At 49.2% G+C, this 72,089-nt stretch overlaps 1 protein-coding gene across 1 annotated transcript; it reads right to left on the bottom strand.

Annotated features, from left to right (window-relative positions):
* Window positions 1-15,719: 15,719 nt before the first annotated feature.
* Window positions 15,720-62,727, bottom strand: LOC144499960 (hemopexin-like). Its single transcript, XM_078222691.1, has 10 exons — window positions 62,587-62,727; window positions 60,405-60,472; window positions 59,086-59,163; window positions 45,406-45,548; window positions 42,287-42,434; window positions 28,932-29,144; window positions 26,001-26,111; window positions 24,492-24,622; window positions 20,769-20,919; window positions 15,720-16,172 (listed from the first exon to the last, which is right to left on the bottom strand). The coding sequence occupies exons 1-10, from the start codon at window positions 62,649-62,651 to the stop codon at window positions 15,946-15,948; spliced, it is 1,335 nt and encodes a 444-aa protein (XP_078078817.1). The 5' UTR covers window positions 62,652-62,727; the 3' UTR covers window positions 15,720-15,945.
* Window positions 62,728-72,089: the final 9,362 nt, after the last annotated feature.

The raw sequence follows: 72,089 nt of genomic DNA, 5'->3' as shown, positions 1-72,089 counted from the left end.
GGGAGGGGGGGGAGGGGGGGGGAGGGGGGAGGGGGGGGAGGGGGGGGGGAGGGGGGAGGGGAGGGGGGGAGGTGGGGGAGGGGGGGGGCAGGGGGGAGGGGGGGGCGCAGGGGGGAGGGGGGGGCGCAGGGGGGAGGGGGGGGGCGCAGGGGGGAGGGGGGGCGCAGGGGGGAGGGGGGGGCGCAGGGGGGAGGGGGGGGGCGCAGGGGGGAGGGGTGGGCAGGGGGGAGGGGGGGCGCAGGGGGGAGGGGAGTTGGGGGCAGGGGGGAGGGGGGGGCAGGGGGGGCAGGGGGGAGGGGGGAGGGGTGGGGGGGGAGGGGGGGGTGGGGGGGGAGGGGGGGGTGGGGGGGGAGGGGGGGGTGGGGGGGGAGGGGGGGGTGGGGGGGAGGGGGGGGCGGGGGGGGGAGGGGGGCGGTGGGGGGGTGGGGGGGTGGGGGGGAGGGGGGGCGGGGGGGGAGGGGGGGGCGGGGGGGGGGGGGGGGGGTGGGGAGGGGGGGGCGGGGGGGGAGGGGGGGGCGGGGGGGGGGGGGGGTGGGGGGGAGGGGGGGGCGGGGGGGGAGGGGAGGGGGGGGCGGGGGGGGAGGGGAGGGGGGGGCGGGGGGGGAGGGGGGGGCGGGGGGGAGGGGGGGGCGGGGGGGAGGGGGGGGGGGGGGGGAGGGGGGGGCGGGGGGGGGGCGGGGGGGGAGGGGGGGGGCGGGGGCGGGGGGGGAGGGGGGGCGGGGGGGGAGGGGGGGGCGGGGAGGGGGGGGCGGGGGGGGCAGGGGGGAGGGCGGGGGGGCCGCAGGGGGGAGGGGGGGGGGCCGCAGGGGGGAGGGGGGGGGGCCGCAGGGGGAGGGGGGGGGCCCGGGGGGAGGAGGGGGGGGGCCAGGGGGGAAGGGGGGGGCCAGGGGGGAGGGGGGGGGCCAGGTGGGAGGGGGGGGGCCAGGGGGGAGCAGGGGGGAGGGAGGGGGGGCAGGGGGGAGGGGGGGGGCAGGGGGGAGGGGGGGGGGCAGGGGGGAGGGGGGGGGGCAGGGGGGAGGGGGGGGAGGGGGGAGGGAAGGGGGGGGGCCGGGGGGAGTGGGGCGCGCAGGGGGGAGGGGGGGGCGCAGGGGGGAGGGGGGGGCGCAGGGGGGATGGGGGGGCAGGGGGGAGGGGGGGGCAGGGGGGAGGGGAGTTGGGGGCAGGGGGAGGGGGGGGCAGGGGGGAGGGGTGGGGGGGGAGGGGGGGGGCGGGGGGGGAGGGGGGGGTGGGGGGGAGGGGGGGCGGAGGGGGGGGGCGGGGGGGGAGGGGGGGGAGGGGGGGGCGGGGGGGGGAGGGGGAGGGCAGGGGGGAGGGCAGGGGGGGGGCAGGGGGGAGGGGGGGGGGCCGCAGGGGGGAGGGGGGGGCGCAGGGGGGAGGGGGGCGGCACCAGGGGGAGGGGGGGGCAGGGGGGAGGGGGGGGCCGCAGGGGGGAAGGGGGGGGCGCACGGGGGAGGGGGGGGCGCCAGGGGGGAGGGGGGGGGCAGGGGGTAGGGGGGGGCCAGGTGGGAGGGGGGGGGGCAGGGGGGAGGAGGGGGGGGGCCAGGGGGGAGGGGGGGGCCAGGTGGGAGGGGGGGGGCCAGGGGGGAGGGGGGGCAGGGGGGAGGGGAGGGGGGAGGGGGGGGGCAGGGGGGGGAGGGGGTGGGCCGGGGTGGGAGGGGGGGGGCGCCGGGGTGGGAGGGGGGGGGGGGCGGGGGGGGCCGGGGGGGGAGGGGGATGGGGGAGGGGGGGGGGAGGGGGATGGGGGAGGGGGGGGGAGGGGGAGGGGTGGGGAGGGGGAGGGGGGGGGAGGGGGAGGGGGGGAGGGGGAGGGGGGGGAGGGGGAGGGGAGGGAGGGGCTAGGGGGGGAGGAGGGGGATGGGGGGAGGGGGATGGGGGAGGGGGGGGAGGGGAGGGGAGGGAGGGGGGAGGGAGGGGGGGGAGGGGAGGGGAGGGAGGGGGGAGGGAGGGGAGGGGCTAGGGGGGGAGGAGGGGGATGGGGGGAGGGGGATGGGGGAGGGGGGGGAGGGGGGAGGGAGGGGGGAGGGAGGGAGGGAGGGGAGGGGCTAGGGGGGGAGGAGGGGGATGGGGGGAGGGGGATGGGGGAGGGGAGGGGGGAGGGAGGGGGATGGGGGAGGGGAGGGGGGAGGGAGGGGAGGGGCTAGGGAGGGGAGGGGCTAGGGGGGGAGGAGGGGGATGGGGGGGAGGGGGATGGGGGGAGGGGGATGGGGGGGGGAGGCGGATGGGGGGGGGAGGCGGATGGGGGGGGGAGGGGGATGGGGGGGATGGGGGGGGGGAGGGGGATGGGGGGGGGAGGGGGATGGGGGGGGGAGGGGGATGGGGGGGGAGGGGGGGAGGGAATGACATGTTGAAGGCTCCGGAGAAGATGTCTTGGCTTCTCCGCTCCGGAGAAGTACTGGACGATAAAGGGTACTCTGTCCGCTGTGTCCCGTGTTTGTCTTCTGAGGAGGCCTCCTCGACACCACACAACCCTGCCACAGCAACCTCTGCAAGACATGCCGGATCATTGACACGGATGCCATAATCTCACGTGAGAACATCCACCAGGTACACGGTACATACTCTTGCATCTCGGCTAACGTTGTCTACCTGATACGCTGCAGGAAAGGATGTCCCGAGGCATGGTACATTGGGGAGACCATGCAGACGCTACGACAACGGATGAATGAACACCGCTCGACAATCACCAGGCAAGACTGTTCTCTTCCTGTTGGGGAGCACTTCAGCGGTCACGGGCATTCAGCCTCTGATCTTCAGGTAAGCGTTCTCCAAGGCGGCCTTCACGACACACGACAACGCAGAGTCGCTGAGCAGAGACTGATAGCCAAGTTCCGCACACATGAGGACGGCCTCAACCGGGATCTTGGGTTCATGTCACACTATCTGTAACCCCCACAACTTGCCTGGGTTTGCAAAATCTCACTAACTGTCCTGTCTGGAGACAATACACATCTCTTTAACCTGTGCTTAACGCTCTCTCCACTCACATTGTCTGTACCTTTAAGACTTGATTACCTGTAAAGACTCGCATTCCAACCATTATCTTGTAAATTGAGTTTGTGTCTGTCTCTGCCCTGTTTGTGAACAGAACTCCCACTCACCTGATGCAGGAGCTTGAGACTCCGAAAGCTAGTGCTGCCAAATAAACCTGTTGGACTTTAACCTGGTGTTGTGAGACTTCTTACTGTTGATGACGGAAGACAGTGGGTGGTTGTAGAAGGTTGATTTCAAACTGGCGGCCTGTGACCAGCGGTGTGCCTCAGGGATCAGTGCTGGGTCCACTGTTATTTGTCATTTATAATAATGATTTGGATGAAAATATAGGAGGCATTGTTAGTAAGTTTGCCGATGACATCAAGATTGGTGGCGCAGTGGACAGTGAAGGTTATCTCGGATTGCAACGGGATCTTGATCAATTGGGCCAGTGGACTGACGAATGGCAGGTGGAGTTTCATTTAGATAAATGTGAGGTGATGCATTTTGGTAGATTAAACCACGGCAGGACTTATTCAGTTAATGGTAGGGCGTTGGGGAGAGTTATAGAGCAAAGAGATCGAGGAGTACAGGTTCATAGCTCCTTGAAAGTGGAGTCACAGGTGGACACAGTGGTGAAGAAGGCATTCGGCATGCTTGGTTTCATCGGTCAGAACATTGAATACAGGAGTTGGGACGTCTTGTTGAAGTTGTCAAGACATTGGTAAGGCCACACTTGGAATACTGTGTACAATTCTGGTCACCCTATTATAAAAAGTTTATTATTTATCGAGAAAGAGTGCAGAAAAGATTTACTGGGATGCTACCGGGACTTGATGGTTTGAGTTATCATCAAAATCATAGAAACCCAACAGTACAGAAAGAGGCCATTCGGCCCATCGAGTCTGCACCGACCACAATCCCACCCCGCCCCTACCCCCATATCACTACATATTTTACCCACTAATCCCTCTAACCTACGCATCTCAGGACACTAAGGGGCAATTTTAGCGTAGCCAATCAACCTAACCCACACATCTTTGGACTGTGGGAGGAAACCGGAGCACCCGGAGGAAACCCATGCAGACACGAGAATGTGCAAACTCCACACAGACAGGAGAGGCTGGATAGACTGGGACTTTTTTCTCTGGAGTGTAGGAGGCTGAGGGGTGACCTTATAGAGGTCTATAAAATAATGAGGGGCACAGATCAGCTAGATAGTCAATATCTTTTCCCAAAGGTAGGGGAGTCTAAAACTAGAGGGCATAGGTTTAAGGTGAGAGGCGAGAGATACAAAAGGGCGCAGAGGAGGAATTTTTTCACACAGAGGATGGTGAGTGGAACAAGTTGTCAGAGGTAGTAGTAGAGGCAGGTCCAATTTTGACTTTTAAAAGGCATTTAGATAGTTACATGGGTACGATGGGTATAGAGGGATATGGGCCAAATGCGGGCAATTGGGGCTAGCTTAGGGGTTTAAAAAAAAGGGCAGCATGGACAAGTTGGGCCGAAGTGCCTGTTTCCATGCTGTAAACCTCTATGACTCTCTGACCACCTGCTGCAGACCCAGTCTAGCAGTTATATCCTTTAGGACCCGACCAGCTCGATCAGTAAAGCTGCTGCCGAGCCACTCTTGGTGATGGACGTTGAAATCCCCCCAGAGTACATTTTGTGCCCTTGCCGCCCTCAGCGCTTCCTCCAAGTGTTGTTCAACATGGAGGAATCCTGATTCATCAGCCGAAGGAGGACGTTACGTGGTAACCAGTAAGAGGTTTCCTTGCCCATGTTTAACCTGAAGCCATGCGACTTCACGGGGTCTGGAATCGATGTTAAGGACTCCCAGGGCAGCTCCCTCCCGACTGTATACCACTGTGCTGCCACCTCTGCTGGGTCTGTGCTGCCGGTGGGACAGGACATATCCAGGGATGGTAATGGTGGTGTCTGGGTTGTTATCAGATCCTGTGTGGATCAGCTGGCGGGAGATTCACAGACATCTTCAACCTCTCTTTACAACAATCTGAGGTCCCGATCTGCTTCAAGAAGACGACCATCATCCCGGTACCTAAGAAAAGCCAAGCAGCGTGCCTTAATGACTATCGGCCGGTGGCTCTGACATCCATCATTATGAAGTGCTTTGAAAGGTTAGTCATGGCACGAATCAATTCCAGCTTCCCGGACCAACTGGATTCACTACAGTTTGCCTACCGCTGCAACAGGTCTACAGCAGGCGCCATCTCCCTGGCCCTGCACTCAACCCTAGAACACCCAGATAACAAGGACATCTATGTCAGACTCCTATTTATTGACTACAGCTCAGCCTTCAACACTATTATTCCCACGAAACTCATCTCCAAACTCCATGGCCTGGGCCTCGGCACCTCCCTCTGCGACTGGATCCTGAACTTCCTAACTCACAGACCACAATCAGTAAGGAGAGGCAACAACAAGGATATACTGGCACTGGAGGGGGTGCAGAGGAGATTCACTAGGTTGATTCTGGAGTTGAGAGGGTTGGCTTATGAGGAGAGCCCAAGTAGACTGGGGCTATACCTATATCCTGGCGGGAAGGTTGGCTAAGGCTACTGGAGAGACTTTAAACTAGAAAGGTTGGGGGGAGGGAATCGAAATGAGGGGACTGAGAGCGAGGAGGTTAGCTCGCAAATAGATAAGGAATGTAAACAGGGTAAGAGGGAGGTTAGACGAGTGATGGAGAAGGGAAGTGCTCAGGCTGAAGGTCTGAGATGTGTCTATTTTAATGCCAGGAGTGTAGTGAATAAAGTGGATGAGCTTAGAGCGTGGATTGCTGCTTCGAATTGTGATGTGGTGGCCATTACGGAGACTTGGATGTCTCAGGGACAGGACTGGGTGCTTCAGGTGCCGGGTTTTAGATGTTTCAGGAAGGACAGGGAGGGAGGCAAGAGAAGGGGGGGAGTGGCACTGTTGATCAGGGATAGTGTCACGGCTGTAGAGAAGGTGGACGCCGTGGAGGGATTGACTACGGAGTCTCTGTGGGTGGAGGTTAGGAACAGGAAGGGGTCGGTAACGTTGCTGGGTGTTTTCTATAGGCCGCCCAATAGTAACAGAGATGTTGAGGATCAGATGGGGAAACAGATCCTGGAGAGATGTAGGAATAACAGAGTTGTCGTGATGGGAGATTTTAATTTCCCAAACATAGATTGGAATATCCCTAGGGCTAGGGGTTTGGATGGAGAGGAGTTTGTTAGGTGTGTCCAGGAGAGTTTCCTGACACAGTATGTGGATAAGCCTACTAGAGGAGAGGCTGTACTTGATTTGGTGCTGGCTAATGAACCTGGACAGGTGGAGGATCTCTCGGTGGGTGAGCATCTTGGGGATAGCGATCATAATTCTATCTCCTTCACGATAGCATTGGAAAGAGATAGGATCAGGCAGGCTAGGAAAGTGTTTCTCTGGAGTAAAGGGAAATACAGTGTCATCAGGGAGGAAATTAGACGGGTAAATTGGAAGGAGGCATTCTTGGGGAAAAGTACCGAAGGAAAGTGGAGGATTTTCAAGGAATGTTTGTCTGGAGCTCTGCATGACAACGTTCCGATGAGACAGGGGGGTGTTGGTAGGGTACGGGAACCGTGGTGCACGAAGGTTGTGATGAACCTGGTGAATAAGAAAAGAGAGGCGTACAGAAGGTTCAGAGAGCTAGGAGGTGTTAAGGATTTAGAGGAGTATACGGGATGTAGGAAGGAGCTTAAGAAGGAAATTAGGAGAGCGAGAAGGGGTCATGAGAAGGCCTTGGCGGGTAAGATTAAGGAGAATCCCAAGGCTTTCTACAAATATGTCAAGAGTAAAAGGATGAGATGTGAAGGCATAGGACCCTTAAAAGGTGAAGGGGGAAAAGTTTGTGCGGAACCGTTAGAAATGGCGGAGCTGCTTAATGAATACTTTACCTCGGTATTCACGGTGGAAAGGGATCTGGGTGGTTGTACTGCTGGTTTGCGGTGGACAGAAAGGATCGAGCATGTGGACATAAAGAAAGAGGATGTGTTGGAACTATTGAATGGCATCAAGGTTGGTAAGTCGCCGGGACCGGATGGGATGTACCCCAGGTTACTGTGGGAGGCGAGGGAGGAGATTGCGGAGCCTTTGGCGATGATCTTTGCATCGTCGATGGAGACGGGAGAGGTTCCGGAGGATTGGAGGATTGCAGATGTGGTCCCTATATTCAAGAAAGGGAACAGGGACAGCCCGGGAAATTACCGACCGGTGAGTCTAACCTCAGTGGTTGGTAAGTTGATGGAGAGGATCCTGAGAGACAGGATTTATGATCATCTAGAGAAGTTTAGTATGATCAAAAGTAGTCAGCACGGCTTTGTCAAGGGCAGGTCGTGCCTTACGAGCCTGGTTGAGTTCTTTGAAAATGTGACCAAACACATTGACGAAGGAAGAGCGGTGGATGTGGTCTATATGGACTTCAGCAAGGCGTTCGATAAGGTCCCCCATGCAAGACTTCTTGAGAAATTGAGAGGGCATGGGATCCAAGGGGCTGTTGCCTTGTGGATCCAGAACTGGCTTGCCTGCAGAAGGCAGAGAGTGGCTGTGGAGGGGTCTTTCTCTGCATGGAGGTCAGTGACCAGTGGAGTGCCCCAGGGATCTGTTCTGGGACCCTTGCTGTTTGTCATTTTCATAAATGACCTGGATGAGGAAGTGGAGGGATGGGTTGGTAAGTTTGCTGACGACACCAAGGTAGGTGGTGTTGTGGATAGTTTGGAGGGATGTCAGAAGTTGCAGCGAGACATAGATAGAATGCAAGACTGGGCGGAGAAGTGGCAGATGGACTTCAACCCGGATAAGTGTGTGGTGATCCATTTTGGCAGATCCAATGGGATGAAGCAGCAGTATAATATGAAGGGTACCATTCTTAGCAGTGTAGAGGATCAGAAGGACCTTGGGGTCCGGGTCCATAGAACTCTTAAATCGGCCTCGCAGGTGGAGGATGCGGTCAAGAAGGCGTACTAGCCTTCATTAATCGAGGGATTGAGTTTAGGAGTCGGGAGATAATGCTGCAGCTTTATAGGACCCTGGTTAGACCCCACTTGGAGTACTGCGCGCAGTTCTGGTCACCTCATTACAGGAAAGATGTTGAAGCCATTGAAAGGGTGCAGAGGAGATTTACAAGGATGTTGCCTGGATTGGGGGGCATGCCTTATGAGGATAGGTTGAGGGAGCTTGGTCTCTTCTCCCTGGAGAGACGAAGGATGAGAGGTGACCTGATAGAGGTTTACAAGATGTTGAGAGGTCTGGATAGGGTAGACTCTCAGAGGCTATTTCCAAGGGCTGAAATGGTTGCTACGAGAGGACACAGGTTTAAGGTGCTGGGGGGTAGGTACAGAGGAGATGTCAGGGGTAAGTTTTTCACTCAGAGGGTGGTGGGTGAGTGGAATCGGCTGACGTCGGTGGTGGTGGAGGCAAACTCGTTGGGGTCTTTTAAGAGACTTCTGGATGAGTACATGGGATTTAATGGGATTGAGGGCTATAGATAGGCCTAGAGGTGGGGATGTGATCGGCGCAACTTGTGGGCCGAAGGGCCTGTTTGTGCTGTGGCTTTCTATGTTCTATGTTCTATACTCATTGGAATTCAGAAGAATGAGGGGAGATCTTATAGAAACATATAAGATTATGAAGGGAATAGATAAGATAGAAGCAGGGAAGTTGTTTTCACTGGCGGGTGAAACTAGAACTAGGGGGCATGGCCTCAAAATAAGGGGAAGCAGATTTAGGACTGAGTTGAGGAGGAACTTCTTCACACAAAGGGTTGTGAATCTGTGGAATTCCCTGCCCAGTGAAGCAGTTGAGGCTACCTCACAATGTTTTTAAGGCAAGGATAGATACATTTTTGAACAGTAAAGGAATTAAGGGTTATGGCGGGTAAGTGGAGCTGAGTCCACAAAAAGATCAGCCATGATCTTATTGAATGACGGAGCAGGCTCGAGGGGCCAGATGGCCTACTCCTGCTCCCAGTTCTTATGTTAACACCTCCTCCACGATCATTCTCAACACCGGTGCCCCACAAGGCTGTGTTCTCAGCCTCCTACTAAACTCCTTATACACCTATGACTGTGTGGCCAAATTCCCCTCCAATTCAATTTTCAAGTTTGCTGACGACACCACTGTATTGGGTCGGGTCTCAAACAATGACGAGACAGAGTACAGGAATGAGATAGAGAATCTGGTGAACTGGTGCGGCAACAATAATCTCTCCCGCAATGTCAACAAAATGAAGGAAGTTGTCATCGACTTCAGGAAGCGTAAAGGAGAACATGCCCCTGTCTACATCAATGGGGACAAAGTAGAAAGGGTCGAGAGCTTCAAGTTTTTAGGTGTCCAGATCACTAACAACCTGTCCTGGTACCCCCATGCCGACATTATAGATAAGTAAACGCGCCAATGTCTCCACTTTTTCAGAAGACTAAGAAAATTTGGCATGTCAGCTATGACTCTCACCAACATTTACAGATGCACCATAGAAAGCATTCTTTCCGCTTGTATCCCAGCTTGGTATGACTCCTACTCTGCCCAGCACCGCAAGGAACTACAATGGGTCATGAACGTAGCCCAATCCATCAGGCAAACCAGCCTCCCATCATTGACACTGTCTACACTTCCCGCTGCCTTGGCAAAGCAGCCAGCATAATTAAGGACCCCACACACCCCGGACATTCTCTTCCGTTGGGAAAAAGATACAAAAGTCTGAGGTCACATACCAATTGACTCAAGAACAGCTTCTTCCCTGCTGCTGTCAGACTTTTGAAGGGACTTATCTTGCATTAAGTTGATCTTTCTCTACACCCTAGCTATGACTGTAACACTACATTCTGCACTCTCTCCTTTCCTTCTCTATGAACGGTATGCTTTGTATAGCACGCAAGAAACAATACTTTTCACTGTATGTTAATACATGCGACAATAATAAATCAAATCAAATCAAATCACGATTCTAATGGAATGCTGCTTAGATAAATACAATTCCCACTCATTAACAACAAAATGGAATTCTTAGTCACTCCATAAATACAACCAGGTTTTATCTTAGAATCATAGAGGTTTACAGCATGGAAACAGGCCCTTCGGCCCAACTTGTCCATTCCACCCTTTTTTTTAAAACTCCTAAGCTAATCCTAATTACCCGTATTTGGCCCATATCCCTCTATACCCATTTTACCCAGGTAACTGTCTAAATGTTGACTATCTAGCTGATCTGTGCCCCTCATTATTTTATAGACCTCTATAAGGCCATCCCTCAGCCTCCTACACTCCAGAAAAAAAAGTCCCAGTCTATCCAGACTCTCCTTATAATACAAAAAGAAGCCAGAAGTTCCGAACAGAAGAAATCATCAAAGAAGACAGAAGATTCCGGAAGATCACACAAATTTGATTGAGTTTTTTGAAGAGGGAACCAAGAAGGTAGATGAGGGCAGTGCAGTTGATGTTGTCAACATTGACTTTAGCAAGGCCTTTGACAAGGTACTGCATGGTAGGTTGTTGCATAAGGTTAAATCTCACGGGATCCAGGGTGAGGTATCTAAATGGATACAAAATTGGCTTCTTGACAGAAGCCAGAGGGTGGTTGTAGAGAATTGTTTTTCAAACTGGAGGCCTGTGACCAGCGGTGTGCCTCGGGGATCAGTGCTGGGTCCACTGTTATTTGTCATTTATATTAATGATTTGGATGAGAATATAGGAGGCATGTTTAGTAAGTTTGCAGATGACACCAAGATTGGTGGCAGAGTGGATAGTGAAGAAAGTTATCTCCAATTGCAATGAGATCTTGATCAATTGGGCCAGTGGGCTGACGAATGGCAGATGGAGTTTAATTTAGACAAATGCGAGGTAATGCATTTTGGTAGATTGAACCAGGGCAGGACTCACACAGTTAATGGTAGGGCGTTGGGGAGGGTTACAGAACAAAGAGATCTAGGGGTACATAGAACATAGAACATTACAGCGCAGTACAGGCCCTTCAGCCCTCGATGTTGCGCCGACCAGTGGAACCAATCTAAAGCCCCTCTAATCTACACTATTCCAATATCATCCATGTGTTTATCCAATAACCATTTGAATGCTCTTAATGTTGACGAGTCCACTACTGCTGCAGGCAGGGCATTCCACGCCCTTACTACTCTCTGAGTAAAGAACCTACCTCTAACATCTGTCCTATATCTCTCACCCCTCAATTTAAAGCTATGTCCCCTCGTGCTAGCCATCGCCATCCGAGGAAAAAGGTTCTCACTATCAACAGGTTCATAGCTCCTTGAAAGTGGAGTCACAGGTGGACAGAGTGGTGAAGAAGGCATTCGGCATGCTTGGCTTCATCGGTCAGAACATTGAACACAGGAGTTGGACGTCTTGCTGAAGTTGTACAAGACATTGGTTACGCCACATTTGGAATACTGTGTGCAATTCTGGTCACCCTATTATAGAAAGGATATTTATTAAACTAGAAAGAGTGCAGAAAAGATTTACTGGAATGCTACCGGGACTTGATGGATTGAGTTATAAGGAGAGGCTGGATGGACTGGGACTTTTTTCTCTGGAGCGTAGGAGGCTGAGGGGTGATCTTATAGAGGTCTATAAAATAATGAGGGGCACAGATCAGCTAGATAGTCAATATCTTTTCCCAAAGGTAGGGGAGTCTAAAACTAGAGGGCATAGGTTTAAGGTGAGAGGGGAGAGATACAAAAGTGTTCAGAGGGGCAATCTTTTCACACAGAGGGTGGTGAGTGTCTGGAACAAGCTGCCAGAGGTAGTACTAGAGGTGGGTACAATTTTGTCTTTTAAAAAGCATTTGGATAGTTACATGGGTACGATGGGTATAGAAGGATATGGGCCAAATACAGGCAATTGGGATTAGCTTAGGGGTTTAAAAGAAAATGGGCGGCATGGACAAGTTGGGCCAAAGGGCCTGTTTCCATGCTGGAAACCTCTATGACTAATAAATCTGAGTGAATTTTCCAACGAGGTGACTCAGTGTGTAGATGAGGGTAGTGCAGTTGATGTAGTCGACATGGACTTCAGTAAGGCTTTTCACAAGGTTCCATATGAGATACTTATCAAGAAGCTAAGAGCCCACGGCATCCAGGGCAATTTGGCAAATTGGATCCAAAATTGGCTTAGTGCCGGAGGCAGAGAGTGAAGGTCAAAGATTGTTTTTGTGACTGGAAGCCTGTATGCAGTGGTGTTCCGCAGGGATCAGTGCTGGGTTCCTTGCTTGTAGTGTACATTAATGATCTAGACGTGAGTGTGGGGGTGTGAATGTGGGGGTATGATCAGTAAGTTCATAGATGACACACAAATTGGTAGTGAGGAGGAAAGTCTTAGATTTCAGGATGGTATAGACGGGTTGTTCAGATGGGCAGAACAGCGGCAAATGGAATTTAACCCTGCAAAGTTTAAGGTGATTAATATTGTGAGGACTAACAACACAATGAGTGGTAGGATGCTGGGAAGTCACAGAGGATCAGAGGGACCTGGGGGTGTAGGTCCAAAGATCCCTGATGGCAGCAGGACAGGTAGATAAGGTGGTTAAGAAGGCATATGTGATACTTGCCTTTATTAGCTGAGGTATAGAATATAAGAGCAGGGGGGTTATGATGGAGCTGTGTAAAACACGGTGAGGCCACAGCTGGAGCACTGTGTGTAGTTCTGGTCACCACACTATAGGAAGGATGTGATTGCACTCGAGAGGATGCAGAGGAGCATTCACCGGGATGTTACCTGGGCTGGAGCATTTCAATCCCGACCCAGAGGCTTGTTAGGGTCCGGAAGCCGCTGCCTGAATTGATGGTTGAAGCTGATTCCACAGGAAGTTTCAAAATGATAATTGGACGTATTCTTGACAATGATGGATTTGCAGCAAATTGGAGGAAGAAATGGGATGTGAGAATGAATTGGACAGCTCCGGCAATGAGAGGGAAGGGTGATTGAGGGAAACAGAGTGAGAGGGAGAGAGAGAAAGTGAGTGGGATGAGAAACTGAGGGGGAAGAGGGATGGTCCAATAAATAGGGTGCACATGATGTTGAAACAGCAAAGTCCGTTAATCAACTACTGGGTAACCCAAATATACTTTCCAATCGGAACGTGATCGGAATCCATTGTTTCAGGGAGGAGCTGCTTTTTGCTGAGTTCAGTCAACTTATTGTCACCTATGCCAATCGATGGGCAGCACGGGCGGCACAGCCACCTCACAGCGCCAGGGACCCGGGCACAGTGACACAGCGGTTAGCACTGCTGCCTCACAGCACCAGGGACGCGGGCACGGTGACACAGCGGTTAGCACTGCTGCCTCACAGCACCAGGGACCCGGGCACGGTGGCACAGTGGTTAGCACTGCTGCCTCACAGCACCAGGGACGCGGGCACGGTGACACAGTGGGTTAGCACTGCTGCCTCACAGCGCCAGGGACCCGGGCACGGTGACACAGTGATTAGCACTGCTGCCTCACAGCGCCAGGGACCCGGGCACGGTTACACAGCGGTTAGCATTGCTGCCTCACAGCACCAGTGACCCGGGTTCGATTCCCGGCTTGGGTCACTGTCTGTGTGGAGTTTGCACATTCTCCCCGTGTCTGCGTGAGTTTCCTCCGGGTGCTCCGGTTTCCTCCCACAGTCCAAAGATGTGGGTGTTAGGTTGATTGGCCATGCTAAATGTGGGAAAGTATGAGGTTATGCACTTTGGTAAGAAGAATAGAGGTGTAGACTATTTTCTAAATGGGGAAAGGCTTCGGGAATCTGAAGCACAAAGGGACTTGGGAGTCCTGGTTCAGGACTCTCTTAAGGTTTACATTAAAGGTAAAGTTTATTTATTTATTTATTAAGCCTTACAAGTAAGGCTTACATTAACACTGCAATGAAGTTATCGTGAAATTCCCCTAGTCGCCACAGTCTGGCGCCTGTTCGGGTCGATGCACCCTAACCAGCACGTCTTTCAGACTGTGGGAGGAAACCGGAGCACCCGGAGGAAACCCACGTAGACACAGGGAAAATGTGCAAACTCCACACAGACAGTGACCCGAGCCGGGAATCAAACAGGGTCCTGGCACTGTGAAGCAGTAGTGCTAACCACTGTGCCACTGTGCCGCCCCTGTGCAGATTCAGTTGGCAGTTAGGAAGGCAAATTCATTTCTAGAGGGCAAGAATATAAGAGCAGGGATATACTGCTGAAGCTGTATAAGGCTCTGGTCAGACCCCATTTGGAATATTGTGAGCAGTTTTGGTCCCCATACCTAAGGAAGGAGATGCTGGCCTTGGAAAGGGTCCAGAGGAGGTTCACAAGAATGATTCCAGGAATGAAGGGTTTGTCATATGAGGAACGGTTGAGGACTCTGGGTCTGTACTCAATGGAGTTTAGAAGGATGAGGGGGAATCTTATTGAAACTTACAGAATACTGCGAGGCCTGGATAGAGTGGACGTGGAGAGGATGTTTCCACTAGTGAGAGAGATTAGAACCAGAGGGCACAACCTCAGAGTGAAGGGACGCTCCTTTAAAACAGAGATGAGGAAGAATTTCTTCAGCCAGAGAGTAGTGAATCTGTGGAACTCTTTGCCGCAGAAGGCTGTGGAAGCCAGGTCATTGAGTGTCTTTAGGACAGAGATAGATAGGTTCTTGATCAATAAGGGGATCGAGGGTTATGGGGAGAAGGCAGGAGAATGGGGATGAAAATCATATCAGCCATGATTGAATGTTGGAGCAGACTCGATGGGTCAAATGGCCTCCTTCTGCACTGTAGGATTCTATACCCAGTGGGGAGAAGTGATCAGCCGTGGAGGAACACTGTTCATTCCAGGAAGGGTGCAGTGAATTGTGCATTGCTCACATCAGGAGTATGGTTTATGAATCTGGTACATATCGGGTTAACATGGGACAATACTGCCCACATAGTGATGTAAAAGAGTACATGATCTCCACCAGAGTCAGTCTCACGTTGGACAGAGCTGTGTACATCAGCAAGCATGGAGGTGGCTCTGAGCTTAAATGTTTTACTGTGTACTTGTACATAGTTCCAGGAGTTAAGTATGACTACAAAGATTCTTTGCCGCAGCTTGTGTGACTCTGCCGAAAGCTTGTGTGGCTTTTGCTACCAAATAAACCTGTTGGACTTTAACCTGGTGTTGTTAAACTTCTTACTACAAAGATTTCTGCAGACATACCAAACTGTAACCAATACCTTGTAACAAGTGAATAGCACAGAGTAATTTACTCCAGAACATTTCTTGTCTGTTCAGGTCAGTAACTCACATCACCACCTGTGCCAACACCACTCATAGAATCATAGAAACCCTACAGTGCAGAAGGAGGCCATTCGGCCCATCGAGTCTGCACTGACCACAATCCCACCCAGGCCCTACCCCCACATATTTACCCGCTAATCCCTCTAACCTACGCATCTCAGGACTCTAAGGGGCAATTTTTAACCTGGCCAATCAACCTAACCCGCACATCTTTGGACTGTGGGAGGAAACCGGAGCACCCGGAGGAAACCCACGCAGACACGAGGAGAATGTGCAAACTCTACACAGACAGTGACCCGAGCCGAGAATCGAACCCGGGACCCTGGAGCTGTGAAGCAGCAGTGCTAACCACTGTGCTACCGTGCCACTCAATCTGCAGGTGAGAAAACCTCAAAGGTTTGGTTGAATTTGTTTAGTGATTTGTGTGTGTCCGGTCCATGAGCCAGAGAGGTAGCAGAGTATTGTTGAAAATCCCAGACAGACAATGAGAATCTACAAGAACAGCTGTTTTATTAAAGGGAGTTACAGATCAGCAAGAAGTCTGCAGTATTTTCTATTTTATGCAGTGATGTCAGCAGAAAGGGTTTACATTCAATGAGAACCTGCAGCAGTGATTGCTGAGTTTCAGGGAACGTGTTTTGATCATTGGTGACCAGCGGAACCTTCCCATTTGATGCTGAACTGAAAGTCACCCTCCCATCTGCCGTTAGGCTATCCAATCAGTCTGCACAGGACATGAAATCCCGGCTGATGCTCCGTGGATCTGGAGTATTTGTCCAAGAGGTGAGATCACCAACTGAATCATACTTGTAGTATTTTGTGCCGATGAACAGGTAGACACCGTTCACGTTGCAAATGGCCCCATCTACATGGGGATGTCCAATTCGGAACCCATTATCCAGAGTCCTGGGAGTCTGCTCCAGATTGATGGTCTGCACCTGATTTCCTGCAACATCAAACAGGAAAAGAAGATTACATTTCTCCAGCGCCTTTCGCAACCTCAGAACCTCACAAAGCAATTTACAGCCAATGAAGAACTTTGTGAAATAAAGTTGCTGCGGTAATGTCTGAATTGCAGCAGCTAATTTGCACACAGCAAGATCCCAGAAGCAATAATGACCATCTTGGTGTGGGCAGGACACCAATTGACCAAGTGAAACCAAAAAAAGAAAAATCTCAGCAGGTCTGGCAGCATCTGTAAGGAGAGAAAACAGTTGACGTTTCGAGTCAACCCTTTGTCAGCTTTGTATCTCCTTACAGATGCTGCCAGACCTGCTGAGATTTTCCAGCATTTTCTCTTTTGGTTTCGGATTCCAGCATCCGCAGTAATTTTGCTTTTATTAATTAGCCAAGTGATCTATCTCAGTGTATGATTGGCTGTGTGACATCCTTGGAATGTGATTGGCTGTGTGATTTGTCCTGATGTCTGATTGACTGTGTTATCTGTCCCAGCGTGTGATTGGGTGTGTGGTGTATCTCGGAGTGTGATTGGCTGTTTTGGTCCCAGCTATACACTGGATATAGTGGGGTAGATTTTTGCTCCGCCCCTCCAGCGCTCAGCACAGAGGATATTTGGCAGCAATAACAAGACAGATGAATTGACAGTTCAAATAAAGACATATGATCTGATAGCAATTACAGAGACATGGTTACAGGATGACAAAGACTGGGACCTGAATATTCAAGGGTACCTGACATTTAGGAAGGGCAGGAAGCGAGGGAAAGGTGGAGAGGTAACTCTGTTAATTAAGGATGACATTGGTACAATACAGAGAGATTTCTTTAGTTCTGGAGATTAAGTTGTGACATCTGTTTGGGAAGAGATGAGAAATAGTTAAGGTAAGAAGTCACTTTTGATAGTGACTTTTAGGCTCACTAACAGTAACCACGCTGTAGGATGAGATGTACAGGAAGGAAGAATGGGGCTTTGTGAAAAAGGTACAGCAATAATAATAGGTGATTTCAATCTACATATCGATTGGATGATTCAGATTTGCAAAGGGAGCCTGGATGATGAGTTGATAGTGTTTTCAGGACCGGTTCTTAGAGCAGTATGTCCTAAAGCCAATCAGAGCACAGATTATACTAAAGTTGGTATTGTGCAATGAGGTGGGTTGAATTAATGACCTCATGGTGAAGATGCCCCGAGGTTAGCAGTGATCACAAAATGATTGAATTTCAGTTTGAGGGAAAGAGAAGTAGATCTTAATCAAACTTAAATAAGAGCATGAAAACAGAGCAGATTTCTTAAAATTATCGTCACAAGTACTGACTTCTTTAGTCCCGAGAGTTGTGAATATTACTGCAGAACCTTAGCTAATCTGAGTTGCCTGATGATTGTGTCTTTGCTACTATACCGGCACGGTGACACAGTGGTTAGCACTGCTGCCTCACAGCACCAAGACCTGGGTTCGATTCCCGGCTTGCGTCACTGTGTGGAGTCTGCACGTGTCTGTGGGGGTTTCCCCCGGGTGCTCCGGTTTCCTCCCACAGTCCGAAAGACGTGCTGGTTGAGTGCATTGGCTGTGCTAAATTCTCCCGCAGTGTTACCCGAACAGGCGCCAGATTGTGGCGACCAGGGGATTTTCACAGTAACTTCACTGCTGTGTTAATGTAAGCCTACTTGTGACACTAATAAATACTTAACTTGAGAATGATACAGAATTAGTTCCAAGAGAACAAGTGTCTACTGAAGTTCCAAATCATAATTCTAGGGTCAAGGACAGTCAAATTCCAGAATGTCTTGTGCAACCAAAGGTGAATACACATCTTCCTGATTGACTCTCTTATTGGCTGTGTATAATGATCAATGATGCATAGCCCTGTGTCCAGAATGTTATTGATCCTGTGTATAACATTGTAGTAATTGGTTGTCATGACCACAGAAGTAAAGGGGGAGGGATGTTATATATTTAAGCAGGTTGCAGGTTGCTTTAAGAGCTGGTCACATGATTTGAGTGTGAGGTCATTAAGGTATTGCAGAGGCTGCTGCTTTCACAGAATCACAGAATACTGCAGTACAGAAGAGGCCCTTTGGCCCATCAAGTCTGTACCAATGCATGAAAGGCCCTGGCCTGCCCACCTAATCCCACTTGCCAGCACTTGGCCCATAGTCCTGAATGTTATGACGCGCCAAGTATTCATCCAGGTACTTTTTAAAGGATGTGAGGCATCCCTCCTCCACCACCCTCCCAGGCAGCACATTCCAGACCCTCACCACCCTCTGGGTAAAAAGGATTTTCCTCAAATCCCCCCTAAACCTCCCACCCCTCCCTTTTAACTTGTGTCCCCCCATAACTGACCCTTCAACTAAAGGGGAACAGCTGCTCCCTATCCACCCTGTCCGTGCCCCTCATAATCCTGAGCACCTCAATCAGGTCACCCCTCAGTCTTCTCTGCTCCAGAGAAAACAACCCAAGCCTCTCTTTATAACTTAAATGCTCCATCCCAGGCAGCATCCTGGTGAAGCTCCTCTGAACCCCCTCCAGTGCAATCAAATCCTTCCTATAATGTGGCGACCAGAACTGCACACAGTGCTCCAGCTGTGGCCTCACCAAAGTTCTATACAACTCCAACATGACCTCACCCCAATTGATAAACACGAGTGTCCCATATGCCTTTTTCACCACCCTATTAACCTGCCTTTCTGCCTTCAGAGATCTAGGAACAAACACACCAAGGTACCTTTGTTCTTCCAAACTTCCCAGTGTACTTCCTTGTCAAATTACTCCTTCCAAAGTGTATCACCTCACACTTTTCAGGCAAAATTCCATCTGCCACTTATCCGCCCATTCGACCATCTCGTCTATATCTTCCTGTAACCCAAGACTCTCAACCTCACTGTTAACCACCCAGCCAATCATTGTGTCATCAGCAAACTTACTGATCCTACCCCCCACATAGTCATCAATGTCATTTATATAAATGATGAACAATAGGGGGTGCAGCACGGACCCCTGTGATACGCCACTGGTCACTGGCCTCCAGTCACTAATGCAGCCATTTGTCATCTCCTAAGATAGATCTCCTAAGCCAATTATGAATCCACCTCATCAGATCACCCTGTATCCGATATGCATTTACTTTCTTAATAAGTCTCCCGTGTGGGACTTTGTCAAAGGCTTTGCTGGAATCCATGTAAACTGCATCAATTGCATCTACACACTTGGATACACGCTCAAAAAATTCAATCAAACTTGCTAGGGATGACCTCCCTCTGACAAAACCACGCTGACTATCCCTGATCCAACCTTGCTGCTCCAAATGGAGAGATTCTCTCCTTCAGAATCTTCTCCAGTAGTTCCCCAACCACACATGTGAGAGTCACTGGTCTGTAGTTCCCTGGCTTGCCTCTGTTTGTCCTGAGCACTGGCAGCAGCTCCTTCACTAAACCCTGCAGTTGTTAGTTTGAATCAATGTGTGCAGACAACAGCCTTTTCCTTTTGTTAAGTCTCACAATCCCTAATGTAGTTAGGACATTAGACCCTCTGACAGTGCGGCACTCCCTCAGTACTGACCCTCTGACAGTGCGGCACTCCCTCAGTACTGACCCTCTGACAGTGCGGCACTCCCTCAGTACTGACCCTCTGACAGTGCGGCACTCCCTCAGCACTGACCCTCTGACAGTGCGGCACTCCCTCAGCACTGACCCTCTGACAGTGCGGCACTCCCTCAGTACTGACCCTCTGACAGTGCGGCACTCCCTCAGTACTGACCCTTTGACAATGCGGCACTCCCTCAGCACTGACCCTCTGACAGTGCAGCACTCCCTCAGCACTGACCCTCTGACAGTGCGGCACTCCCTCAGCACTGACCCTCTGACAGTGCGGCACTCCCTCAGCACTGACCCTCTGACAGTGCGGCACTCCCTCAGTACTGACCCTCTGACAGTGCGGCACTCCCTCAGTACTGACCCTTTGACAATGCGGCACTCCCTCAGCACTGACCCTCTGACAGTGCAGCACTCTCTCAGTTGAGCTTCTTGAGTGTTGTTGGAGCTGCTTTCAAATGGAAATTATTCCATCACACTGCTGACATGTACTTTGTAGATGTTGGACAGGCTCTGGAGAGTCAGCAGGTGAGTTACCTGTTTAGTTATCTCCTTAACTTGCTTCCCATCCCATCCACTGACTCTGTCTACACTTCCTGCTGCCTCGGCAAAGCAGCCAGCATAATCAAGGACCCCACACACCCCGGACATTCTCTCTTCCACCTTCTTCCGTCGGGAAAAAGATACAAAAGTCTGAGGTCACGTACCAACCAACTCAAGAACAGCTTCTTCCCTGCTGCTGTCAGACTTTTGAATGGACCGACTTTGCATTAAGTTGATCTTTCTCTACACCCTAGCTATGACTGTAACACTACATTCTGCACTCTCTCCTTTCCTTCTCTATGAACGGTATGTTTTGTCTGTATAGCGCACAAGAAACAATACTTTTCACTGTATGTTAATCCTTGTCACAATAATAAATCAAATCAAATCCTGAAATATTCCTTCTGAATTCCCACTAGGCCCCCACATGAACATTAGCAATTGTCTTACCCAAGATGACGTAAAGCTTGGAAGTTCCTGGGCAAATAAATGTTGCACTGACGTCTGCACTGTGGATTCCCAGCTCTTCTCTGACAGGTTTTGGGTATCCTTCAATCAGCGTGTACTGTGCATCCGCTTTGTATATGAATAGCTGTGGTCCCTGAAAGTTAAACAAGCATTCTAATAGGCTCATATCTTAGGTTAGTTTTAAATCATTTCCATTTGACTTTACAGCACCCCCTCTACTAATATTTCTAGGGAATTAGTGATGGTTCCTTATTATTTCAGTGAGAAACAGAAATAGGGGCGGCACGGTGGCACAGTGGTTAGCACTGCTGCCTCACAGTGCCAGGGACCCGGGTTCGATTCCCGGCTTGGGTCACTGTCTGTGTGGAGTCTGCACGTTCTCCCTGTGTCTGCGTGGGTTTCCTCCGGTTGATTGGCAGTGATAAATTGCCCCTTAGTGTCAGGGGGATTAGCTAGGGTAAATGCATGGGGTTATGGGGATAGGACCTGGGTTGGACTGTGGTCGGTGCAGACTCGATGGACCGAATGGCCTCCTTTTGCACTGTCGGGATTCTATGATTCACAGAGAGGGTTGATGAGGGTAAATCTGTTGATGTGGTGTATATGGATTTCCAAAAGGCATTCGATACAGTGCCACACAATAGACTTGTGAGAAAAGTTATAGTTCAAGGAGTAAAAGAGACAGCAGCAACATGGATACCGATTGGCTGGGTGACAGGAAACAGAGAGTATTGGTGAATGTTTTTTTTCAGACTGGTTTACAATAGAGTTCCACAGGGATCCGAGTTGCGGCCCCTGCTTTTCTTGACACTTATTAATGGCCTCGGTAAACAGAGTAGTATTTCAAATTGTGCGGATGATTTGAAACTCGGAATCAATGTGAACTGCGAGGGGGATAGTGTAGAACGTCACATGGACAAGTTAGTGGAGTGGGCAGACAAGCAGCAGATGACATTTAATGCAAAGAAATGTGAAGTGATTCATAATGATCAGAAGAACAGTGAGAGACAATATCAAATAAATTATTGTAAAGAGGGTGGTGAGCAGAGGGAATTGTCAGAAACTCACCCACACAGAATCATACAGCACAGAAAAGGCCCTTCAGCCCATCGAGTCTGCACTCACTGACAATAACTACCACTGAAGTCGCACTAATCCCTTTTCCAGCACTTGTCCCATATCCTTGAATATTATGATATTTCAAGTGCTCATTTAAATATTTTTTGAAGGTTGTAAGGTTTCCAGCCTCCACTACCTTCCCAGGCAGCGCATTCCAGATTCTCACCCCCCTCTGAGTGGAAAGATGTTTTCTCAAATCCCCTCTGAATCTCCTGCCCCTCACCCCAAAACTCTGCCCCCTCGTGTTTGGCCCTCAACCAAGGGGAACAGCTGCTTGCCACTCACCCTGTCCATTCCCCTCATAATCTTATTCACCCCAACCATGTCCCCCCTCAGTCTTCTCTGCTCTAGAGAAAACAATCCAAGCCTATCCAGTCTCTCCTTATAGCTCAAATGCTCCCTCCCAGGCAGCATCCTGGTGAATCTCCTCTGCACCCCCTCTAGTGCAATCACATCCTTCCTATAGTGAGGTAACAGAACTGCACACAGTACTCCATCTGGGTGGCACAGTGGTTAGCACTGCTGCTTCACAGCGCCAGGGACCCAGGTTCAATTCCGGCCTTGGGTGACTGTGTGGAGTTTGCACATTCTCTCCGTGTCTGTGTGGGTTTCCTCCGGGTGCTCCGGTTTCCTCCCACAGTCCAAAGATGAATGGGTTAGGTGGATTGGCTATGCTAAATTGCTCCTTGGTGTCAGGGGGATTAGCAGGGTAAATACGTTGGTTTATGGGGATAGGGCCTGGATGAGATTGTTATCAGTGCAGGCTTGATGGGCCGAATGGCCTCCTGCACTGTCAGGATTCTATGTTCTGTACAACTCCAACATAACCTCCTTGCTCTTATACACTATGCCACGACTGATACTAGCAAGTGTTTCATACGCCTTCTTAACTATCCTATTCACCCGCTCTGCTGCCTTCAGGGATCTGTAAATAATTACCCCGAGATCCATCTGTCCCTCTGAACTTCCCAGTGTCCTGCCACTCATTAAATACTCCCTTGTCTTGTTGCTTCTTCCAATGTTCATCCCCTCGCACTGATCAGGGTGAAATACCATTTCCCACAGCTCTGCCCATCCAATCAATCCATCGATATCATCCTGTAACCCACAACCTTCTTCTTCACTATTCACCACCCGATCGATCTTGGTGTCATCAAACTTACTTAACATTCCCCCCACATTATCATCTGTACCATTTATGTATATAACAAACAATAAGAGTTCCAGTGCTGAACCTTGCGTTGCGCCACTGGCCACTGGACATTGGGCTCCAATCACTCAAACAGCCTTCTACCAACACCCTTTGTGTCATAAGAACTAGGAGCAGGAGTAGGCCATTCGGCCCCTCGAGCCTGCCCCGCCATTCAATAAGATCATGGCTGATCTTTTTGTGGACTCAGCTCCACTTGAAGGACAAAATTCCATTTGCCTTCTTAATTACCTGCTGCACCTGCAAACCAACTCCTTGAGATTCCTGCACAAGGACACCCAGGTCCCTCTGCACAGCAGCATGCTGCAATTTTTTAAATAATTTAAATAATCGTCCATTTTGCTGTTATTCCGACCAAAATGGATGACCTCACATTTACCAACATTGTACTCCATCTGTCAGACCCTCGCCCACTCACTTAGATTATCGATATCCCTTTGCAGACTTTCAGCGTCCTCTGCACACTTTGCTCTTCCACCCATCTTAGTGTCATCTGCGAATTTTGACACACTACACTTGGTTCCCAACTCCAAATCATCTATGTAAATCGTAAACAATTGCGGTCCCAACACTGATCCCTGAGGCACACCACTAGTCACTGATCGCCAACCAGAAAAACACCCATTTACCCCCACTCTTTGCTTTCTGTTCGTTATCCAATCCTCTATCCATGCTAATACATTACCCGTAACACCGTGTACCTTTATCTTACGTAGCAGTCTTTGGTGCGGCACCTTGTCAAATGACTTCTGGAAATCCAGATACACCACATCCACAGGTTCCCCATTGTCCACTGCACATGTAATGTCCTATTACTGAACCAGTTTCTGATTCATCTCACCAAGTTTCCTTGAATTCCAAGTGCTTTAACTTTCTCAATTAATCTCCCATGTGGGACCTTGTCAAAAGCTTTGCTAAAATCTATATAAGCTACATCGATTGCACTTCCCACATCCACACACTTCATTTTTTTGAAAAATTCTATCAGGTTTGTTAAAGTTCTATCAAGTTTGACAAAGCCATGCTGACTAGCCCCAGTTAACCCAGGCCTTTCCAGGTGCAGATTAAATCTCTCTTTCTGAATTTTCTCCAATAATTTCCCTACCGCAGGCTCTCAGGTCTGCAGATAGACACACACACACACACACACACACAGACACACAGACTGAGGGACAGGCAGAAACACACGGACTGAGGGACAGGCAGAAACACACAGACTGAGGGACAGGCAGAAACACACAGACTGAGGGACAGGCAGAAACACACAGACTGAGGGACAGGCAGAAACACACAGACTGAGGGACAGGCAGAAACACACAGACTGAGCACTGCAGGTGTCAAACACTGGAAATTTGTGAAGCTGCAGTCGGGCACACCTGGATAAAATACATCTTCTTGTCCCAGGTGAAAACACCATCGATTTTCCCGTGTAGAGAGGACCAGCTGGAATTTGTTGACCATGGATGCCAGCCATCTCGACCCGAGTCCAGGCGAAAAAACAAGTTATCTGGAAAACCGCCAAAAAGACAAGTTTAATTCAGAAACAGCCAGGATAGAATGTTGCTGAGAATCTTGGCACATCGTGACTATTACTCCCATTGAGCCCAGCGCTGTGGGAAGATTTCTCCCCCTCACTGAAATATCCCTGTCGGACCCTGGTCTCCTCACCAATGTTACTGAAAGCAGGGGCTCTGCTGGCAGAGTCGGGTCCCCTGTCCTCTTCTGTATCTTTCAAGTGCCCATTCTTCAGGTTTTTTATTCTTTCATGAGATGTGGGTGTCACTGGCTGAGCGAGCATTTGTTACCTATCCCTGATTGCCCTGAGCTGAGTGGTGTGATAAACCACTGTTAGCTTATTGCCTGTGTGTGTGTGACATGACTGGACACATCCCTGCCGGCCCTGCCCGGGACTCCTCCCCCCCTGGTCCAGGTATAAAGGCGACTGCTCCCCACCCCCTGCCTCAGTCTCTGGACCAGTTCATCGGCATGGGTGTGCTCCAAGTCTTTTGCTAATAAAAGCCTATTTGTTCTTGCATTCAAACTAGTCTTTGCTCGATTGATGGTACACCAAGTGGCTTGCTGGACCATTGTCACTGAATATATATATCCCTCAGTGAGTGGGGACGCTGTCCCTCAGTGAGTGGGGACTCTGTCCCTCAGTGAGTGGGGACTCTGTCCCTCAGTGAGCGGGAACACTGTCCCTCAGTGAGTGGGGACTCTGTCCCTCAGTGAGTGCGGACTCTGTCCCTCAGTGAGCGGGAACACTGTCCCTCAGTGAGTGGGGACGCTGTCCCTCAGTGAGTGCGGACTCTGTCCCTCAGTGAGCGGGAACACTGTCCCTCAGTGAGTGGGGACTCTGTCCCTCAGTGAGTGGGGACTCTGTCCCTCAGTGAGTGGGGACTCTGTCCCTCAGTGAGTGCGGACTCTGTCCCTCAGTGAGTGCGGACTCTGTCCCTCAGTGAGTGGGGACGCTGCCCCTCAGTGAGTGGGGACGCTGCCCCTCAGTGAGTGCGGACTCTGTCCCTCAGTGAGTGGGGACTCTGTCCCTCAGTGAGCGGGAACACTGTCCCTCAGTGAGTGGGGACTCTGTCCCTCAGTGAGTGGGGACGCTGTCCCTCAGTGAGTGGGGACGCTGTCCCTCAGTGAGTGCGGACTCTGTCCCTCAGTGAGCGGGAACACTGTCCCTCAGTGAGTGGGGACTCTGTCCCTCAGTGAGCGGGAACACTGTCCCTCAGTGAGCGGGAACACTGTCCCTCAGTGAGTGGGGACTCTGTCCCTCAGTGAGCGGGAACACTGTCCCTCAGTGAGTGGGGACTCTGTCCCTCAGCGAGTGGGGACTCTGTCCCTCAGTGAGCGGGAACACTGTCCCTCAGTGTGTTGCTTACCTCGGAACGCATACATCCTTCCTAACTGATCCTCACTGAATTCGTCAAATGATCGGTTGCTGCATCGGTTGTAGATTGAATCAGCTGATGTTTTGTTCCTTTTTCCATGCCCTGTTCAATAGAAAGATCTGTTAAGATCCCACCCTCTGAGTTAATATCATCGAGTCAGAGGTTTACAGCATGGAAACAGGCCCTTCGGCCCAACTTGTCCATGCTTCCCAGTTTTTACCACCAAGCTAATCCCAATTGCTTGCGTTTGGCCCATATCCCTCTATATCCATCGTACCCATGTAACTATCTAAATACTTCTAAAAGACTACATTGTACCCGCCTCTACTACTACCTCTGGCAGGTTGTTCCAGACACTCACCACCCCCTGTGTGAAAAAATTGCCCCTCTGGGCCCTTTTGTATCTCTCCCCTCTCACCTTAAAGCTATGCCCTCTAGTTTTAGACTCCCCTACCTTTAGGAAAAGATATCGACTATTTAGCTGATCTATGCCCCTCATTATTTTATAAACCTCTATAAGGTCACCACTCAGCCTTCTACGCTCCAGAGAAAAAAGTCCCAGTCTATCCAGCCTCTCCTTATAACTCAAACCATCAAGTCCCGATAGCATCCTCGTAAATCTTTTCTGCACTCTTTCTAGTTTAATAATATCCTTTCTATAATAGGCTGACCAGAACTGTACACAATATTCTAAGTGTGGCCTTACCAATGTCTTGTCCAACTTCAACAAGACGTCCCAACTCTTGTATTCAATGTTCTGACCAATGAAACCAAACATACCGAATGCCTTCTTCACCACTCTGTCCACCTGTGACTCCACTTTCAAGGAGTTATGAACATGTACCTCGAGATCTCATTGTTCTGTATCTCTCCCCAACATCCTACCATTAACTGAGTAAGACCTGCCCTGGTTCAATCGACCAAAATGCATCACCTCGCATTTATCTAAATGAAACTCCATCTGCCATTCGTCAGCCCACTGGCCCAATTGATCAAAATCCCATTGCAATCCGAGATAACCTTCTTCACTGTCCACTATGCCACCAATCTTGGTGTCATAGAACATAGAACATAGAAAAACTACAGCACAAACAGGCCCTTCGGTCCACAAGTTGTGCCGAACACATCCCTACCTTCTAGACCTACCTATAACCCTCCATCCTATTAAGCTCCATGTACTCATCCAGGAGTTTCTTAAAAGACCCTATTGAGTTCGCCTCCACCACCACTGACGGCAGCCGATTCCACTCGCCCACCACCCTCTGTGTGAAAAACTTACCCCTAACATCTCCCCTGTACCTACCCCCCAGCACCCTAAACCTGTGTCCTCTCGTAGCTGACATTTCCACCCCGGGAAAAAGCCTCTGAGAGTCCACCCGATCTATGCCTCTCAACATCTTATATACCTCTATTAGGTCTCCTCTCATTCTATGTCTCTCCAAGGAGAAAAGACCGAGCTCCCTCAGCCTATCCTCATAAGGCATGCCACTCAATCCAGGCAACATCCTTGTAAATCTCCTCTGCACCCTTTCAATCTTTTCCACATCCTTCCTTTAGTGAGGCGACCAGAACTGAGCACAGTACTCCAAGTGGGGTCTGACGAGGGTCTTATATAGCTGCATCATTATCCCCGGACTCCTAAACTCAATCCCTCGATTGATAAAGGCCAGCACACCATACGCTTTTTTAACCACCTCCTCCACCTGCGGGGCCGATTTTAGAGTCCCATGGACCCAGACCCCAAGGTCCTTCTGATCCTCTACAGTACTAAGAGTCTTTCCCTTTATATTGTACTCCTTCATCCCATTGGACCTACCAAAATGGACCACGACGCATTTATCTGTGTTGAAGTCCATCTGCCACTTGTCCGCCCAGTCTTGCATCCTATCTATGTCCCTCTGTAACTTCTGACATCCCTCCAGACTATCCACAACCCCACCAACCTTCGTGTCGTCGGCAAACTTACCAACCCATCCCTCCACTTCCTCATCCAGGTCATTTATGAAAATGACAAACAGCAAGGGTCCCAGAACAGATCCCTGGGGCACACCACTGGTGACCGACCTCCATTTAGAAAAAGACCCATCTATACCCACTCTCTGCCTCCTTTGAGCAAGCCAGTTCTGGATCCACCAGGCAGCAGACCCTTGGATCCCATGCCCTCTCACTTTTTCTAGAAGCCTTGCATGGGGGACCTTATCGAACGCCTTGCTAAAATCCATATAAACCACATCTACCGCCTTCCCTACATCAATGTGAAGAACTCCACCAGGCTCGTAAGGCACGATCTGCCCTTGACAAAGCCATGCTGAGTATTCTTGAGCATACTAAACCTCTCTAAATGCTCATATATCCTGTCCCTCAGGATCTTCTCCATTAGTTTACCAACCACTGAGGTTAGACTCACCGGTCGGTAATTACCTGGGCTATCCCTAGTCCCCTTCTTGCAAACTTACTAACCACCGGTCGGTAATTACCTGGGCTATCCCTATTCCCCTTCTGCAAACTTACTAACCATGCCTCCTATATCCTCATCCAAATCATTAATATAAATGACAAATAACAGTGGACCTAGCACTAATCCCTGAGGGCACACCGCTGGTCACAGGCCTCCAGTTTGAAAAACAACCCTCTATAACCAGCCTCTCTCTGGCTTCTGCCATCAAACCAATTTGTATCCACTTAGCTACCTCACTCTGGATCCCGTGAGACTTAAACTTATGCAACAACCTACCATGTGGTATCTTGTCAAAGGCCTTGCTAAAGTCCGTGTAGACAACATCAACTGCACTGCCCTCATCTACCTTCTTGGTTACCCCTTCAAAAAACTCAAATCAAATTTGTGAGACTTGATTTTCCACTCACTCATATCTGGCCCAATTTTTTTCTGCCTTTTCAACAGCAACAATAACAATCTCTCACCTCGGCCTTCACATCTCATGAAGTAATCCCGTGCATCCTTTGGATAGCCTGGATAAACTTGACCAGTTTTGGGATTGAAGCGAGTGAAATTTGTCCCTTGGAAGCAGTAATGTCTCTCCAGCCATCTTAGGGATGATGTGCAGGAATGAACTCCAGGCCATTTCCTTTCCTTCACCGTCCTGCTGTCGAGATTTAGCGCGTACACAGTTTCTCCTGCACAGGGAGTCACAGAGTTTATCTTTCTTTTACGACTCATACCCAAAAAGCTTACAAATGTTGTGCCTTTGTTTAAAAAGGGCTGCAGGGAAAAGCTTGGGAACTACAGGCCGGTGAGCTTCACATCTGTGGTGGGTAAGTTGTTGGAAGGTATTTTGAGAGGCAGGATCTACCGGCATTTAGAGATGCAAGGGCAGGTGACAGAAGTGTTAGTGAGGGATCACTTTGGGACCAGTGACCATAATTCCATTAGTTTAAAGATAGCTATGGAGAATGATAGGTCTGACCCAAAAGTTAAAATTCTAAATTGGGGCAAGGCCAATTTTGACGGTATCAGGCAGGAACTTTCAAAAGTTAATTGAGGGAGTCCGTGGGAAGGCGAAGGGACGTCTGGTAAGTGGGAGGCTTTCAAAAGTGTGTTAATCAGGGTTCAGGGTAAGCACATTCCTCTTAGAGTGAAGGGCAAGGCTGGTAGAAGTAGGGAACCGTGGATGACTCGGGATATTGAAGTCCTGGTCAAGAAAAAGAAGGAGGCACATGACATGCATAGGCAGCTGGGATCAAGTGAATCCCTTGAAGAGTATAGAGGGTGTAGGAGTAGAGTTAAGAGAGAAATCAGGAGGGCAAAAAGGGGACACGAGATTGTTTTGGCAGATAAGGCAAAGGAGAATCCAAAGAGCTTCTACAAATACATAAAGGGCAAAAGAGTAACAAGGGAGAGAGTAGGGCCACTTAAGGATCAACAAGATCATCTATGTATGGATCCACAAGAGATGGGTGAGATCCTAAATTAATATTTAGAAACATAGAAACATAGAAAAACAACAGCACAAAACAGGCCCTTCGGCCCCACAAGTTGTGCCGAACATATCCCTACCTTTTAGGCCTACCTATAACCCTCCATCCTATTAAGTCATCAGTATTTCTCATCAGTATTTACTGTTGAGAAAAGCATGGATGTTAGGGAACTTGGGGAAATAAATAGTGATGTCTTGAGGAGTGTAAATATTACAGAGAAGGAGGTGCTGGAAGTCTTAAAGCGCATCAAGGTAGATAAATCCCCGGGACCTGATGAAGTGTATCCCAGGACATTGTGGGAGGCTAGGGAGGAAATTGCGGGTCCCCTAGCAGAGATATTTGAATCATCGATAGTCACAGGTGAGGTGCCTGAAGATTGGAGAGTGGCAAATGTAGCGCCTTTGTTTAAAAAGGGCTGCAGGGAAAAGCCTGGGAACTACAGGCCAGTGAGCCTCACATTTGTGGTCGGTAGGTTGTTGGAAGGTATTTTGAGAGACAGGATCTACAGGCATTTAAAGATGCAAGGACTGATTAGGGACAGTCAGCATGGCTTTGTGAGTGGAAAATCATGTCTCACAAATTTGATTGAGTTTTTTGAAGGGGTAACCAAGAAGGTAGATGAGGGCAGTGCAGTTGATGTTGTCCACATGGACTTTAGCAAGGCCTTTGACAAGGTACCACACGGTAGGTTGTTGCATAAGGTTAAATCTCACAGAATCCAGGGTGAGGTATCTGAATGGATACAAAATTGGCTTCTTGACAGAAGCCAGAGGGTGATTGTAGAGGGTTGTTTTTTCAAACTGGAGGCCTGTGACCAGCGGTGTGCCTCAGGGATCAGTGCTGGGCCCACTGTTATTTTTCATTTATATTAATGATTTGGATGAGAATATAGGAGGCATGGTTAGTAAGTTTGCAGATGACACCAAGATTGGTGGCATGGTGGACAGTGAGGAAGGTTATCTCCAATTGCAGCGGGATCTTGATCAGTTGGGCCAGTGGGCTGACGAATGGCAGATGGAGTTTAATTTAGACAAATGTGATGTAATGCACTTTCCTAGATTGAACCAGGGCAGGACTTACTCAGTTAATGGTAGGGCATTGGGGAGAGTTACAGAACAAAGAGATCTAGGGGTACATGTTCATAGCTCCTTGAAAGTGGAGTCACAGGTGGACAGAGTGGTGAAGAAGACATTCAGCATGCTTGGTTTCATTGGTCAGAACATTGAATACAAGAGTTGGGACGTCTTGTTGAAGTTGTACAAGATATTGGTAAGACCACACTTGGAATACTGTGTACAGTTCTGGTCACCCTATTATAGAAAGGATACTATTAAACTAGAAAGAGTGAAGAAGAGATTTACTAGGATGCTACCAGGACTTGATGGTTTGAGTTATAAGGAGAGGCTGGATAGACTGGGACTTTTTTCTCTGGAGCGTAGAAGGCTGAGGGGTGACCTTATAGAGGTCTATAAAATAATGAGGGGCACCGATCAGCTAGATAGTCAATATCTTTTCCCACAGGTAGGGGAGTCTAAAACTAGAGGGCATAGGTTTAAGGTGAGAGGGGAGAGATACAAAAGTTTTCAGAGTGGAATTTTTTCACACAGAGGGTGGTGAGTGTCTGGAACAAGCTGCCAGAGGTAGTCATAGAAGCGGGTACAATGTTGTCTTTTAAAAAGCATTTAAACAGTTACATGGGTAAGATGGGTATAGAGGGATTTGGGCCAAATGTGGGCAAATGGGACCAGCTTCAGGGTTTAAAAAAAATGGGCAGCATGACAAGTTGGGTTGAAGGGCCTGTTTCGATGCTGTAAACCTCTTTGACTCTATGACTATGACTCAGGACCTTAGCATTTCAAGATGTGGAAACACCTTGAATGAGACACAGTAGTGTGAGGGTTAAGGTTAGGGGTTAGCGGAGCATTTAGAAAGCAGTGGCAGGATCAGACAGAGTCAGCATGGATTTATGAAGGGGAAATCATGCTTGACAAATCTGTTGGAATTGTTTGAAGATGTAACTAGTAGAGTTGACAAGGGGGAACCAGTCGATGTGGTATATTTGCACTTTCAGAAAGTGTTTGACAAAGTCCTGCATAAGAGATTATTGTGCAAGGTAAAAGCGTATGGGATTGGGGGAAGTGTATTGGGATGGATAGAAAACTGATTGGCAGAGAGGAAACAAAGAGTAGGAATTAATGGGTCCTTTTCAAATTGGCAGGCAGTAACTAGTGGGGTGCCACAGAGATCGGTGCTGGGACCCCAGCTATTCACAATATATATTAATGATTTGGATGAGGGAACAAAATGTAACATAGAACATAGAACATAGAACAGTACAGCACAGAACAGGCCCTTCGGCCCACGATGTTGTGCCGACCTTCATCTGAAACCAAGATCAAGCTATCCCACTCCCTACCATCCTGGTGTGCTCCATGTGCCTATCCAATAACCGCTTAAATGTTCCTAAAGTGTCTGACTCCACTATCACTGCAGGCAGTCCATTCCACACCCCAACCACTCTCTGCGTGAAGAACCTACCTCTGATATCCTTCCTATATCTCCCACCATGAACCCTATAGTTATGCCCCCTTGTAATAGCTCCATCCACCCGAGGAAATAGTCTTTGAACGTTCACTCGATCTATCCCCTTCATCATTTTATAAACCTCTATTAAGTCTCCCCTCAATCTCCTCCGCTCCAGAGAGAACAGCCCCAGCTCCCTCAACCTTTCCTCATAAGACCGACACTCCAAACCAGGCAGCATCCTGGTAAATCTCCTCTGCACTCTCTCCAGCGCTTCCACATCCTTCTTATAGTGAGGTGACCAGAACTGCACGCAATATTCCAAATGCGGTCTCACCAAGGTCCTGTACAGTTGCAGCATAACCCCACGGCTCTTAAACTCCAACCCCCTGTTAATAAAAGCTAACACACTATATGCCTTCTTCACAGCTCTATCCACTTGACTGGCAACCTTTAGAGATCTGTGGATATGGACCCCAAGATCTCTCTGTTCCTCCACAGTCTTCAGAACCCTACCTTTGACCCTGTAATCCACATTTAAATTAGTCCTACCAAAATGAATCACCTCACATTTATCAGGGTTAAACTCCCTTTGCCATTTTTCAGCCCAGCTTTGCATCCTATCTATGTCTCTTTGCAGCCTACAACAGCCCTCCACCTCATCCACTACTCCACCAATCTTGGTGTCATCAGCAAATTTACTGATCCACCCTTCAGCCCCCTCCTCTAAGTCATTAATAAAAATCACAAAGAGCAGAGGACCAAGCACCGATCCCTGCGGCACTCCGCTAGCAACCTGCCTCCAGTCCGAAAATTTTCCATCCACCACCACCCTCTGTCTTCGATCAGACAGCCAGTTACCTATCCAATCGGCCAACTTTCCCTCTATCCCACACCTCCTTACTTTCATCATAAGCCGACCATGGGGGACCTTATCAAACGCCTTACTAAAATCCATGTATATGACATCAACCGCCCTACCTTCATCAACACACCTAGTTACCTCCTCAAAAAATTCTATCAAATTTGTGAGGCACGATTTGCCCTTCACAAATCCGTGCTGACTATCCCGGATTAATCCGCATCTTTCTAAATGGTCGTAAATCCCATCCCTAAGGACCTTTTCCATCAATTTACCAACCACCGAAGTCAGACTAACCGGTCTATAATTACCAGGGTCATTTCTATTCCCTTTCTTAAACAGAGGAACAACATTTGCCACTCTCCAGTCCTCTGGCACCATCCCCGTGGACAGCGAGGACCCAAAGATCAAAGCCAAAGGCTCTGCAATCTCATCCCTCGCCTCCCAAAGAATCCTAGGATACATTTCATCAGGCCCAGGGGACTTATCGACCTTCAGTTTATTCAAAACTGCCAATACATCCTCCCTCCGAACATCTATTTCCTCCAGCCTATTAGCCTGTAACACCTTCTCTTCCTCAAAAACATGGCCCCTCTCCTTGGTGAACATTGAAGAAAAGTATTCATTCATCACCTCGCCTATCTCTACTGATTCCATACACAAGTTCCCACCACTGTCCTTGACCGGCCCTAACCTCACCCTGGTCATTCTTTTATTCCTCACATAAGAGTAAAAAGCCTTGGGGTTTTCCTTGATCCGACCCGCCAAGGACTTCTCATGTCCCCTCCTAGCTCTCCTCAGCCCCTTTTTCAGCTCGTTCCTTGCTAACTTGTAACCCTCAATCGAGCCATCTGAACCTTGTTTCCTCATCCCTACATAAGCTTCCCTCTTCCTTTTCACAAGACATTCCACCTCTTTTGTGAACCACGGTTCCCTCACTCGGCCATTTCCTCCCTGCCTGACAGGGACATACCTATCAAGGACACCCAGTATTTGTTCCTTGAAAAAGTTCCACTTTTCATCAGTGCCTTTCCCTGACAGTTTCTGTTCCCATCTTATGCCCCCTAATTCTTGCCTAATTGCATCATAATTACCTCTCCCCCAATTGTAAGCCTTGCCCTGCCGTCCGGCCCTATCCCTCTCCATTGCAATAACAAAAGACACCGAATTGTGGTCACTATCTCCAAAGTTCTCTCCCACAACCAAATCTAACACTTGGCCCGGTTCATTTCCCAGTACCAAATCCAATGTGGCCTCACCCCTTGTCGGCCTATCCACATATTGTGTCAGGAAACCCTTCTGCACACACTGCACAAAAAGTGCCCCATCCAAACTATTTGACCTACAAAGGTTCCAATCAATATTTGGAAAGTTAAAGTCCCCCATGACAACTACCCTGTGACCCCCACACGTATCCATAATCTGCTTAGCAATTTCTTCCTCCACATCTCTATTACTATTTGGGGGCCTATAGTAAACTCCTAGCAACGTGACCGCTCCTTTCCTGTTTCTAACTGCAGCCCATATTACCTCAGTGTGCATATCCCCCTCAAAGTGCTTTTCCGCAGCCGTTAAACTATCCTTGATTAACAATGCTACTCCTCCACCTCTTTTACCAGCTTCCCTACACTTACTGAAACATCTATACCCCGGAACGTCCAACAACCATTCCTGTCCTTGTTCTACCCACGTCTCCGTAATGGCCACAACATCGTAGTCCCAAGTAGCAATCCACGCCCCAAGTTCATCCACCTTGTTCCGGATGCTCCTTGCATTGAAGTAGACACACTTCAACCCATCTTCCTGTCTACCGGTACCCACCCTTGACCTTGATACCTTCCCCAATATCTCACCACCCTCAACACTGACTTCCGGACTACAACTCCTTTTCCCACTCCCCTGACAAATTAGTTTAAATCCCCCTGAAGAGCCGTAGCAAATTTCCCTCCCAGGATATTGGTGCCCCTCTGGTTCAGGTGCACCCCGTCCTGTTTGTAGAGGTCCCACCTTCCCCAGAACGTGTTCCAATTATCCACGTATCTGAAACCCTCCCTCCTGCACCATCCCTGCAACCACATGTTTAAGTGCACTCTCTCCCTGTTCCTCAACTCGCTATCACGTGGCACCGGTAGCGTACCAGAGATGACCACATGTTTTGTCTTTGCTCTCAGCTTCCAGCCCAGCTCCCGAAATTCCTGTTTTAAATCCCCGTCCCTTCTCTTACCTATGTCGTTGGTACCAATGTGTACCACGACTTGTGACTGTTTCCCCTCCCCCTTAAGAATCCGGAAAACACGGTCCGAGACGTCACGGACCCTGGCATCCGGTAGGCAACACACCATCCTCGAGTCTCTTTTGCTGCCACAGAACCTCCTATCTATCCCTCTAACTAACGAGTCCCCAATAACTATTGCCCTCCTGCTCTCCTCCTTACCCTCCTGAGCCACAGGGACGGACTCAGTGCCGGAGATCCTCTCACTGCGGCTCACCACTGGTATGTCGTCCCCCTCAACCGTATCCAAAGCGGAATACTTATTGCTAAGGGGAACGACCACAGGGGATCCCTGCACCGACTGCTTCTTCCCAGCCCCTCTCACCGTCACCCATCTATTTTCATTCCGCGGAGTAACTGTATCCCTGAAGCTTCTGTCTATGGCCATCTCTGCATCCCTAATGATCCTAAGTTCCTCCAACTCCAGCTCCAGTTCCCTTACACGGTTTTGGAGGAGCTGCAGATGGATGCACTTCTCACAGGTATAATCAGCAGGGACCCTGATTATGTCCCTCACCTCGAACATAGTGCAAGAGGAACATTGCACTGCCTGCACACCCATCCCCTCTAGATACCTTGCCAGTACCAGGTAGAAACAGCAAAAAATGAATTAACTCACCCCTGCTGCCCAAGCCCTGTGAGCCAAAGCCCTACAGCTTTCACTCTGCCTCCTGCTCACTCTGCTGCCCGCTAACGACGCTGCCCGCTCAAAAGTGCGGCCTACTTTTAAACCCTCCAAAAACCTTCCCAGACTCCTGCTGGGCCCACTTCCTATTTTAAAAAAAACCTCCGATTTTTTACACAAATTTAACTTAAAATAAATAAATAAATGTAGTGAACAAACCAACTGCCTTCTCCTCAGCCTGGTCCTGTGGAACAATGAGCATCTCAAACTTTGGAACATCTCAAAGTTTGCAGATGATACCAAATTGGGTGGGAGGGTGAACTGTGACGAGGATGCAGAGATCCTTCAGAATGATCTGGACAGGTTGGGTGAGTGGGCAAATCAATGGCAGATGCAGTATAATTTGGATAAATGTGAGGTTATTCATTTTGGAAACAAAAACAAGAAGGCAGATTACTACCTGAATGGCTGTAAATTGGGAGAGGGGAGTGTGCAGAGGGACCTGGGTGTCCTTGTGCACCAGTCACTGAAGGTAAGGCTAGTGAAAAAGGTTGGATCTCATGGGATAAAGGGGGAGGTGGCTAGATGGGTGGAGAACTGGCTTGGTCACAGAAGACAGAGGGTGGTAGTGGAAGGGTCTTTTTCCGGCTGGAGGCCTGTGACCAGTGGTGAACCGCAGGGCTCTGTATTGGGACCTCTGCTGTTTGTGATTTATATAAATGATCTGGAAGAAGGAGTAACTGGGGTGATCAGTAAGTTTGCGGACGACACAAAACTGGCAGGACTTGCAGATAGTGAGGAACATTGTCAGAGGCTACAGAAGGATATAGATAGGCTGGAAATTTGGGCAAAGAAATGGCAGATGGAGTTCAATCCTGATAAATGCGAAGTGATGCATTTTGGTGGGAATAATGTAGGGAGGAGCTACACGATAAATGGAAGAACCATAAAGGGTGTAGAGACGCAGAGGGACCTGGGTGTGCAAGTCCACAGATCTTTGAAGGTGACGTCACAGGTGGAGAAGGTGGTGAAGAAGGCATATGGCATGCTTGCCTTTATAGGACGGGGCATAGAGTATAAAAGTTGGGGTCTGATGTTGCAGATGTATAGAACGTTGGTTCGGCCGCATTTGGAATACTGCGTCCAGTTCTGGTCGCCACACTACCAGAAGGACGTGGAGGCTTTGGAGAGAGTACAGAGGAGGTTTACCAGGATGTTGCCTGGTATGGAGGGGCTTGGTTATGAGGAGAGATTGGGGAAACTGGGGTTGTTCTCCTTGGAAAGACGGAGGATGAGGGGAGACTTAATAGAGGTGTATAAAATTATGAAAGGCATAGATAGGGTGAACGGTGGGAAGCTTTTCCCCGGGTCGGTGGTGACGTTCACGAGGGGTCATAGGTTCAAGGTGAAGGGGGGGAGGTTTAACACAGATATCAGAAGGACATATTTTACACAGAGGGTCGTGGGGGCCTGGAATGTGTTGCCGGGCAAGGTGGTGGAGGCAGACACACTGGGAACGTTTAAGACTTATCTAGACAGCTATATGAACGGAGTGGGAATGGAGGGATACAAAAGAGTGGTCTAGTTTGGACCAGGGAGCGGCGCGGGCTAATTGTTCTTTGTTTCTCGTTTCAAGGCTTCATTCTATGATCATCTTGCTGGTGCCAGTACAGAGCGAGACTGCGGATAGTTGGGAACCTGTCTCGGGGGCAGGGAATTCAGATGGTGTTCGTAAAGCAGAAGTGGAAATGAATAGGGTTGAGAAGCATTTTCTGATCAGGGCCAGTGTGATCTCCTGGACTCGTTTCAATCGCCTCAGGGGGTCGGAGAGGAATTTCCCAGATTTTTTTTTCCCCATATTGGCCCTGGGGTTTTCACTCTGGGTTTTCGCCTCTCCCTGGAGATCACATGGTCTGGAATGGGGGGGTGGGGGTGAGTTAATAGGTTGTGATGAACAAAGCATTGTAGCTGTGAGGGACAGCTCGGTGGATAGGATATTAGGATGTAGATAGGCTGGAAAATTGGGCGGGGATCCTGGATTCAGGATTCAATCCTGGACCGGGGAGCGGCGCGGGCTTGGAGGGCCGAAGGGCCTGTTCCTGTGCTGTATTGTTCTTTGTTCTTTGTTTGTTCTTTGTAAGCATGCAGGTGCAGCAGGCGGTAAAGAAGGCAAATGGTATGTTGGCCTTCATTGCGAGAGGTTTCGAGTACAGGAGCAGGGATGTGTTGTTGCAATTATACAGGGCCTTGGTGAGGCCACACCGAGAGAATTGTGTGCAATTTTGGTCTCCTTTTCTGAGGAAGGATGTTCTTGCTCTCGAGGGAGTGCAGCGAAGGTTTACCAGGCTGATTCCGGGGATGGCGGGACTGGTGTATGAGGAGAGATTGACTAGGTTAGGATTGTTTTCACTGGAGTTCAGACAAATGAGGGGGGATCTCATAGAGACTTATAAAATTCTAACAGGTCGAGACAGGGTAGATGCAGGGAGGATGTTCCCGATGGTGGGGGAGTCCAGAACTAGGGGTCACAGTCTGAGGATTCTGGGTAGGCCATTTAGGATTGAGGTGAGGAGACATTTCTTCACCCAAAGAGTGGTGGGCCTGTGGAATTCATTCCCACAGGACGTAGTTGATGCCAAAACATTGAATGTGTTCAAGAGGCGGCTGGATAAAGCACTTGGGGCGAATGGGATCAAAGGTTCTGAGTTATTGGGGGCGGCACGGTGGCATAGTGGTTAGCACTGTTGCCTCACAGCGCCAGGGACCCAAGTTCAATTCCGGCCTCGGGTCACTGTCCGTGCGGAGTTTGCTCATTCTCCCCGTGTCTGCGTGGGTTTCCTCCGGGTGCTCCGGTTTCCTCCCACAGTCCAAAGATGTGTGGGTTAGATCGATTGGCCAGGTTAAATTGACCCTAGTGTCAGGGGATTAGCAGGGTAAATATATGGGGTTACGGGAATTGGGCCTTTGTGAGATTATGATTGGTGCACTCGATGGGTCGAATGGCCTCCTTCAGCACTCTCGGGATTCCATGAGAAAGCAGGATTATGCTGTTGAGTTGGACGATCAGACATGATCGTAATGAGTGGCGGAGCAGGCTCGAAGGGCCAGATGGCCTCCTCCTGCTCCTATCTTCTATGTTTCTATGTTGAAGGTTAATGTTGGGGGTTAGTGTTAAGGTCAGGCATTAGGGACAACTTGAGTGTTCGGGGTCTTTGTTAAAATAGAGGTTAAGGCGAGGGATGTTGGATGGATTAGCATTGAAATACGGATCAGGCCCTCTCCCCATCCCATCCCTGTAACACATCACACTCAACATGGTCAATTAACCTCATCTTTGGACTTTCAATACCCACTGCACAGAACCAAGAACAGTGTAGCGCATTACTGCACTGTCAGAGGGTCAGTGCTGAGGGAGTGCTGCACTGTCAGAGGGTCAGTGCTGAGGGAGTGCTGCACTGTCAGAGGGTCAGTGCTGAGGGAGTGCCGCTCTGTCAGAGGGTCAGTACTGAGGGAGTGCCACACTGTCAGAGGGTCAGTACTGAGGGAGTGCCGCACTGTCAGAGGGTCAGTGCTGAGGGAGTGCCGCTCTGTCAGAGGGTCAGTACTGAGGGAGTGCCACACTGTCAGAGGGTCAGTACTGAGGGAGTGCCGCACTGTCAGTGGGTCAGTGCTGAGGGAGTGCCGCACTGTCAGAGGGTCAGTGCTGAGGGAGTGCTGCTCTGTCAGAGGGTCAGTACTGAGGGAGTGCAGCACTGTCAGAGGGTCAGTGCTGAGGAAGTGCTGCACTGTCAGAGGGTCAGTGCTGAGGGAGTGCCGCACTGTCAGAGGGTCAGTGCTGAGGGAGTGCCGCACTGTCAGAGGGTCAGTGCTGAGGGAGTGCTGCACTGTCAGAGGGTCAGTGCTGAGGGAGTGCTGCACTGTCAGAGGGTCAGTGCTGAGGGAGTGCTGCACTGTCAGAGGGTCAGTGCTGAGGGAGTGCTGCACTGTCAGAGGGTCAGTGCTGAGGGAGTGCCGCTCTGTCAGAGGGTCAGTACTGAGGGAGTGCCACACTGTCAGAGGGTCAGTACTGAGGGAGTGTCGCACTGTCAGAGGGTCAGTACCGAGGGTGTGTCGCACTGTCAGAGGGTCAGTACCGAGGGAGTGCCGCACTGTCAGAGGGTCAGTGCTGAGGGAGTGCCGCACGTCAGAGGGTCAGTACCGAGGGAGTGCCGCACTGTCAGAGGGTCAGTACCGAGGGAGTGCCGCACTGTCAGAGGGTCAGTACCGAGGGAGCGCTGCACTGTCAGAGGGTCAGTACTGAGGGAGTGCCGCACTGTCAGAGGGTCAGTACCGAGGGAGTGCCGCACTGTCAGAGGGTCAGTACCGAGGGAGTGCCGCACTGTCAGAGGGTCAGTACCGAGGGAGCGCTGCACTGTCAGAGAGTCAGTGCTGAGGGAGTGCCGCACTGTCAGAGGGTCAGTACCGAGGGAGTGCCGCACTGTCAGAGGGTCAGTACCGAGGGAGCGCTGCACTGTCAGAGGGTCAGTGCTGAGGGAGTGCTGCACTGTCAGAGGGTCAGTACCGAGGGAGTGCCGCACTGTCAGAGGGTCAGTACCGAGGGAGTGCTGCACTGTCAGAGGGTCAGTACCGAGGGAGTGCCGCACTGTCAGAGGGTCAGTACCGAGGGAGTGCCGCACTGTCAGAGGGTCAGTACTGAGGGAGTGCCGCACTGTCAGAGGGTCAGTACTGAGGGAGTGCCGCACTGTCAGAGGGTCAGTACCGAGGGAGTGCCGCACTGTCAGTGGGTCAGTACCGAGGGAGTGCCGCACTGTCAGAGGGTCAGTACCGAGGGAGTGCCGCACTGTCAGAGGGTCAGTACCGAGGGAGTGCCGCACTGTCACAGGGTCAGTACCGAGGGAGTGCCGCACTGTCAGAGGGTCAGTACCGAGGGAGTGCCGCACTGTCAGAGGGTCAGTACCGAGGGAGTGCCGCACTGTCAGAGGGTCAGTACCGAGGGAGTGCCGCACTGTCAGAGGGTCAGTACCGAGGGAGTGCCGCACTGTCAGAGGGTCAGTACCGAGGGAGTGCCGCACTGTCAGAGGGTCAGTACCGAGGGAGTGCCGCACTGTCAGAGGGTCAGTACCGAGGGAGTGCCGCACTGTCAGAGGGTCAGTACCGAGGGAGTGCCGCACTGTCAGAGAGTCAGTGCTGAGGGAGTGCCGCACTGTCAGAGGGTCAGTACCGAGGGAGTGCCGCACTGTCAGAGGGTCAGTACCGAGGGAGCGCTGCACTGTCAGAGGGTCAGTGCTGAGGGAGTGCTGCACTGTCAGAGGGTCAGTACCGAGGGAGTGCCGCACTGTCAGAGGGTCAGTACCGAGGGAGTGCTGCACTGTCAGAGGGTCAGTACCGAGGGAGTGCCGCACTGTCAGAGGGTCAGTACCGAGGGAGTGCCGCACTGTCAGAGGGTCAGTACTGAGGGAGTGCCGCACTGTCAGAGGGTCAGTACTGAGGGAGTGCCGCACTGTCAGAGGGTCAGTACCGAGGGAGTGCCGCACTGTCAGAGGGTCAGTACCGAGGGAGTGCCGCACTGTCAGAGGGTCAGTACCGAGGGAGTGCCGCACTGTCAGAGGGTCAGTACCGAGGGAGTGCCGCACTGTCAGAGGGTCAGTACGGAGGGAGTGCCGCACTGTCAGAGGGTCAGTACCGAGGGAGTGCCGCACTGTCAGAGGGTCAGTACCGAGGGAGTGCCGCACTGTCAGAGGGTCAGTACCGAGGGAGTGCCGCACTGTCAGAGGGTCAGTACCGAGGGAGTGCCGCACTGTCAGAGGGTCAGTACCGAGGGAGTGCCGCACTGTCAGAGGGTCAGTACCGAGGGAGTGCCGCACTGTCAGAGGGTCAGTACCGAGGGAGTGCCGCACTGTCAGAGGGTCAGTACCGAGGGAGTGCCGCACTGTCAGAGGGTCTGTACTGAGGGAGTGCCGCACTGTCAGAGGGTCAGTGCTGAGGGAGTGCTCCGCTGGTGTCCTGTTGAATACATCGGGACGAGATGTTAAGTTTCTCATCACAGTAAATTGCCTTACCTTTGAAAAAATGCACTGAATCCTGTGCGCACTCTCCGACTGGACACTCCATTGCAGCCCCTAAATTATTTGGAATTCCTGGAAATTTGTCATGGATCAGGAAGACACCTTCTGGCAATCTGCCGTAATATTGCCAAACCCGATTTCCCTGAAAATCAGTGAGAGGGCAATGAATGATTTTAGACAATGTTTGGGAAGGGAGAGAGCTGTCTGTCTACATAAACAAACATTGCAACATGAAACAGTGCTTTAGTTACTGGACTAGCGGCTAATCCAAAACTGGGTTCAAATCCCACTACGGCAGATGATGAATTTTGAATTCAATAAAAATCTGGAATTAAAACATGAAAACATTGTCAAATGTTTTAAAATGCATTTGTTTCCCTAATGAATGGAAGGAAATCTTTATGTGTGATTCGCAACAAACAGCAATGGGGTTGACTGTTAACTGCCCACTGAAACAGCCGAGCACCCACAGGGCAATTAGACCTGGGCAATAAATGCGGCTCTTCCCAGCAACACCTACATCCCATCTATGAAGAAATATTAAGAGTCGTTGGAAAGCATATGGAATTCCTAGGTTTATATATATCCCACTCTTCCTTGGACTCTGTCCATGTCTCCACTCTGGGTGGCACAGTGGTTAGCACTGCTGCCTCACAGCGCCAGGGACCCGGGTTCAATTCCGCCCTCGGGTGACTGTGTGGAGTTTGCACGTTCTCCCCATGTCTGCGTGGGTTTCCTCCGGGTGCTCCGGTTTCCTCCTACAGTCCAAAGATGTGTAAGTTCGGTGGATTGGCCATTCTAAATTGACCCTTCGTGTCCCAAGATGTGTAGGTTCAGGGGATTAGCGGGGTAAATACTTGGGGTTACGGGGAACAGGTCTGGGTGGGATTGCCCTTTAGTATCAGGGCCTGGGTGGGATTGTTGTCACCGGAGACTCAATGGACCGAATGGCCTCTTTCTGCTCTGTAGGAACTCTATGATTCTATTAGACAATTATTACACGGTAATCTTTCAATTCCCGGCTTGGGTCACTGTCTGTGTGGAGTCTGCACGTTCTCTCTGTGTCTGCGTGGGTTTCCTCCGGGTGCTCCGGTTTCCTCCCACAGTCAGAAAGACGTGCTGGTTAGGTACATTGGACGTGCTAAATTCTCGCTCAGTGTACCCGAACAGGCGCCCAGAGTGTGACGACTAGGCGATTTTCACAGTAACTTCATTGCAGTGTTAATGTAAGCCTACTTGTGGCTAATAAATAAACTTTATGCTTTAACTTTAAACACTGTTCATGCCTTCCTCTTCTGTGTCCTGCAATCTATTAGGATTGGTACCTAACAGTTTCTGTGCCAGATAAGCAGAGAATGGGAGTTTTTAATCCTAATATAGGTGGCTTTGACTCTGTTTGATGCCTCTACACCCATGAATATCCTTTTTATTATTTCACAGGATGTGACCTACTCTGGATAGGTCAGCATTTATTGTCAATCCCTAATTGCCCTTTCGAAGGTGGTGGTGAGCTGCCTTCTTGAATCGCTGCAGTCCCTGTGGTGTGGGTACACACAGTAAGAAGTCTCACAACACCAGGTTAAAGTCCAACAGGTACACCCACAGTGCTGTTAGGGCGGGATTTCCAGGATTTTGACCCAGCGACAGTGAAGGAACGGCGATATATTTCCAAGTCGGGAAGGTGAGTGACTTGGAGGGGAACCTCCAGGGGGTGGTGTTCCCAGGTATCTGCTGCTCTTGTCCTTCTATCATAGAGTCATAGATGTTTACAGCGTGGAAACAGGCCCTTCGGCCCAACTTGTCCATGCCCACCTTTTTTATTTAAAACTCCTAAACTAATCCCAATTGCCCGCATTTGGCCCATATCCCTCTATATCCATCGTACCCATGTAACTGTTTAAATGCTTTTTAAAAGACAACATTGTACCCGCTTCTATGACTACCTCTGGCAGCTTGTTCCAGACACTCACCATCCTCTGTGTGAAAGAATTGCCACTCTGGACACTTTTGTATCTCTCCCCTCTCACCTTAAACCTATGCCCTCTAGTTTTAGACTCCCCTACCTTTGGGAAAAGATATTGACTATCTACCTTGTCTCTGCCCCTCATTATTTAATAGAACTCTATAAGGTCACCCCTCAGCCTCCTACGCTCCAGAGAAAAAAGTCCCAGTCTATTCAGCCTCTCCTTATAACTCAATCCATCAAGTCCCGGTAGCATCCTAGTAAATCCTTTCTGCACTCTTTCTAGTTTAAAAATATCCTTTCTATAATAGGGTGACCAGAATTGCACACAGTATTCCAAGTGTGGCCTTACCAATGTCTTGTACAACTTCAACATGACATCCCAACTCCTGTATTCAATGTTCTGACCGATGAAACCAAGCATGCCGAATGCCTTCTTCACCACTCTGTCCACCTGTGACTCCACTTTCAAGGAGCTATGAACATGTACCCCTAGATCTCTTTGTTCTGTAACTCTCCCCAATGCCCTACCATTAACTGAGTAAGTCCTGCCCTGGTTCAATCTACCAAAATGTATCACCTTGCATTTGTCTAAATTAAACTCCATGAAACTATCGATGGTAGTTGTCATGGGTTTGGAAGGTGCTGCCTTAGGAACCTCGATGAGTTCCTGCAGTGCATCTTGTAGATGGTACACACGGCTGTCACTGTGCACCGCTGCTGGAGGATTGAATGTTTGTGGAAGAGGTAGCTGTCACGCAGTGCTGCTGGGTGGTGTCGATCTTCTTGAGTGTTGTTGGAGCTGCACCCATCCAGGTAAGTGGGGAGTGTTCCATCACACTCCTGACTTGTGCCTTGTAGATGGTGGACAGGCTTTGGGGAGTCAGGAGGTGAGTTACTCACTGCAGGATTCCCAGCCTCTGACCCGCTCTGGTAGCCACTGTGTTTATGTGGCTGGTCCCATTTGAGTTTCAGGTTGATGGTAACCCCCAGCATGTTGACAATGGGGGATTCAGTGATGGTGATGCCATTGAAGGTCAAATAACTTCAAATCTACTCTTTGGTTTTCCCACCACATTGGACCCTGACTGAAAATTGCAGGTTTGCTGGAGACCTGGTCACCATGGATACTGTAACCTGATGAGCCTACCTTGAAGAAAAACATCCTGTCGTGATGTTCAGGGGAGTTGTTGTGGTGCATGCGGAATGCTGCATCAATGTGACTCGGCAGTTGGGGCCAGGTATTAATGATAAAGTCAGCAGGACCAAAGAAACCTTTCCACACAAACGTATCTGTTAATCAGGAAGCAATGGGGAGAACAGTCAGTTTTTCTAAATCTCAAAACATCAAAACTTTCTGAAGCAAAATATTGCAGATGCAGGAATCTAAATCAAGAACAGAGGATGCTGGTGAAACTCAGCAGGTCTGGCAGCGTCTATGAGGAGAGAAACACAGTTAACATTTTGAGTCCATAGATTTTCAAAACTTTATGAAGCGCATGGCAGCAGAGCTAATAGTCGAGTCGAGAGGTACAAAGGCATGAAGAGGGTTTCAGCAGGGGATGAGCTGAGTCAGTGGTGAAGTCAGGTGATATTATTGAGGTGAAAATGGATAGCTTTATTCACCGCCAAAAGCCCAATTCATAGAAACATAGAAACTAAAAGCAGGAGAAGGCAATTCGTCCCTTCGAGCCTGCTCCGCCATTCACTATGATCGTGGCTGATCAAGAAAATTCAATATCCTGATTCCCCCTTCCCCCCATATCCCTTGATCCTTTTAGCCCCAGGAGCTATATCTAATTTCTTCTTGAAATCAGACAACGTTTTGGCCTCAACTACATTCTGTGGGAGTGAATTCCACACATTCACCACCCTCTGGGTGAAGAAATTTCTCTTCACTTCAGTTCTAAAAGGTTTACTCCTTATCCTCAAACTATAGAGAGGTGGTCACACCGCAAGCTCAGACTCCGCAGGCAAGAAGGGAATGGGTGACCACCAGACGGAGCAAGAGAGATAGGCAGGGAGTGCAGGAATCTCCTGTGGCCATTCCCCTGCAAAATAGATATACCATTTTGGATACTGTTGAGGGGAATGACCTCTCTGGGGAAAGCAGCAGCAGCCAAACTCGTTGCAGCACGGTTGGTTCTGCTGCAGAGGGGAGGGGTAAAAAGTGTGCCAGTGCGATAGTTATAGGGGATTCAATTGTAAGGGGAATAGACAGGCGTTTCTGTGGCTGCAAATGAGACTCCAGGATGGTATGTTGCCTCCCTGGTGCTGGGGTCAAGGATGTCTCGGAGCGGCTGCAGGACATTCTGAAGAGGGAGGGTGAACAGCCAGAGGTACAAACGACATCGGTAAAAAAAGGGATGAGCTCCTAAAAGCAGAATGCAGAGAGCTAGGAAGAAAGCTAAGAAATCGGACCTCAAAGGTAGTGATCTCAGGATTACTACCGGTGCCACGTACTAGTCAGAGTAGAAATGACAGGATATATCGGATAAATACGTGGCTGAAGAGATGGTGTCAGAAGGAGGGTTTCAGATTCCTGGGGCATTGGGACCGGTTCTGGGGGAGGTGGGACCTGTACAAATTGGACGGGTTACACCTGGGCAGGACTGGGCCTGATGTCCTAGGGGGAGTGTTTGCTAGAGCGGCTGGGGAGGGTTTAAACTAATGCCAGGGGGATGGGAACCTATGTAAGGAGTCCGAGAAGGAGGGAGCAAGGACAAAATGTGGGGAGAAGGTTCCAACTACATCAAAAATCAGGAAAAAAGTTAAAAGGAAGGAGAACTCAGGAGATGTTACTAATGGAAGTGTTAGGATTCAAAAAGAAGGTACAAAAACTAGCATAAGGGCACTTTATCTGAATGCTCGTAGCATTCGAAACAAGGTAAATGAGTTGACGGCACAAATCATTGCAAACGAGTATGATTTGCTGGCCATTACAGAGACATGGTTGCAGGATGGTCACGACTGGGAGTTAAATATCCAGGGGTATCAAACTGTTTGGAGGGACCAACAGGAAGGTAAGGGAGGTGGTGTAGCTCTGATATTTAAGGATGACATCAGGGTGGTAGCGAGAGATGATATCGGTTCTATGGAAAAAAAGGTTGAATCCATTTGGGTGGAAATTAGAAATAGTAAGGAGAAAAAGTCACTGAAGGGGGAATTATTGCCCACCAAATAATGACATCATGGTGGGGCGAAAAATAAACTAAAGAAATAACTGATGCGTGTAAAAATGGTACAGCAATTATCATGGGGGATTTTAATCTACATATCAATTAGTCAAACCAGGTCGGTCAAGGCAGCCTTGAGGAGTTCATAGAATGTATCCGCGATAGCTTCCTTGGACAGTATGCAATGGAACCTACGACGGAGCAAACTATCCCAGATCTGGTCCTGTGTAATGAGACGGGAATAATTAATGATATCACAATTAGGAATCCTCTCGGAAGAAGCAATCACAGTATGGTTGAATTTAAAATACTGATGGAGCGTGAGAAGATAAAATCCAATCCCAGTGTCTTGTGCTTAAACAAAGGAGACTACAATGGGATGAGGGAGGAGTTGGCTAAGGTAGACTGGGAGCAAAAACTTTATGGTGGGACAATTGAGGAACAGTGAATTCTTGCACAAGGACACCCAGGTCCCTCTGCACAGCAGCATGTTGCAATTTTTGACCATTTAAATAATAGACCATTTTGAAGGACTTTCAAAGCGATCTTTCACAGTGCTCAGCAAAAGTATATACCAGTGATAAGGAAGGACTGTAGAAAAAGAGATAATCAGCCATGGATATCTAAGGAAATAAAGGAGGATATCAAATTAAAAGAAAACACTAAGTGGCAAAGATTAGTGGGAATCTAGAGGATTGGGAAATCTTTAAACGTCAACAAAAAGCCACGAAAAAAGCTATAAAGAAAAGTAAGATGGATTATGAGAATAAACTAGCTCAGAATATAAAAACAGATAGCAAAAGTTTCTACAAATATATAAAATGAAAAAGAGTGGCTAAAGTAAACTTTGTTCCTTTAGAGGATGAGAAGGGGGATGTAATAACTGGAAATGAGAAAATGGCTGAGGCATTGAACAGGTGTTTTGTGTCGGTCTTCACAGTGGAAGACACAAATAACATGCCAAAAATTGCTGACAGGAAGGCTATGGCAGGTGAGAACCTAGAAACTATCATTATCACGAAAGAGGTAGTGTTGGGCAAGTTAATGGGGCTAAAGGTAGACAAGTCTCCTGGTCCTGATGGAATGCATCCCAGGGTACTAATAAAGATGGCGGGAGAAATAGCAAATGCACTAGTGGTAATTTACCAAAATTCACTGGACTCTGGGGTGGTTCCTGCAGATTGGAAAACAGCAAATGTGACGCCAATGTTTAAAAAAGGAGGTGGACAAAAGGCAGGTAACTATAGGCCAGTTAGCTTAACTTCTGTAGTAGGGAAAATGCTTGAATCTATCATCAAGGAAGAAATAGCGAGACATCTGGATATAAATTGTCCCATTGGGAAGAAGCAGCATGGGTTCATAAAGGGCAGGTCATGTTTGACTAATTTGGTGGAATTCTTTGAGAACATTACATGCGCAGTGGACAATGGGGAACCTGTGGATGTGGTGTATCTGGATTTCCAGAAGGCATTTGACAAGGTGCCGCACCAAAGACTGCTACATAAGATAAAGGTGCACGGTGTTACGGGTAATGTATTAGCATGGATAGAGGATTGGTTAACTAACAGAAAGCAAAGAGTGGGGGTAAATGGGTGTTTTTCTGGTTGGCGATCAGTGACTGGTGATGTGCCTCAGGGATCAGTGTTGGGACCGCAATTGTTTACGATTTACATAGATGATTTGGAGTTGGGGACCAAGTGTAGTGTGCCAAAATTCACAAATGACACTAAGATGAGCGGCAGAGCAAAGTGTGCAGAGGACGCTGAAAGTCTGCAAAGGGATATAGATAGTCTAAGTGAGTGGGCGAGGGTCTGGCAGATGGAGCACAATGTTGGTAAATGTGAGGTCATCCATTTTGGTAGGAATAACAGGAATAACTATTATTTAAATGGTAAAAAATTGCAGCATGCTGCTGTGCAGAGGGACCTGGGTGTCCTTGTGCAGGAATCACAAGGAGTTGGTTTGCAGGTGCAGCAGGTAATTAAGAAGGCAAATGGAATTTTGTCCTTCATTGCTAAAGGGATGGAATTTAAAAACAGCAAGGTTATGTTGCAGCTGTATAAGGTGCTGGTGAGGCCACACCCGGAGTACTGTGTACAATTTTGGCCTCCTGACTCGAGAAAGGATATACTGGCACTGGAGGAGGTGCAGAGGAGATTCACGAGGTTGATTCTGGAGTTGAGAGGGTTGGCTTATGAGGAGAGACTGAGTAGACTGGGGCTATATTCAGTAGAATTCAGAAGAATTAGGGGAGATCTTATTGAAACATATAAGATTATGAAGGGAATAGATAAGATAGAAGCAGGGAAGTTGTTTCCACTGGCAGGTGAAACTAGAACTAGGGGGCATGGCCTCAAAATAAGGGGAAGCAGATTTAGGACTGAGTTGAGGAGGAACTTCTTCACCCAAAGGGTTGTGAATCTGTGGAATTCCCTGCCCAGTGAAGCAGTTGAGGCTACCTCATTGAATGTTTTTAAGGCAAGGATAGATACATTTTTGAACAGTAAAGGAATTAATGGTTATGGTGAGCGGGCGGGTAAGTGGAGCTGAGTCCCTGAAAACATCAGCCATGATCTTATTGAATGGCAGAGCAGGCTCGAGGGGCCAGATGGCCTACTCCTGCTCCTAGTTCTTATGTTCTTATGATCCCTAGTTCTGGACCCCCCACCATAGGGAACATTCTTTCTGAATCCCCTCTCACTCTTCGAAACTCCAGTGAATATGATCCTAACCGTTTTAGTCTCTCCTCATATGACAGACCTGCCATCCCAGGAATCAGCCTGGTAAACCTTCACTGTACTCCCTCTATAGCAAGGACATCCTTCCTCAGATTTGGATCAGATATGACACCAAGGTTGCAAACATCTGCCCTAATCTTAGACAGCGAAGGAAGAGGGAAAGAGTAGATTGCTAGGGTGGGGACTTTGATCTTCCTGAGTGATGCGCGATTGATTCACACGGGAGGCTAGGACGTACCCGGGAATAAAGGCTTTTATTCACAACAAGATTGGAGCACACTACTTAACAATACTATCCCAGACTAAGGGCTACTAGGAAGTAGCAGTGACCTTTATACTCCTGTAAGAAGGCGGAGCCGAACGGAGTGTACCACATAAACAATAATCACAGGTGGAACACCCCAACCCTAACTCCAACAGTAACAAGAGTAACATATGTACAAGTACCCATAGTGGTCACCATCTATGGTTCACCACACTGAGTACAGGGTGTCAACAAATAGTCTGATAATTTAGCAAGAGTTGAGAAGTTGAGAGGTGGTGAGATAGAGTTGGGTGCCATCAGTTTCCGTGTAAACACTGTGTTTACAGGTGATGTCACAGAAGGATAAGATGCGAAGGAAGAATAGGAAAGGTCAAAGAAAGATCCTTCAGGGAGCCAGAAGTCTGACAGGAGTTGATACCATTTTAATATGTCATCACTCCACCTACCCACCTTCTCCCCATATCCCTCAATCCCACCTTCTCCCCATATCCCTCAATCACACCTTCTCCCCGTATCCCTCAATCCCACCTTCTCCCCGTATCCCTCAATCCCACCTTCTCCCCGTATCCCTCAATCCCACCTTCTCCCTGTATCCCTCAATCCCACCTTCTCCCTGTATCCCTCAATCCCACCTTCTCCCCGTATCCCTCAATCCCACCTACCCACCTTCACCCCATATCCCTCAATCCCACCCTCTCCCCGTATCCCTCAATCCCACCCTCTCCCCGTATCCCTCAATCCCGCCTTCTCCCCGTATCCCTCAATCCCACCTTCTCCCCATATCTCTCAATCCCACCTTCTCCCCGTATCCCTCAATCCCATCTTCTCCCTGTATCCCTCAATCCCACCTACCCACCTTCACCCCATATCCCTCAATCCCACCTTCTCCCCGTATCCCTCAATCCCGCCTTCTCCCCGTATCCCTCAATCCCACCTTCTCCCCATATCTCTCAATCCCACCTTCTCCCCGTATCCCTCAATCCCGCCTTCTCCCCGTATCCCTCAATCCCACCTTCTCCCCATATCTCTCAATCCCACCTTCTCCCCGTATCCCTCAATCCCATCTTCTCCCCGTATCCCTCAATCCCACCTTAGAACATAGAACATAGAAAAGCTACAGCACAAACAGGCCCTTCGACCCACAAGTTGCGCCGAACAATTTCCTTACCTTCTAGGCTCATCTATAACCCTCTATCTCACTAACCTCCATGAACCTATCCAAAAGTCTCTTAAAAGACTCAATAGAATCCGCTTCCACCACCACTACCGGCAGCCGATTCCACGCACCCACCACCCTCTGAGTGAAAAACTTACCCCTAACATCTCCTCTGTACCTACTCCCCAGCACCCTAAACATGTGGCCTCTCGTGACAACCATTTCAGCCCCGGATAAAAGCCTCTGAGAATCCACTCTATCAATACCTCTCAACATCTTATACACCTCTATCAGGTCACCTCTCATCCTTCGCCTCTCCAAGGAGAATAGACCTAGCTCTCTCAACCTATCCTCATAAGGCATACCACTTAATCCCGGCAACATCCTCGTAAATCTCCTCTGCACCCGTTCTACGGCTTCCACATCCTTTCTGTAATGAGGTGACCAGAACTGGGCACAGTACTCCAGGTGGGGTCTGACCAGGGTCCTATACAGCTGCAGCATTATCTCCCGATTTCTAAACTCAATTCCACTATTGATGAAGGCCAGTAATCCATACACCTTCTTAACCACAGCCTCTACCTGCGACACCGTTTTGAGCGTCCTATGAACCTAGACCCCAAGATCCTTCTGTTCTTCCACTTTGCCACGCGTCTTACCCTTAAGATTATATTCTTCCATCCTATTCGACCTGCCAAAATGAACCACCACACACTTATCTGGGTTGAAGGCAATCTGCCACTTCTCCGCCCAGTCTTGCATCTTACCTTCTCCCCGTATCCCTCAATCCCACCTTCTCCCCATATCCCTCAATTCCACCTTCTCCCCGTATCCCTCAATTCCACCTTCTCCTCATATCCCACAATCCCGCCTTCTCCCCGTATCCCTCAATCCCGCCTTCTCCCCATATCCCTCAATTCCACCTTCTCCTCATATCCCTCAATCCCGCCTTCTCCCCGTATCCCTCAATCCCGCCTTCTCCCCGTATCCCTCAATCCCACCTTCTTCCCGTATCCCTCAATCCCACTTGATAGAACATAGAACATAGAACAGTACAGCACAGAACAGGCCCTTCGGCCCACGATGTTGTGCCGAGCTTTATCTGAAACCAAGATCAAGCTATCCCACTCCCTATCATCCTGGTGTGCTCCATGTGCCTATCCAATAACCGTTTAAATGTTCCTAAAGTGTCTGACTCCACTATCACTGCAGGCAGTCCATTCCACACCCCAACCACTCTCTGCGTAAAGAACCTACCTCTGATATCCTTCCTTTATCTCCCACCACGAACCCTATAGTTATGCCCCCTTGTAATAGCTCCATCCACCCGAGGAAATAGTCTTTGAACATTCACTCTATCTATCCCCTTCATCATTTTATAAACCTCTATTAAGTCTCCCCTCAGCCTCCTCCGCTCCAGAGAGAACAGCCCTAGCTCCCTCAACCTTTCCTCATAAGACCTACCCTCCAAACCAGGCAGCATCCTGGTAAATCTCCTCTGCACTCTTTCCAGCGCTTCCACATCCTTCTTATAGTGAGGTGACCAGAACGGCACACAATATTCCAAATGTGGTCTCACCAAGGTCCTGTACAGTTGCAGCATAACCAAGATCAAGCTATCCCACTCCCTATCATCCTGGTGTGCTCCATGTGCCTATCCAATAACCGTTTAAATGTTCCTAAAGTGTCTGACTCCACTATCACTGCAGGCAGTCCATTCCACACCCCAACCACTCTCTGCGTAAAGAACCTACCTCTGATATCCTTCCTTTATCTCCCACCACGAACCCTATAGTTATGCCCCCTTGTAATAGCTCCATCCACCCGAGGAAATAGTCTTTGAACATTCACTCCAACCCCCTGTTAATAAAAGCTAACACACTGTAGGCCTTCTTCACAGCTCTATCCACTTGAGTGGCAACCTTTAGAGATCTGTGGATATGGACCCCAAGATCTCTCTGTTCCTCCACAGTCTTCAGAACCCTACCTTTGACCCTGTAATCCACATTTAAATTAGTCCTACCAAAATGAATAACCTCACATTTATCAGGGTTAAACTCCCTTTGCCATTTTTCAGCCCAGCTTTGCATCCTATCTATGTCTCTTTGCAGCCTACAACAGCCCTCCACCTCATCCACTACTCCACCAATCTTGGTGTCATCAGCAAATTTACTGATCCACCCTTCAGCCCCCTCCTCTAAGTCATTAATAAAAATCACAAAGAGCAGAGGACCAAACACTGATCCCTGCGGCACTCCGCTAGCAACCTGCCTCCAATCCGAAAATTTTCCATCCACCACCACCCTCTGTCTTCGATCAGATAGCCAGTTACCTATCCAATCGGTCAACTTTCCCTCTATCCCACACCTCCTCACTTTCATCATAAGCCGACCATGGGGGACCTTATCAAACGCCTTACTAAAATCCATGTATATGACATCAACTGCCCTACCTTCATCAACACACTTAGTTACCTCCTCAAAAAATTCTATCAAATTTGTGAGGCACGACTTGCCCTTCACGAATCCGTGCTGACTATCCCGGATTAATCCGCATCTTTCTAAATGGTCGTAAATCCCATCCCTAAGGATCTTTTCCATCAATTTACTAACCATCGAAGTAAGACTAACCAGTCTATAATTACCAGGGTCATTTCTATTCCCTTCCTTAAACAGAGGAACAACATTCGCCATTCTCCAGTCCTCTGGCACCATCCCCGTGGACAGCGAGGACCCAAAGATCAAAGCCAAAGGCTCTACAATCTCATTCCTTGCCTCCCAAAGAATCCTAGGATATATTTCATCAGGCCCAGGGGACTTATTGACCTTCTGTTTATTCAAATCTGCCAGGACATCCTCCCTCCGAACATTTATTTCCTCCAGCCTATTAGCCTGTAACACCTTCTCTTCCTCAAAAACATGGCCCCTCTCCTTGGTGAACACTGACGAAAAGTATTCATTCATCACCTCGCCTATCTCTACTGACTCCATACACAAGTTCCCACTACTGTCCTTGACTGGCCCTAACCTCACCCTGGTCATTCTTTTATTCCTCACATAAGAGTAAAAAGCCTTGGGGTTTTCCTTGATCCGACCCGCCAAGGACTTCTCATGTCCCCTCCTAGCTCTCCTAAGCCCCTTTTTCAGCTCATTCCTTGCTAACTTGTAACCCTCAATCGAGCCATCTGAACCTTGTTTCCTCATCCCTACATAAGCTTCCCTCTTCCTTTTCACAAGACATTCCACCTCTTTCGTGAACCATGGTTCCCTAACTCGGCCATTTCCTCCCTGCCTGACAGGGACATACTTATCAAGGACATCCAGTATTTGTTCCTTGAAAATGTTCCACTTTTCATTAGTTCCTTTCCCTGACAGTTTCTGTTCCCAATTTACGCCCCCTAATTCTTGCCTAATCGCATCATAATTACCTCTCCCCCAATTGTAAACCTTGCCCTGCTGTACGGCCCTATCCCTCTCCATTGCAATAACAAAAGACACTGAATTGTGGTCACTATCTCCAAAGTGCTCTCCCACAACCAAATCTAACACTTGGCCCGGTTCATTTCCCAGTACCAAATCCAATGTGGCCTCACCTCTTGTCGGTCTATCCACATATTGCGTCAGGAAACCCTCCTGCACACACTGCACAAAAACTGCCCCATCCGAACTATTTGACCTACAAAGGTTCCAATCAATATTTGGAAAGTTAAAGTCCCCCATGACAACTACCCTGTGACCCCCACACATATCCATAATCTGCTTAGCAATTTCTTCCTTCACAACTCTATTACTATTTGGGGGCCTATAGTAAACTCCTAACAACGTGACTGCTCCTTTCCTATTTCTAACCTCAGCCCATATTACCTCAGTGTGCAGATCCCCCTCGAAGTGCCTTTCCGCAGCCGTTAAACTATCCTTGATTAACAATGCTACTCCTCCACCTTCTCCCCGTATCCCCCAATCCCACCTTCTCCCCCAATCCCACCTTCTCCCCGTATCCCTCAATCCCACCTTCTCCCCGTATCCCTCAATCCCACCTTCTCCCTGTATCCCTCAATCCCGCGTTCTCCCTGTATCCCTCAATCCCACCTTCTCAACATATCCCTCAATCCCGCCTTCTCCCTGTATCCCTCAATCCCACCTTCTCAACATATCCCTCAATCCCACCTTCTCCCCGTATCCCTCAATCCCACCTTCTCCCCGTATCCCTCAATCCCACCTTCTCCCCATATCCCTCAATCCCACCTCCCCACCTTCTCCCCGTATCCCTCAATCCCACCTTCTCCCCGTATCCCTGAGTCCCAGCTTCTCCCCGTATCCCTCAATCCCACCTTCTCCCCATATCCCTCAATCCCACTCACCCACCTTCTCCCTATACCACAGATTCACGGAATTGTTACAGTGCAGAAGAAGGTCATTCGGCCCATCGTATCTGCACTGGCTCTCCATTCTCCTGTCTTTTCCCAGCACCCCTGCACATTGTTTCTATTCAAATAATCATCTAATTCCCTCTTGAACGCCTCGATGGAACCTGTCTCCACCACACTCGCAGGCAGTGAATTCCAGACCCAAACCACTCGCCGAGTGAAAAAAGCTTTTCTCCCATCACATTTGTTTCTTTTGAAAATTGCTTTAAATCTGTGCCCTTTCATCCTCGATCCTTTTACGAGCAGGAACAGTTTCTCCCTGTCTGCTCTGTCCAGCCCTGTCATGATTTTGAACACATCTAATCTCCTCCTAGTCTTCTTCTCTCCAAGGAGAACAGTCCCACCCTCTCCAATCCATTCTCATAGCCGAAGTTTCTCATCCCTGGAACCATTCTTGTAAACCTCTTCCGCGCTATCTTTAATGTGTTCACATCCTTCCTATAGGCACCCAGAACTGTGCACAATATTCCAGCTGAGGACTAACTAGTGTCTTATTTCCCTCAATGTCACCTACCCAGCTTCCCCTATTATGTCCATAAGTTTGTATGTGGGTTGGGTCCTGGTCACTCTATCAGTGGTATACTCTGTCAATGGTACACCCTGTCAGTGGTACACCCTGTCAGTGGTACACCCTGTCAGTGGTACACCCTGTCAGTGGTACACTCTATCAGTGGTACACCCTGTCAGAGGTACACCCTGTCAGTGGTACACCCTGTCAGTGGTACACCCTGTCAGTGGTACACTCTATCAGTGGTACACTCTGTCAGTGGGACACCCTGTCAGTGGTACACCCTGTCAGTGGTACACTCTGTCAGTGGTACACTCTATCAGTGGTACACCCTGTCAGAGGTACACCCTGTCAGTGGTACACCCTGTCAGTGGTACACCCTGTCAGTGGTACACCCTGTCAGTGGTACACTCTATCAGTGGTACACCCTGTCAGAGGTACACCCTGTCAGTGGTACACCCTGTCAGTGGTACACCCTGTCAGTGGTACACTCTATCAGTGGTACACTCTGTCAGTGGGACACCCTGTCAGTGGTACACCCTGTCAGTGGTACACTCTATCAGTGGTACACTCTGTCAGTGGTACACCCTGTCAGTGGTACATCTGTCAGTGGTAAACCCGGTCAGTGGTACACTCTGTCAGTGGTACACCCTGTCAGTGGGACACCCTGTTAGTGGTACACCCTGTCAGTGGTACACTCTGTCAGTGGTACACTCTGTCAGTGGTACACCCTGTCAGTGGTACACTCTATCAGTGGTACACTCTATCAGTGGTACACTCTGTCAGTGGTACACTCTGTCAGTGGTACACCCTGTCAGTGGTACATCTGTCAGTGGTAAACCCGGTCAGTGGTACATCTGTCAGTGGTAAACCCGGTCAGTGGTACACTCTGTCAGTGGTAAACCCGGTCAGTGGTACACTCTATCAGTGGTACACTCTATCAGTGGTACACTCTGTCAGTGGTACACTCTGTCAGTGGTAAACCCGGTCAGTGGTACACTCTGTCAGTGGTAAACCCGGTCAGTGGTACACCCTGTCAGTGGTAAACCCGGTCAGTGGTACACTCTGTCAGTGGTAAACCCGGTCAGTGGTACACTCTGTCAGTGGTAAACCCGGTCAGTGGTACACTCTGTCAGTGGTACACCCTGTCAGTGGTACACTCTGTTAGTGGTACACCCTGTCAGTGGTACACTCTATCAGTGGTACACCCTGTCAGTGGTACACTCTGTCAGTGGTAAACCCGGTCAGTGGTACACCCTGTCAGTGGTACACTCTGTCAGTGGTAAACCCGGTCAGTGGTAAACCCGGTCAGTGGTACACTCTGTCAGTGGTACACTCTGTCAGTGGTACACTCTGTCAGTGGTAAACCCTGTCAGTGGTACACTCTGTCAGTGGTAAACCCGGTCAGTGGTACACTCTATCAGTGGTACACTCTGTCAGTGGTACACTCTGTCAGTGGTACACCCTGTCAGTGGTACATCTGTCAGTGGTACACCCTGTCAGTGGTACACTCTGTCAGTGGTAAACCCGGTCAGTGGTAAACCCGGTCAGTGGTAAACCCGGTCAGTGGTACACTCTGTCAGTGGTAAACCCGGTCAGTGGTACACTCTGTCAGTGGTAAACCCGGTCAGTGGTACACTCTGTCAGTGGTAAACCCGGTCAGTGGTACACTCTGTCAGAGGTACACCCTGTCAGTGGTACACTCTGTTAGTGGTACACCCTGTCAGTGGTACACTCTATCAGAGGTACACTCTGTCAGAGGTACACTCTATCAGTGGTACACCCTGTCAGTGGTACACTCTGTCAGTGGTACACTCTGTCAGTGGTACACTCTGTCAGTGGTACACTCTGTCAGTGGTACACTCTGTCAGTGGTACACTCTGTCAGAGGTACACCCTGTCAGTGGTACACCCTGTCAGTGGGACACCCTGTCAGTGGTACACTCTGTCAGTGGTACACTCTATCAGAGGTACACTCTGTCAGAGGTACACTCTATCAGTGGTACACCCTGTCAGTGGTACACTCTGTCAGTGGTACACTCTGTCAGTGGTACACTCTGTCAGTGGTACACTCTGTCAGTGGTACACTCTGTCAGTGGTACACTCTATCAGAGGTACACTCTGTCAGAGGTACACTCTATCAGTGGTACACCCTGTCAGTGGTACACTCTGTCAGTGGTACACTCTGTCAGTGGTACACTCTGTCAGTGGTACACTCTGTCAGTGGTACACTCTGTCAGTGGTACACTCTGTCAGTGGTACACCCTGTCAGTGGGACACCCTGTCAGTGGTACACTCTGTCAGTGGTACACTCTGTCAGAGGTACACTCTGTCAGAGGTACTGCCAGTCCTGGTTCATATTGCTTGTTTGTATTTTGGATTTCTACAATATTTTGTTCTTTAGTTTTTGGCTTTAGCTGAATAAAAAGTTTGCTGGTAATGCATGCAAATGGGGAACAGCAATTATGTGGAGACAGTCACAGAGGTGTGTTGCTTAGGCTGGGAGGATATCATGTGAGGAAATTCTGCTTTCTGACTCTGGTCTCTGCTGCCAAGTCTTACCTCGGAAAAACCAGGTGACTCCTTGCTCATCCAGGGTGGTTGCATCAAATCCGAGACCATCACAACGATCAGGAGAACCTGAAAAATAAATCATAGACACTAAAAGAAAGGAGGCTAAACTGGTGCAATGGCTGAGACGATATGTGGAAACTTACATAGAAACATAGAAACTAGAAGCAGGAGGAGGCCATTCGGCCCTTCGAGCCTGCTCCGCCATTCATTTTGATTATGGCTGGTCATCGAATTCAATATCCTGATTCCCTCTTTCCCCCCATATCCCTTGATCCCTTTAGCCCCAAGAGCTGTAACTAATTTTTTCTTGAAATAAATCATTAATATAAATGACAAATAACAGTGAACCCAGTTTGATCCCTGAGGCACACCGCTGGTCACAGGCCTCCAGTTTGGAAAACAACTCTCTACAACCACCCTCTGGCTTCTGTCATCAAACCAATTTTGTATCCATTTAGATACCTCACCCTGGATCCTATGAGATTTAACCTTACGCAACAACCTACCATGTGGTACCTTGTCAAAGGCCTTGCTAAAGTCCATGTAGACAACATCAACTGCACTGCCCTCATCTACTTTCTTGGTTACCCCTTCAAAAAACTCAGTCAAATTTGTGAGACATGATTTTCCACTCACAAAGCCATGCTGACTGTCCCTAATCAGTCCTTGCGTCTCTAAATGCCTGCAGATCCTGTCTCTCAAAATACCTTCTAACAACTTACCCACTACAGACGTCAGGTTCACCAGTCTGTAGTTCCCAGGCTTTTCCCTGTGGTCCTTTTTAAACAAAGGCACAACATTTGCCACCCTCCAATGTTCAGACACCTCACCCGTGACTATCAATGATTCAAATATCTCTGCTAGGGGACCCGCAATTTCCTCCCTCGCCTCCCACAACGTCCTGGGATACACTTCATCAGGTCCTGGGGATTTATCTACCTTGGTGCACTTTAAGACTTCCAGCACTTCCTTCGCTGTAATATGTACACTCCTCAAGACACCACTATTTATTTCCCCAAGTTCCCTAACAATGGTGGGTTCATAAAGTTAGATCACAGATCAGCCGTCAGTGAATGCTGGGATAGGTAGGAGGAGATAGAGAGATTTTTAATTAGTAATGGGTTGAAGGGTTATAGAGAACGGGCAGGAAAGTGGAGTTGAAGCCAAGACAATATTAGCCATGGTCGTATTGAATAGCTGAACAGGCTGGAGGGGCTGGATTTCCTACTCCTGCTCTTGGTTCTTAGATTGAGCGGCTAAACTGTCTCCCCCTGTTTCTCGAGGGTGGCAGCAGTGTGGACACTAACCTGGAATGCTGGGATGTGGGTGGTGCTGACTCACCTCACCGCGCGTGATGTTTTGCTGACCCATCATCCTAGAATGAAACAACAAATTGCTTTAATGCAGTTAGTTCTCAGGAAATACTCTTTCTTTTTTAAAGTTAATTTATTAGTGTCACAAGTAACACTGCAATGAAGTTACTGTGAAATTCCCCTAGTCGCCACACTCCGGCGCCTGTTCGGGTAACACTGAGGGAGAATTTAGCATGGCCAATGCACCTAACCAACATGTCTTTCAGACTGTGGGAGGAAACCGGAGCATCCGGAGGGAACCCACGCAGACACGGGGAGAACGTGCAGACTCTGCACAGACAGTGACCCAAGCCAGGAATCGAACCCAGGCCCCTGGTGCTGTGAGGTCGCAGTGCCCCCCCTGGTGCTGTGAGGTAGCCGCGCTAACCCACTGGGCCTCTCCATTCTCTCACCTTCTTTTCCAGATTTCCTGCAATCTCTCCTCAGGAAATGCTGTGTTACATAGAACATAGAACAGTACAGCACAGAACAGGCCCTTCGGCCCACGATGTTGTGCCGAGCTTTATCTGAAACCAAGATGTTCTCCAGATAGAGGTCCATGAGTGGAGCGGTGGCACAGTGGTTAGAATTGCTGCGCCAGGGGCCTGGGTTCGATTCCTGGGACCCCACTCATGTCAAAGGATATGGGGTCTGAGCAGGAAATTGATGTTGAGATAGCAGAGTGGGTCAACCAATGATCTAGCTGAATGGTGGAGCAGGCTTGAGGGACTGAATGGCCGGCTCTGCTCCTATTTCTTATGCTTTTATGTACTTTTGCCCAGTCAGAAAACCACTACTTCTTCCCATCTGAGCGAGTGTGTAATGTCACGTGCTTCTATTCTCTGAGGCAGTTTGTTATGTGGTGCTTTCATTGGTCTCCTCTGTTAGCTCATCAAAGAACTCAAACACATGGAACATGCTGCTTATGCCATCTCTCCTCAAGTGCGAGTTAATGCTGCCCTTGACCTTGGTCTGCATTGCTTTTCCTAAAAGCAATTTCCTAGTCTAGATGTCGGAGCTCAGGGTGACAAATCCGTTAGCTCGATTCTCTCCCCACAGAGGCTGTCAGACCTGCTGAGATTTTCCAGCCTTTTCTGTTCCTGTGATACTAAGATTCACATTCTCACCACACCCTAATTCTGGATTAATCATCCAGTAACATATCCAGCAATATAATTACAGCACCAGGTATAGATCAAAAGAAATGCACCTCGTGGGCAGCCACATCAGAGCAAAAAATCCAGAGGAGAAATAATCTCTCCCTACTTTCTGATGTGTCCACTATCTTACTCTCTTCGAGAATTCAAATGAAGCCAATTTGATCTCTTAATCTGGATTGAAACTGTGCAGAACTAAACATCTGTGAGTTTTTTCATTTAAATTAAATTTGGTCAGAACATTGAATACAGGAGTTGGGACGTCTTGTTGGAGTTGTACAAGACATTGGTAAGGCCACACTTGGAATACTGTGTACAGTTCTGGTCACCGTATTATAGAAAGGATATTATTAAACTAGAAAGAATGCAGAAAAGATTTACTAGGATGCTACCGGGACTTGATGGTTTGAGTTATAAGGAGAGGCTGGATAGACTGGGACTTTTTTCTCTGGAGCGTAGGAGGCTGAGGGGTGATCTTATGGAGGTCTATCAAATAATGAGGGGCATAGATCAGCTAGATAGTCAATATCTTTTCCCAAAGGTAGGGGGCTCTAAAACTAGAGGGCATAGGTTTAAGGTGAGAGGGGAGAGATACAAAAGGATCCAGAGGGGCAATGGTTTCACTCAGAGGGTGGTGAGTGTCTAGAACAAGCTGCCAGAGGTAGTAGTAGAGGCGGGTACAATTTTGTCTTTTAAAAAGCATTTAGACAGTTACATGGGTCAGATGGGTATAGAGGGATATGGGCCAAATGCGGGCAATTGGGACGAGCTCAGTGGTAAAAACTGAGTGGCATGAGCAGGTTGGGCCGAAGGGCCTGTTTCCATGCTGTAAACCTCTTTGATTCTAACTCAGACAACCAGGTATCCCTGGTTGTATCCTGGTGTATGCCTCAATAGCAGACTCTATGAGCCATCTACTTGACTGCCTATAACTGAGCATATGACATCCTCAACAACTCAGCACAAATGTGGATACTCACAAAGGGGAAGCGAGACAGAGAGCGAGAGCCGAAGACAGGCACAATCCTCCCAATAGAAGCTTCATGGTCACTCAGCAGGTCTGTGCCTGGACTGAGTGTTGTGCCCAAAACCGAGGATTATATACATAGCCAGTCAACATCGTCTTTTCCAAAACAAACACAATACAAGATCCCACTGAAGCAGAGAGGTCAGTGTCAGAACAAACAGTTCCTGACTCACAGGCTCTTTCGAAAGGCCTTTTGATAAAGTTTCACAAATCAGATTTGTTCACATAATCGAAACCCAGGGGGTTAAAGGGCAGCAACAGCCTGGACACAATTTGCCACGGGTCTCAAAGTGGTGGTGAATTGCTGTTTTTTCAGCCTGAAGGGGGTACACACAGTGCGGTTCCCCAGGGGCCAGTGCTTAGACCACTGCTTCTTTAGATAGATATTAATGAGCTTCCATACCACATGGGAGTCAGAATGTAGTAAACAATGAGGAGGACACAGGCAGGTCAAATTTAACACAGAGAAGTGATGCATTTTAGAAACAAGTATGAGGAGAGACAATAAAATAAAGGGGAAACTCGAGAGGGGGTGCAGGAGCAGTGGAACCTGGGGTAAATGTGCAAATGGCATGTTAGCCTTCATTGCGAGAGGTTTCGAGTACAGGAGCAGGGATGTGTTGTTGCAATTATACAGGGCCTTGGTGAAGCCACACCTGGAGTATTGTGTGCAGGTTTGGTCTCCTTTTCTGAGGAAGGATGTTCTTGCTCTCGAGGGAGCGCAGCGAAGGTTTACCAGGCTGATTCCGGGGATGGCAGGACTGATGTATGAGGAGAGATTGACGAGGTTAGGATTGTTTTAGCTGGAGTTCAGACGAATGAGGTGGGATCTCATAGAGACTTATAAAATTCTAACAGGACTGGACAGGGTAGATGCAGGGAGGATGTTCCCGATGGTGGGGGGAGTCCAGAACCAGGGGTCACAGTCTGAGGATTCAGGGTAGACCATTTAGGAGACATTTCTTCACCCAAAGAGTGGTGAGCCTGTGGAATTCATTACCACAGGAAGTAGTCGATGCCAAAACATTGAATGTATTCAAGAGGCGGCTGGATACAGCACTTGGGGCGAATGGGATCAAAGGTTATGGGGAGAAAGCAGGATCAGGCTATTGAGTTGTGATTAGCCATGATCAAGGTGAATGGCGGAGCAGACTCGAAGGGCCGAATGGCCTCCTCCTGCTCCTATCTTCTATGTTTCTATGTTTGCATGAATCATTAAAGGTGGTAGGACAGGTTGAGAGCACAGCTAATAAAACATACAGCACCCTGGGCTTTATTTATAGCAAGAAGTTTAACAACACCTCGTGTTCCGCACACACGAGGACGGCCTCAACCGGGATATTGGGTTCATGTCACACTATCTGTAACCCCCACAGTTGCCTGGACCTGCCGAGTTTCACTGGCTGTCTTGTCTGGAGACAATACACATCTCTTTAACCTGTCCTGATGCTCTCTCCACTCACATCGTTTTGTTTCTTAAAGACTTGATTAGCTGTAAGTATTCGCATTCCAACCATTATTCATGTAAATTGAGTCTGTGTCTTTATATGCCCTGTTTGTGAACAGAATTCCCACTCACCTGAAGAAGGGGCTTAGAGCTCCGAAAGCTTGTATGGCTTTTGCTACCAAATAAACCTGTTGGACTTTAACCTGGTGTTGTTAAACTTCTTACTGTGTTTACCCCAGTCCAACACCGGCATCTCCACATCATGACTTTATTTATAGCAGCAGGGAACACAAGAGCAAGGAGATTATGTCAAACTTGCATAAAAACCTGATGCACTCTCAACTGGAATATTGCAGCCAGTTCTGGGTGCCACACTTTGGGAAGGATGTGAATACCTTGGAGAAGGTATGTTGGGGTGGACAGCCCACCTGGTGGAAGCAGCAGTGGTCGTGCCTCCGGCGTGGAGTCCGGCCTTGTAGCACAGAAGGGTAAGGAAAGGAGGAGGAATGGTCTAGTTGGACCAATGAGCGGCACAGGCTTGGAGGGCCGAAGGGCCTATTTCCTGTGCTGTACTGTTCTTTGTTCTTTGAAGGCAGTGGTGATAGGGGACTCTACAGTGAGGGGGTCAGACAGGCGTTTTTGTGGAGGAAGTCGAGAAACGCGGATGGTGGTTTGCCTCCCTGGTGCCGGGATCGGGGATGTTTCTGACCGTATCCAAGAAATCCTGAAGTGGGAGGGAGAGGAGTCAGAGGTCGAGGTGCATACTGATACCACTGACATAGGCAACTGAAAACAGATGGAGCTCTGGAGGAATACAGAGAGAGTAGGAAAGAACTCAAACGGGGAGTTAGAAGGGCAAAAAGAGGTCACAAAACATTCTTGGCAGACAGGATGAAGGAGAATCCTAAGGCATTTTATTCATATGTTAGGAACAAAAGAGTTGTCAGGGAAAAAGTCGGACCTCTCAGGGACAAAGGAGGGGAATTATGCTTAGAACCCAAGGGAATAGGGGAGATCCTAAATGAATACTTTGCATCGGTATTCACAAAGGAGAGGGACTTGTTGACTGGGAGTGTCTCAGAGGGAGGTGTTGACCCGTTAGAGAAAATCTCCATTACAAGGGAGGAAGTGTTAGGTTTTTTAGGTAACATCAAAACTGAAAAATCCCCAGGGCCTGATGGCATCTATCCTAGACTGCTCAGGGAGACAAGAGATGTAATTGCTGGGCCTCTGACGGAAATCTTTGTCTCTTCATTGGACACAGGTGAGGTCCCTGAGGATCTGAGGTTCTTTGTTCTTTGAAGGCAGTTCCTGCCTTGGGGTTCCTGAGGAAGGGGCGGCACGGTAGCACAGTGGAGGGGAGGCACGGTAGCACAGTTAGGGGCGGCACGGTAGCACAGTTAGGGGCGGCACGGTAGCACAGTGGTTAGCACTGCTGCTTCACAGCTCCAGGGTCACGGGTTTGATTCCGGCTTGGGTCACTGTCTGTGTGGAGTTTGCACATTCTCCTCGTGTCTGTGTGGGTTTCCTCCGGGTGCTCCGGTTTCCTCCCACAGTCCAAAGATGTGCAGGTTAGGTTGATTGGCCATGCTGAAATTGCCCCTTAGTGTCCTGGGATGCGTAGATTAGAGGGATTAGCGGGTAAAATATGTAGGGATATAGGGGTAGGGATAGGGTAGGTGGGATTGTGGTCGGTGCAGACTCGATGGGCCGAATGGCCTCTTTCTGTACTGTAGGGTTTCTATGATTCTATGATTTCTATGATTGGAGGATAGCGAATGTGGTACCGTTATTTAAGAAGGGTAGCAGGGATGACCCGGGTAATTATAGGCCAGTGAGCTTGATGTCCATGGTAGGGAAGTTGTTGGAGAGGATTCTTAGAGACAGGATGTATGTGCATTTAGAACGGAACAATCTCATTAGTGACAGACAGCATGATTTTGTAAGAGGGAGGTCGTGCCTTACAAATTTGGTGGAGTTTTTTGAGGAAGTGACAAAAACGGTTGACGAAGGAAGGGCCGTGGATGTCGTCTATATGGATTTCAGTAAGGCATTTGACAAAGTCCTTTAGGATAGTGATGGAAAAGGATGAGTGGTGTCCCAAGGGTAAGGTGTTGGATTGGGGGAAGGCTAACTTTATTGGGATCAGGCAGAAATTGGCAGCTCTTGATTGGGAGAGGCTGTTTGAGGGTAAATCCACATCTGGTATGTGGCAGTCTTTTAAGGAACGGTTGTTAGGGCTACAGGACAAGCATGTGCCTGTAAAAAAGAAGGATAGGAAGGGTAGGATTAGGGAACCGTGGATAACCAGGGAAATTGAGGGACTGGTCAAAAGGAAAAGAGAGGTGTATGTTAGGTCCAATCAGCTAAAAACGGAGGGAGCTCTGGAGGAGTACAATGAAAGTAGGAAAATACTCAAACGGGGAATTAGAAGAGCAAAAAGGGGTCACGAAATGTTCTTGGCAGACAGGATTAAGGAGAATCCCAAGGCATTTTATTCATACGTTAGGAACAAAAGGGTTGTTAGGGAAAAAATCGGACCTCTCAGGGACAAAAGTGGGGACTTATGCTTGGAGCCCAAAGAGGTAGGGGAGATCCTAAATGAATACTTTGCGTCGGTATTCACAAAGGAGAGGGATGTGTTGACTGGGAGTGTCTCGGAGGGGAGTGTTGAACCGTTGGAGAAAATCTCCATTACAAAGGAGGAAGTGTTAGGTTTGTTAGAGAATATAAAGACTGACAAATCCCCAGGGCCTGATGGAATCTATCCAAGGCTGCTCAGGGAGACGAGAGGTGAAATCGTTGGGCCTCTGACGCAAATCTTTGTCTCGTCACTGGACACAGGTGAGGTCCCAGAGGATTGGAGGATAGCCAATGTGGTCCCGTTATTTAAGAAGGGTAGGAAGGATAACCCGGGTAATTATAGGCCGGTGAGCTTGACGTCCGTGGTGGGGAAGTTGTTGGAGAAGATTCTTAAAGATAGGATGTATGCGCATTTAGAAAGGAATAAACTCATTAACGATAGTCAACATGGTTTTGTGAGAGGGAGGTCATGCCTCACTAACCTGGTGGTGTTTTTTGAAGAAGTGACCAAAATGGTTGACAAAGGAAGGGCCGTGGATGTTGTCTATATGGACTTTAGTAAAGCGTTTGACAAAGTCCCTCATGGTAGGCTAGTGAAAAAGGTTGGATCCCATGGGATAAAGGGGGAGGTGGCTAGATGGGTGGAGAACTGGCTTGGTCATAGAAGACAGAGGGTGGTAGTGGAAGGGTCTTTTTCCGGCTGGAGGCCTGTGACTAGTGGTGTACCGCAGGGCTCTGTATTGGGACCTCTGCTGTTTGTGATTTATATAAATGATCTGGAAGAAGGAGTAACTGGGGTGATCAGTAAGTTTGCGGACGACACAAAACTGGCAGGACTTGCAGATAGTGAGGAACATTGTCAGAGGCTACAGAAGGATATAGATAGGCTGGAAATTTGGGCAAGGAAATGGCAGACGGAGTTCAATCCTGATAAATGCGAAGTGATGCATTTTGGTGGGAATAATGTAAGGAGGAGCTACACGATAAATGGAAGAACCATAAAGGGTGTAGAGACGCAGAGGGACCTGGGTGTGCAAGTCCACAGATCTTTGAAGGTGACGTCACAGGTGGAGAAGGTGGTGAAGAAGGCATATGGCATGCTTGCCTTTATAGGACGGGGCATAGAGTATAAAAGTTGGGGTCTGATGTTGCAGATGTATAGAACGTTGGTTCGGCCGCATTTGGAATACTGCGTCCAGTTCTGGTCGCCACACTACCAGAAGGACGTGGAGGCTTTGGAGAGAGTACAGAGGAGGTTTACCAGGATGTTGCCTGGTATGGAGGGGCTTGGTTATGAGGAGAGATTGGGGAAACTGGGGTTGTTCTCCTTGGAAAGATGGAGGATGAGGGGAGACTTAATAGAGGTGTATAAAATTATGAAAGGCATAGATAGGGTGAACGGTGGGAAGCTTTTCCCCGGGTCGGTGGTGACGTTCACGAGGGGTCATAGGTTCAAGGTGAAGCGGGGGAGGTTTAACACAGATATCAGAAGGACATATTTCACACAGAGGGTCGTGCCTTGTTGCTGGGCAAGGTGGTGGAGGCGGACACACTGGGAACGTTTAAGACTTATCTAGACAGCTATATGAACGGAGTGGGAATGGAGGGATACAAAAGAGTGGTCTAGTTTGGACCAGGGAGCGGCGCGGGCTAATTGTTCCTTGTTTCTCGTGGAAGTGGAAATGACTAGGGTTGGGAAGCATTTTCCGATCAGGGCCATTGTGATCTCCTGGACTCGTTTCGATCGCCTCAGGGGGTCGGAGAGGAATTTCCCAGATTTTTTTTCCCCATATTGGCCCTGGGGTTTTTCACTCTGGGTTTTCGCCTCTCCCTGGAGATCACATGGTCTGGAATGGGGGGGGTGGGGGTGAGTTAATAGGTTGTAATGAACAAAGCATCGTAGCTGTGGGGGACAGCTCGGTGGATAGGATATTGGTATGTAGATAGGCTGGAAAATTGGGCGGGGATCCTGGATTCAGGATTCAATCCTGGACCGGGGAGCGGCGCGGGCTTGGAGGGCCGAAGGGCCTGTTCCTGTGCTGTATTGTTCTTTGTTCTTTGTTGTCCCACATGGCAGGTTGGTTAAGAAGGTTAAGGCTCATGGGATACAAGGAGAGGTGGCTAGATGGGTAGAAAACTGGCTTGGCCACAGGAGACAGAGGGTAGCAGTCGAAGGGTCTTTTTCCGGCTGGAGGTCTGTGACCAGTGGTGTTCCGCAGGGCTCTGTACTGGGACCTCTGCTATTTGTGATATATATAAATGATTTGGAAGAAGGTGTAACTGGTGTTATCAGCAACTTTGCGAATGACACGAAGATGGCTGGACTTGCGGATAGCGATGAACATTGTCGGACAATACAGCATAGAACATAGAACATAGAACATAGAACATAGAACATTACAGCGCAGAACAGGCCCTTCGGCCCACGATGTTGCACCGACCAGTTAAAAAAAAAAACTGTGACCCTCCAACCTAAACCAATTTCTTTTCGTCCATGAACCTATCTACGGATCTCTTAAACGCCCCCAAACTAGGCACATTTACAACTGATGCTGGCAGGGCATTCCAATCCCTCACCACCCTCTGGGTAAAGAACCTACCCCTGACATCGGTTCTATAACTACCCCCCCTCAATTTAAAGCCATGCCCCCTCGTGCTGGATTTCTCCATCAGAGGAAAAAGGCTATCACTATCCACCCTATCTAAACCTCTAATCATCTTATATGTTTCAATAAGATCCCCTCTTAGCCGCCGCCTTTCCAGCGAAAACAATCCCAAATCCCTCAGCCTCTCCTCATAGGATCTCCCCTCCATACCAGGCAACATCCTGGTAAACCTCCTCTGCACCCTCTCCAAAGCCTCCACATCCTTCCTGTAATGTGGGGACCAGAACTGCACACAGTACTCCAAGTGCGGCCGCACCAGAGTTGTGTACAGTTGCAACATAACGCTACGACTCCTAAATTCAATCCCCCTACCAATAAACGCCAAGACACCATATGCCTTCTTAACAACCTTATCTACTTGATTCCCAACTTTCAGGGATCTATGCACACATACACCTAGATCCCTCTGCTCCTCCACACTATTCAAAGTCCTCCCGTTAGCCCTATACTCAACACATCTGTTATTCCTACCAAAGTGAATTACCTCACACTTCTCCGCATTAAACTCCATCCGCCACCTCTCGGCCCAACTTTGCAACCTGTCTAAGTCTTCCTGCAAACTACGACACCCTTCCTCACTGTCTACCACACCACCGACTTTGGTGTCATCAGCAAATTTGCTAATCCACCCAACTATACCCTCATCCAGATCATTAATAAATATTACAAACAGCAGTGGCCCCAAAACAGATCCCTGAGGTACACCACTTGTAACCGCACTCCATGATGAATATTTACTATCAACCACCACCCTCTGTTTCCTATCCGCTAGCCAATTCCTGATCCAATTTCCTAGATCACCCCCAATCCCATACATCTGCATTTTCTGCAGAAGCCTACCATGGTGAACCTTATCAAACGCCTTACTAAAATCCATATATACCACGTCCACTGCCTTGCCCCCATCCACCTCCTTGGTCACTTTCTCAAAAAACTCAATAAGGTTAGTAAGGCACGACCTACCTGCCACAAAACCATGCTGACTATCACCTATCAATTCATTACTCTCCAAATAACTATAAATCCTATCCCTTATAATTTTTTCCAACATCTTGCCGACAACAGAAGTGAGACTCACCGGTCTATAATTCCCGGGGAAGTCTCTGTTCCCCTTCTTAAACAATGGGACAACATTCGCTAACCTCCAATCTTCTGGTACTATACCAGAGGCCAACGACGACCTGAAGATCAGAGCCAGAGGCTCTGCAATCACTTCTCTTGCCTCCCAGAGAATCCTTGGATAAATCCCATCCGGACCAAGGGATTTATCTATTTTCAGACCCTCCAGAATATCCTGCACATCCTCCTTATCAACTGTAATACTGTCTATTCTACTCCCCTGCAACCCAGTGTCCTCCTCAGCTATATTCATGTCCCCTTGCGTGAACACCGAAGAGAAATATTGGTTCAATGCTTCACCAATCTCCTCCGGTTCCACACATAACTTCCCTCTGCCATCTATAACTGGCCCTAAACTTGCCCTAACCAACCTTCTGTTCTTGACATACCTATAGAACGCCTTAGGATTCTCTTTAACCCTATCCGCCAAAGTCTTCTCATGTCCCCTTTTAGCCCTTCTAAGCTCGCTCTTCAACTCCCTCTTAGCCAATCTAAAGCTTTCTAGTGCACTACCCGAGTGCTCACGTCTCATCCGAACATAAGCCTCCTTTTTCTTTTTAACCAACAAAGAAACTTTTTTTGGTGCACCACGGTTCCCTAGCCCTACCAATTCCTCCTTGCCTGACAGGGACATACCTATCACAGACTCGCAGTAGCTGCTCCTTGAAAAAACTCCACATGTCGGACGTTCCCAGTCCCTGTAATCTCCTAGTCCAACCTATGTTTCCTAATTCTCTCCTAATAGCCTCATAATTACCCTTCCCCCAGCTAAAACCACTGGCCCGAGGTTCATGCTTATCCCTTTCCATCACTAAGGTGAACGTAACCGAATTGTGGTCACTATCACCAAAATGCACACCAACTTCCAAGTCTAGCACCTGGTCTGGCTCATTTCCCAGCACCAGATCCAATATAGCCTCACCTCTAGTTGGCCTGTCTACATACTGAGTCAAAAAACCTTCCTGCACGCTTTGAACAAAAACTGACCCCTCTAACGAGCTAGAGCTATAACAATTCCAGTCAATATTAGTCAAGTTAAAATCCCCCATAACAATTGCCCTATTACTTTCACTCCTAAGCAGGATTGACTCCGCAATCCTTTCCTCAACCTCTCTAGAACTTTTAGGAGGTCTATAAAAGACTCCCAACAGGGTGACCTCTCCTCTCCTATTTCTAATCTCCGCCCATACTACCTCAACAGATAAGTCCTCATCAAACCTCCTCTCTGACACTGTGATACAATCTCTGACCAATAATGCTACCCCTCCCCCTCTTCTACCTCCTTCCCTACTTCGACTAAAACATTTGAACCCCGGGACCTGCAGCATCCATTCCTGCCCCTGCTCTATCCATGTCTCTGAAATAGCCACAACATCGAAGTCCCAGGTACTGATCCACGCTGCAAGTTCACCCACTTTATTGCGAATACTCCTGGCATTGAAGTATACACATTTCAAACCCTGCTCCACCCCACCTCTGCAATGCCGTGCATTGCAGTCCCCATCCATGCATCCCTCACTTTCAGCCCCACTACTCAGGATCCCTCCCCCCCCCCGAATCAGTTTAAACCTCCCTGCATGGCCTTAGCAAATTTACCCCCCAGGATATTGGTCCCCTTCTGATTAAGGTGTAGACCATCCT

This window comes from Mustelus asterias, chromosome 10 (assembly GCF_964213995.1).
Source record: "Mustelus asterias chromosome 10, sMusAst1.hap1.1, whole genome shotgun sequence".
Classification (NCBI taxonomy): Eukaryota; Metazoa; Chordata; class Chondrichthyes; order Carcharhiniformes; family Triakidae; genus Mustelus; species Mustelus asterias.
Note: the sequence above shows the minus strand (reverse complement) of the source record. Positions and strands in the feature narration are given on the sequence as shown.

What these genes read in the sequence shown, in the direction of transcription:
- LOC144499960 (XM_078222691.1), bottom strand. Translation starts at nt 62,651, where the DNA reads ATGAAGCTTCTATTGGGAGGATTGTGCCTGTCTTCGGCTCTCGCTCTC. An exon ending in CTCTGTCTCGCTTCCCCTTT is followed by an intron (nt 60,473 to 62,586) that starts GTGAGTATCCAC and finishes GTTTCATTCTAG; the next exon opens with GATGATGGGTCAGCAAAACA. An exon ending in CATGAGATGTGAAGGCCGAG is followed by an intron (nt 26,112 to 28,931) that starts GTGAGAGATTGT and finishes TCTATTGAACAG; the next exon opens with GGCATGGAAAAAGGAACAAA.